The following is a 72,089-nucleotide window of genomic DNA, read 5'->3' as shown; positions in this document are numbered from 1 at the left end:
CGGGACTTTTACTCTTTCTACACAATCAGAAAGGGGGAAAGCGCCGGTAGCCCTTTCCCCTTTTCTCTCTCGCTCTCAAAATGGCGCTACCCACGATAAAACGGTTTATAGACGCGGCCGATGCTACAAGCGCGAGCATGCGACTCTGACCCGTGCTTGCACTGCACGAGCGCGCGTACTTTGCAGGAATGCTGATAGCCACACTTGCGCTTGTAGCATCGGCTAGAAATATATCTCGACTTTCGAGTGTGTTGCACAGGCGTGCGCAGGCATACAGTTTATGTTTGCCAAAAAAAAGCGTCGTACGAAAGATTTTTTTTTTCGGCGTTTGTGGGAGCGGTGACGCGAGTGGCGCTAGGATCGCTTTCCGCCCATTCCTGCTCGCGGGTGGGCCACAGAGAAGGACCGTTTTCGAACGGCACACATCCGTTGAGATCTGAGAGATCTTAGAACGTTGGTTCAGGATGTCACGCTGAATCATGGATCCACCGTGTTCCTCGAATGACTCAACAACCAAGGGACACAAAGTCTATAGTTCGTCTCATCCTACGATGGACTAAAGGCCAAAGCCACTGGCCGCCAGGTCCAATCACGTTACACGCTAAACTATGACACGCTTAGCATTGATTACGTTTGGACGAATAATGCTTCGAATCCAAAAACGCTGCGTCATACTTATAGCATCGACAATGCAAGGAGCCAGTTCGCCGTGGCTTTCTTTGCAATGTAAAATTGTTGAGCCACTCACTGCTCGATCCGAACCACTGTCCGCCTATTCCCACCAGTGATCCGAGACGCGGGCGCGGATACGTGCTTCGAAACGAAATACCACACAATGCCTAAGTGGCTCGTGATTGGATCTGGCGGTTCGTAGCTTCTGCCTTTAGTCCATCGTAGGGTGAGACGAAGTATAGTGGCTCTGTGTCGGTTAGAAGAGTAGGGGCTTTAGAACCGAGCATGATGTTAACTGTCACAGCGCTGACTTGTTTTTAGTTCTATGCGTATTTTTAGCCTCCCTTTATAGACTGCAGCAATTGGCTATGTTTATGTTTATTTATTGGTGCCCATCAAGTTCAACACCCCTTCCCGGTGCTCCATCACAACACATATAAAAAAACGGGGCTGTTTCTGCGGTGCTTCGCTGCACACTACGCGGATATGCGATAACATATGTTTACCTTTTTTTTTTTTTTAGAACGCAGCTCTTAGGCGCTCGTTTCCGGCTTGAGCGACGTCGCCGTCGGCGTCGGCATAGCCGCGCGGTGTATTATGGGTAAATTTCCCCGCTAAATCTAGCGGAAAAATTTCCCCGTTAAATCTAGCGGAGAAATTTCCCCGCTAAATCTAGCGGAAAATTTCCCCCTAAATCTAGCGCAAAAATTTCTCCGCTAAATCTAGCGCAAAAAGTTCCCCGCTAAAACTAGCGAAAACATTTCTCCGCTGGATCTAGCGGAAAAATTTCCCCACCAGACCTAGCGGAACATTTTCCCCGCTAAACCTAGCGGAAAAATATCCCCGCTAAACCTAGCGAAAAAATTTCTCTGGGGGGTCACGTGACACTCCCCAGGTCACGTGACACTCCGAAATCACGTGACCCCCCCCCCCCCCCCCGGGGTCAAGGGACCTCGGGGAGGGGATCACCGGGGGGGGGGGGGTCACGTGACCCTTCCCCCCCTAGGTCTCGGGCCCCTCCCCCGAGAACACGTGACCCTCAGCACCCTTCCCTCCTCCTCTTCAAGAGCTGCGCGCTAATTCGGCATTACAGGGAATTGTAAACGGCTTTCATTTTTTCTTCTATGAAACACCTTCCGCTGATTTAAATGAGACAAACCTCATTCCCTCACTAAGCCTTGGGTCGTAGCAGAACGAAACCACCCTGCTTGAACATGATTGTAAACCTGAGACTGGGGCAGGAAGAGAACACAACAGAAGGTAGTAAAAGAGGAAGCAACGTCTCAATTTGAGACGTTGCCTCCTCTTTTACTACCTTCTGTTGTGTTTCCTCCTCTTTTACTACCTTCTGTTGTGTTTACTACCTTCTGTTGTGGCAACGTCTCAAATTGAGACGTTGCCTCCTTTTTTACTACCTTCTGTTGTGTTCTCTTCCTGCCCCAGTCTCAGGTTTACAATCATGTTCAACTTACACCAGCTCGCCTGCACTCTGACTATTTTTTCGTTAATCACCCTGCTTCTCGGTCCCTAGCCAGACGCTGTTCTCTTGCGAGGCGACCAGAACACTTCCAACAAGCATGTCTCCTATCGTAGGATGAATGAAGGTGGGGATAGTATCGACTGAACTATTTGTATCGAGCAGGTATCGAGCAGTAGCGTGCGCCATCTAGCCTAGAAAGATTTACACCACTCCCCCTTAAATATCGTGCTAAGTTAGACGTCTTTCTTTAAATCGTCTATTTCATCAATTTTCTGTAGTATCACGTTTCTCTAGAGGTTCATCACTAATCTCCTAACCTACTTTTTATATAAACCTTTCTTTCTCCCGTCTTCCGTCCTCACCAGCAAAACTCAGCACCCTCGCCAAATTTTACGGATGGCAAAACAAAGTTTTTGTGCATTTAAAAAGCAGTTCTAGCGTTTCGTTATTACTATAGCATACGGCCGGCAGATATGTGTCTCTTTCTTGAAATTTAGCTCTACATGCCCGTGTCCTTAAGTGGGCACTAAACCACTTTCTGCGATAGTAGTCTAACTATGGTCATAACTAAATCTATGGGGTCTTAGCACCCCCCAACCCCCCCCCCCCCCCCCCCCCCAAACCCCCCAAAATCAAACAGTGCATTAACGCATGGCCGATCTCTCTATTACAATCGGTTTCAAAGATCAATTACCTCGTAACTCTCGTTGACGCCAGATGGTGTCAGCGGTGTCAACACCAGAGGCTCCATTGGACGAGAAGGGTTTCTCCTCTGCTTCGCTTCTCCTCGTCCGATAGAGCAATCTGGTGTCAGCGATAGTTCCGAGGTGATCGATATTTGGTACCAATTTTAATAGAGAAATTGGTCACGCTTGGATGCAATGTTTTTTTTTAGGATGCTTAGAGCCCACAGAACGAGTTATGACCACAAATAGACTATCACAGAAAGTAGTTTACTGTGTCCCTTTAACACTCATGTTCTTGTCTCAAGCAGTAAAAAGCTTGCTTGTGGATGATCAAACACCTGTTCCTATCTTCCTATTTTTGTAACTTGAGCATCAATAAAACTGATTTCTTTCGCATTCTTTCCTCCCACAGTTCCCTTTCTGCTTCTTTTACTCTCTTTTCCACAGAACTAATTTGCTCAGCTCCATCGCTAGTGTGCAGGTATTTAAATGTCAGATTTCTGGTTCGGTTCGTCCATGTTGTGTTCATTTCAGTTAACATTTGTTCAAATTTCAATTACTAATTACCCTTCTGCTCTCAAAGGACGACCAGCCCGTTTCCCCCGTGTACCCCCTCATCCGACGTGTTCTCATATGGTCCCAGTGCTATGTACCCATGGTCCTTTGTCTAACTTTTAATCCTGATCGAACCTCTGACCTAATGCACAGCATCGCATTTCTGAAAGATGGTCCAAGCACCATCACTCATTTCCATGTACCCGTTGCAACTTCATATATATTACAATTCCACAGTGCCTTAAGTTCCACAATAGCTGAATTTATTTTACCTTTCTCTAATTATAGTTTTTTTATGGGTTAAACATATTTCCTGCACTCATCGAGACATACTTCCAGGTATTTGTATTTTTCTACCCGTCTATCTATTACAATATCTTGTATCTTGAGGGGTTCCCTATTTTCGTCGCTAAATATCATTAGCCCAGGTTTGTCGCTACCGCAACTTAGGCCCAAGATGTTCCCTGCCTCTCCATATATCCCAATTAGTTCCCGGAATATATATCGGATATTTGCCGTAAGTACTACGCACTATGTCCCCTTTGGAAGGTGTACCCTCTGTTGAGTATTCTAAACACAGTTGACCTTATTCATTATTAGCGCCATCTCTCGGCGGCCGTGTACCCTTCCGCGCAATCTTTGAAGCCTCCCCGCCGTCCGGCCCGGCTATCAACCGTTGCGTTGCTTACGTTCAGAATGACCGAAGCGACACCAATGTCATAGTCACCGGGAGAGCTGCCGCACAGAACGTGGCAAGCAATGCAAGAAGACGTTCACGAGCCGCAGTTGCCCCCTTTTGTTGTTGCTCTCGTTTAAGCGGCTGTAGACGCAATCGATACAAATGTGTGAACACGCCTTTAACGAGTCTTTAATACACTAATAAGGAGTAACACATATCAAGAACATTTGACAGAGCTTGACGTGGAAGCAGGCGGCTCTCTCATTTTGACACTCGGAGACTCCAGGTCAAACAGTTATTTCAAGATTCGCTCTAAGATTTTAAGATTGGAAGGGGGAACAACACAATTCGCAAATTTATCTCGATTGGCTCGTTAGTTTCCTGTTGGTTGCACGGCGAGACACAGCAGTAGTGCGGAGGTCAAAAATATTTTCCTACGTGCTTTCTTGTTCCTCCGCGAAAAAAAAACCCCAAAAACAACAAAAAACAAGAAAAATGGAATGATCGAAGGCCGCCTACAGACCACTCCCGGCCCCTTATTAATGGGGTGCTTTTAGCGGAACCTTCCAATTCCAAATTAGCGTCCGTTTATCCGTCCATCCGACTTTTAACGGAAAAACTGACGTCAGTTCCTCCGATAACTTCAAAGGGAAATTGCTAAAAATATAGGATCTTCTCTCTTGAAACGACTGTCTTATAAACGAATTTGAGAGATCGCTCTGTACATAGTACATTCCAAGCATTAAAAACTGGACTGACTATAAAGGTCGCTGTCATTCATTTTCTTTTTTGCACGTACGAGAGAACTTCTTCACTTTTTTATATTTGTTCAAGGATAGGTGAGTTTTGTTTGTAAACCCGAGAAAACAAGAATAATATTTTGTTTTTTTAATTTATGAAGTTAATTTTAAATCAGCGATTTTCTACAAGGTCGCCACGCTATGCTTGATACCGTTTTTTTTTTCTTTCTATTTTTCAGATTTAAACGCACCTTTAATGATGAAGGTCCTGCACTGTGTACGTGACCACTCTAGGCCAGAGGTGAGTGAACAGCAAATTTATTTTGAAGCTATTATAGAAAAGATAAAGCAAAATACAAAACCCAGACGTCTCACGCTGAACCGAACAGGACTTTGGAATACGTAGATAGCCTAAGGGCTCGGTCTTGTACGCAATTTAGCTATGTTTTCGCCTAAGCTAATAAAAATCAACAACATTCGCTCTCAGTAGCATAGCCTACAATACATAGGAGAAAAACCAGCGCTTTCGGCGATCGAACAATGCGCCGAGAAACCGAGGGAGAGCAGGAGACGTCGAAACATCGAAAGTGTGTTCTTCAGGTCTACCCACTAAAGAACACACTTTAGTGGGTAGACCGTTGACCTTCAGGTCTACCCACTAAAGAACACACAAGTGGGTAGACCTAAAGCTGGCTGCCTTTGTCTCCACTGCACTCGTCGAACCTGTTTGTATACGAAAGCCAAACGCCGGACGCCGGGGTTCCGCGTTTTGAGGCTGGTTCACACATTTGCGTTCGAGTGCGTTGCGACGGACACAGCTAGCTTTGAGGCCCCTCACGACCGCCATCCCTGCACTGTCTTTCGTAAGCATTGGCAAGAGGCTTAAAAACAGGTTGGGTCGGAGTCGGTCGCGTGTGAACCAACCCTTAAATGGGCACTGACACCCCAAAAGTCGTATTTTAATTTACTGTCTAGAACGATGCACGTTGCAATCATAGACACGCAAAAAAAAAAAAAAAAAAACGCATCGCGAAGAAAAGAAAAAACTTTCCGCGCGCGCCTTTTTCTTTTTGTTGTTTTTCTCTCCCGCTGCTGACCTCCTCGCATCTTTTGATTGGTGACGTCAAAGATCGTGAAATTTAGAAACTTTGTAGGCGACATTTCTATAACATTTAATAACGGCAATCGTAAAACATGTTTTCTAACGCAATTGCAAACGCACTACGGCCCCTCTGTTTGAAATACCAAAAATCAGACCTGCGCAGCTTCGAGTTCCCCCCACTTGGACGCCTCGCGCGAGATCAAGATCGAGGGGCCGATCCAGGTCACGGAGCAGAACTCCCCGTCGACTAGCCAAACCCGGCAGGTCGAGGTCAAGATTAAAGGCGAGACACAGCATCGGGTGGAGCAAGGTGGTAGCCGGTCACCCCAAGACCAAGCCAACCTCACGCACTGCAGACAATACTTCCACCAAGCTCTCAGAGTTGAAGACTATGGTGGAGAACCTTCAAGTCACAGTAGAACGACTTTTGCTACAAGCTGCAGAGTCCGAAAGACGAAGGAAGAAGGCCGAAGTTCGGTATAGCGCAGTACAGCAGCAACTCGACTTGCCGAGAAATGAAGCAGGACCCACTCCCAAGAGGAGGGCTGTCCGCCGCAACATGACACCACTCACTTCTACCCCCTCGGGCACAACCACCAAGGATGAAGGAGTGGCCATGCAACAGGACACGACCAACCAAGACATAGACACACGCATAGACCAGCTGGAAGGCGAGATGCGCGAAGTAAAACACTACTTGAAGACCTTCCTTGACAGACTCCCACAACCCAACAATGGCCAAGACAAGTAAAGGTTGCATTGTGTGGCAGTGGAATTGTCGAAGCTTGGCTCCGAAGAGGGGACACCTTCACCAGTACCTACAATCCCTACCACCAGAACGCAGACCAGACGTTTTGGCCATACAAGAAACGTGGAAGGCCATCACCATTCCGGGATACCAAGCCTTTAATCACACCAACTCATCAGGGGTCGTACGAGTCACCACGCTAGTGCGACGGAACCTACCAGCACAACTTCATTCAACCGGCATCGAAAACATCGAGCACACCTTCATCGAAATCTTGGCGGGCAAGAAGAAGAGCCATCGCAGCACGTTCATCCTCAATGTATACAGTCCTCCGAAGGCACGACACTCGTTTCACCAGCTCCTGCGCGCCGCCATAGACATGGCCAAGGGAAAAGCTCTGCTCATCGTTGGTGACTTTAACGCACCACACATGTCATGGGGCTATCCGCAAGAAAGCGCTAAGAGTCGGCAGCTTTGGCAGGACATTGCCACCCTGGGACTGGACCTACACACAGACCCGACGCAGCCAACTCGGAAAGCCACGGGCGGGTGCAAAGACACATCACCAGACCTCACACTCGGTCACTGCTTGGACGCAGAATGGCACAACACCCTGGAAACTCTGGGCAGTGACCACTATATCCTCAACATTCTCCTGAGACGCGGCCCTACGAAGCCCATGGGAAGGCCTCTGCGAGTAGTCGAGTGGGACACTTTCAGGCAGGAGCTTGACGAAGAGGACCGAGACGGAGAGGTCAAGGACCTGGATCAGTGGACCGCAGGCATCAGAGTAGTTGAAGCCTCAGCCACAAGAAACATTCCCGAGGAAGCAAATCTGACCGCGGCGGACAGTCGGCTCCTGCACCTATGGGAAATGAAGACAAACCATGAGGCACGCTTAAGGCGAAAGAAAGGAAATCGTCGGCTTCGCAAGCGAATCACAACATTGTACAAGACCATCGAGAGTCACGCCACCTATCTCACAACTAAGCAATGGGAAGACACCTGCAACGAGTTCGAAGGAGCTCCCAACACTCCAACGACGTGGAACATCCTTCGAAATCTCCTCGACCCCGGACAAAGCCGAACCACAGTCCGAAATCAGATGGAGTGTATCCTGAACTCATTCAAGGGAGATGGAAACGAGCTTGTCCAAGCAGTACGAAAGAAGTATATCGGACGAGCTCCGCCAACACCTGCGATGGAATACACGGGCCAGCCAAACCCTACGCTAGACGAAGAGTTCCGACCCTTCGAAGTCATGGCTGCGATCCGAGAGCTCAAGACCCGCTCCGCTCCAGGACCTGATGAAGTTTCCAACAAGCTACTGCGGCACTGGATGACAGAGAGATTGACCGGCTAACATCATACTTCAACGTCTGCTGGCAAAAAGGAGAAATCCCAGAATCCTGGAAGACTGCGAAGATGGTGTTTATACCCAAGCCTGAGAAAAAACTTCAACTGGAAGCCCTGCGCCCCATTTCGCTCACGTCCTGTCTCGGGAAGGTCTTGGAGCATGTCGTACTCAACCGCCTTAACAGGTACGCAGAGGCCAACAGTGTCTTCGCGGACACGATTGTCGGGTTCAGACCCAAGCTCTCGACGCAGGACGTGATGCTCCGACTGTATCATCAGATTGTGGCACGGGAATACGCACCCAAAAGGGACACCAGAGCCATACTCGGGCTGGACATCTCGAAAGCATTCGACAATGTCAGCCACGCAGCCATCCTCTGTGGGCTAAACTCCATTGATGTGGGCCAGCGCATCTTCAAATACATACAGAACTTCCTATCAAGTAGGCAGGTGCAGGTTTCGATCGGCGGTTTCCAATCTGACCTGCAAACTCTGAGCGGAGTCGGAACACCGCAAGGAGCAGTGCTCTCTCCGTTTCTCTTCAATATCGCCATGAAAGATTTACCGACGAAACTACAAGGTATCCCCAACCTTCACCACAGCATATACGCAGACGATGTCACTCTATGGATGGTAGGAGGAAGCGATGGCGCCATCCAAGACTCGCTGCAAGAAGCTATACGCATCGTGGAAGCCTACGCTAAGGAGCGCGGACTAGCCTGTTCTCAGGAAAAATCGGAGTTGCTACTCATGGCCGGCACCACGGTAAAAACTCCCTCAAGCATCATACTGCAGGTCGGAGGCAAAGACGTCCCTCGGGTCCGGCGACTTCGGATACTCGGTCTGTGGTTGCAGGAGGATAGCAAGAACACATACAGCATCGGAGTCCTCCGTAGCCACGCACAGCAAGTAGGAAGACTCATAGCAAGAATCGCCGGAAAACGGTACGGGATGAAAGAGCGGAATGTCATTCGCCTTATCAAAGCCTTCGTGATTAGCCGGATTGCCTACATTGCACCCTTCCTGGACTTGACACTCACGGAGAGGGATGCCATCGATCGCATCATCCGCTGCGTATACAAGAAAGCGCTTCACCTAACACCTTCAACAGAGACCAAGCGACTCGAGAAGCTTGGGCTTCACAACACCCTCTCGGAAATCATTGAGGCACAGAGGATAGCCCACTACGAAAGGCTATCTCTGACCACAGCGGGAAGAACCATCCTCACATCTTTGGGCATCAACTACCACCCAACAGGGCGCAGTACGCGAGGCTGGCTTCCAAACGAGCTACGCGAGCAACTAAAGATTTCGCCTCTACCTCGTCACATGCATCCAGTGCACGACGCAGGCAGACGCATGGCCAGAGTTAAGGCTCGGGAGAACACTCTACAGCAAGGCTACGACGGCTCCGAGGTGACCTATGTCGACGCAGCCTCAGCTTACAGGGGTCGAATGACCCTTGCAGTTACGAATCGCTCCGGCCAAATCCTCACGGCAGGCAGCATGTATACCAGCAACAGTGCAGAGGCAGAGGAGGCAGCCATCGCCTTGGCCCTCACCCTCAGCACCACGAAAGTCATCGTCAGTGATTCCCAGATGGCCATCCGCCAGTACATGCGTGGTCACATCTCTGACAAAGCCCTCAAGATCGCCACTGGTCATCGTCTGATCGACCACCCAGTCCGCATACTGTGGTCTCCAGCCCATGCGTCACTCCCAGGCAACGAGAGTGCTCACAGTGCAGCCTGCGCTCTTACCAACCGGGCTAGCACACCAAGTGAGCACTCGACCTTCGCCACGTGGAACCACGACAACCTCTACACCTTTAAGGGGGTGCTGGACCACTACCGAGTAGAACGCAGAGCCTACCCAGAGGCTCACAGCACTCTCAACAAAACAGAATCCACCATCCTCCGTCAAGTCCAGACGGAGACCTTCCTCAACCCGGCGCAGATGCACTCGTGGTACCCAGATACCTACGATTCGTCTTGCAGGAACTGTGGTGAGATAGCCACACTCCACCATATACTCTGGGGGTGTCCGGAGCTGCTTCTTCATTCGAAGAATAAGGAGTTCATCAAGCAAGCCAGGCAACCAGGCACCTGGGAATCCTTCCTGCGGGATCCTGACCCCACGACTCAGAAAATTCTAGTCCAGCTGGCCTCGGACGCCGCCGGGAACATCGCGTCTCGTCTGTCGACCGAGGGGATCGCTTCGTCAAGAGTCCCTGCCTAAGAGAGACTCGACCGACGCGGGGATCTAACAGTCTTGGACCCAATAAAGTCTACCTCACCTCACCTCACCAGTCCGGTGTGATGTCGCTCCCTGGATTTGTATCCTCCCTCGGAAAACTTGGAGGCGCTCGAGCAGAGGATGATTGGTGAGTAGGGAAAGAAACCGTTTTTTTTTCAGGTCGGTCCGCCGGCGCTTCGGGTCGCGGTGGCAACGGCGCTTGGCTTTGTAGCGTGGAGCGGAGGTCCGAGAGAAAGTCGATTCGCAGGAGACAGCAAAATTTAACATCACTGCACTGCTTCAAATTCGGCAGTTGGAATTTTTTTTTTTTTTACTTTACAAATACTGAACTTTCAAGTTTCAAATTTTGAGGGTAATGTCCCGGCATCGTTTTAAATCGTTTCGGATAATAAAAAAAAATAAGATTTATGTGTCAGTGCCCCTTTAAGGCCCGTTCACACTCTTGCAACCGAGTACGACCGAGAGAGGCGAGACCTGTTGAAACCTCTTGAAATTTCTTAAGACGAGGGAACACACTGGCATTCTGGCGCCATCTATGCGGTGACCCTGGAACTGCATTTCACAAAAGCGAAGGTTTTGCGGAATTTTCGAGGTCAAACGTACGTAATACCTTTAAGAAAGGCTCGTTTATAACGTTGACAAAAGTTTATCGAGCCAAGAAAGAAAGGATAATGCGCGAGAGAAATAGAAAATATGCCGGACCGCCAAGTTTTCACTGCTACCTAATAGATGGCGCCAGTGTGTCCTCTCGTTCAGAGCCGTATATTGAGAGAGTTTGGCCAGTGGGTGTGGCGACGAAGGCGCCGGAGAGGAGAAAAGTAAATGAAAGGGAGGAGTGCGCCGAAGGAGCGAGAGAGAAAGACGGGAGCAGAGAGGAGACGACCGCCATTTTTTTGCAACGCTGTCGGAGACTGGTCGAAGAAGAGCACTGCTGAGGCCACGCGTCGTCTGCTACGGGCCGACTTCTTTTTCGCCTGAATAAACGTTTGTGGCCTTACGTCGAGAAAACTTCATTTATTAGCTTTTTAACCCACCGGGGTATAAAAGTATATAAATTTCTTGCCAGAGCCAGCGACATAAAAGGAAACAATCTAGATTTAGATGCCGATGCCATGCATTCCGCCGGGAGAATGAACGAAAATGGCCGCTCTTCCCACTCAGCTGGAAGCAGACGCGCATGCGCTCATGCCTCTCGCTCTGCGCCGCGTGCTGGTTGGCTCACTCGGGAGGAGAGCGTTACGGCGGCGAGATCATAGACTGACCAAACTCTTCCCATATACGGCTCTGCTCTCGTTGTAAGAGATATTAAGAGGTTCCAGGGTACCCGGGTTCTAAGAGGTCGCATGTGTGTGAACGGGCCTTAATGCGTTCGACGAGCGCAGTGGAGACAAAGGCAGAGCTAGCTTTAGGTCTACCCACTAATCATTCAGGTCAGAGCTCGGCGTTCTGACGTCTCCGCGTTTTCCCGTTTTCCTCCTCTCCCCCAGTTTCTCGACGCATAGTCAGCCGCGTTGCGCCAAAAGCGGGGGAAGGGGAGTGGAAGACGAGAAGAAAAGAATCTTGAAGGCAGCGCCACACATGTGTCGTAAGGCAAACTATTCCTGTTTGTATTTAGCGAAAGAAACGAAAAAAGAAAACGGCTGCTTATTTGTTTTTTTAACAGCGCACAAATAACAAAGACCAGGAAGGTGTGGACGGGACAAGCCAACACCACCTAGATAAACAGGAGGCCTCCGCACCATGATAGCACCGTCATCACAGTGAGATCGATCGAAGCTTGAGATTGGGCACGAGTGCTGCGTCAGTGTTCGGCCGTGGCTCGTGTTCAATCAGCGCGTCGAAGGTCGGACTCGGGCCCGATAGCCGAGTAAGCGCGATTCGAGTGTGATGACGTTTCATGAAGGGAGAGGAGGCGATGCGGAGGCATTGATTATTCTACACTTTCAAGAAAAAAGGATGTAAAAGGGTGTATCGTTACACCCTTTGTCCCATATAATACACCCCAAAACTTCAATTCGACGTACAGTCGAACAGACGGCCCAAAATTTTACGAGGGGTTTGATAGCCGTGTGGTACAACTTATTAAAGTAGCTAATGTACGTTTAACTGACTACAAAAAAAAAAAAAATTAATAATTGGGGTTTTCTTGGCACTACTGTAAAAATTTAGTGCTTTCTTTATGTGGTCTTTGATACGTACTTTAGCCATTGAATAAGTTATATCACACTGTTATCAAGCCCCTCGTAAACTTTGGGGCCGTCTGTTCGACTATAGTGCGCTGTACGTCGAAATGAAATTTCGGGGTGTATTATATGAGACAAAGGGTGTAACGATAACCCTTTTACACCCTTTATTTCTTGAGAGTGTAGGTTGTGTTGAACAAGCGCTGGACTTCAACTGAATACTTAATAAAAGAAACCAAAACATCGAACTAACAATCCAGATCACTATCGCGTAGACACGTGCCTCAGAAAAGCCACCTCATTCCTATGTAAACAAACCGAAGTTTGATTGACGCGTATTGCGTCTTCCTTTCCTATCTCAAAAGTTTTCAGCAGATCTCGTGCACTTTTATCAATCCTTTTACCTGAAGTGGTGGTACAGAAAAAATTTGGCTTACACATGCAAGTCACGCAGTGTAGAGGTATAGGTGCACTCCCAAAGTTGATCTCAGGGACAACGCCTACTCGCGTGCTCAGTCGTTGACACAACGGCCCATCTGTACGATGTATTCTTGACCAAAACTCAACGAGATTCGATACGCATACCCCACCTTACACTCAGTGAATTTTGTTCCGTGGTTAACTGTACATTTGTCCAATTTCTCACTCCTATCAGCAACCTTCGAGCATAATTGCGATATTTTGCGAGGCGCCGAGAAGACATCCGGTACATCGTCCCGCTATATTTTTCATATTATGAGAAATTCCATGTAATATAAGAGATTACCTGTGGTTTCTTGTTTGGTCACTCACTACGTTGCTGTGTCCTATTTCAATCTTTCAAAGTAGCTTTTCGGCCACAAACAGCAAATTTAAGCTGACACTAGGTAAACCGCCTGCAGTGGCACCCAAAGCTTCCATGAAGCGTTGGGGGGCAACATTTTTCTAGGACAGCTTGGAAGCATGATGACGCAATGCCCTTCTTGAACAGCTTAGAATGAGCTGAGGCATAAAACAAAAGGCACTTTTTTGTGCGGGGATGATAAACCCAACAGACATGATTTTTAGTGAACTTCAGTCTCAAGTCGAGGAACTGCAAATGCATGTCATCCTGTCGTTCATGTGTAAACGTCAATCCCCCAGAATGACGTTTAAAAGCATCCAACACAGAAGAGGCAACGTTATTAACCGAAGCCTCATCAGCTCTTTTTGTTACAACCAGACTGGAAGTCATCCACCAATCTAATGGCTCTTGACACTGCTTGCGTCCTAATCCTCACTAACAGATCGGTCAATAGCTTGGACAAGAAAATATGGCACAGTACCGATGCTAAACATGGGCCAGTGCATATCCTGCGTACTACTTTTGCCAGTGCGTACTACTTTTGCAAGTAGTACACACCGTTAAACAAAATGAAGGTCGACTGAAGATAGAACTGAAGCAGTTCCATGAACCCTTCCACTCCCACACCGTTATCATTCTGAAGCTTAACCACCCCGTTTGCGTCAATACATCCACCCTCAGGTGACCATCCCATTTATGTCAATGCAAACCACCCCGTTTACGTCACTACATTCATGCGCAGACGTTCAAAGAGCATTGCTGTTTGAACGTGGCGAGCTCGATACCTGTTTTTTTTTTTCTGCATCAAGGGGGGCTTCGTTCCTGCCGAAGTTGAGGGACCTTTCGGATGCCTGCAACCGTCCAGAGGCCATGCCATGCGCATATGTAGGATTTCCAGATCCAAAAACATCGTGACCATCTGCAGCTAGTGACGTAGACAACTGATTTTCTTTGGCAACGTGTTAGACCTGGGGACCAAGGACGTCCCGTGCGCCGGTGCCTGACGGGGGAGGCGTGACAATTTTGGGAGATGTCCAACTTCCAGATGAAGTTACCAGGACCCTGGAAAAAGGCCAAACCTTCAGGGTTGAACCACGTTTCGCACCACATGAACGTTTGGCTGTAGAGCGTCGTGTATCTGATGAGTCTGGTGCCGATGAGAGGGAGAGGTGTGTTCTCTGGAAGGAGTGGATTGTTTGATGCGTTGTGCCAGGGGCCGTTTTTCACCCGTTGAGGGAAACCTGAGGAAAGTGGTGTCGTTTTTTTTTATGAAACTTGTCTCCTTCAGGCAGATAAAAAGGAAGGTTTTGCTGTATTGACCCAGGATATGTTTGGGTCCAAATCCTGCGAAGCAATATCTAAGAAATTCAAATTGACGTCTATTAACCCGAAGAAAGTCAGGTGTTCTGCTTTGGAGCGCTGCATTAGCCTTGAGTTGTGCAAATTGATAAGGGACATCAACAAAAGCAAGGTTGGCCACCTAAAGGCCTTTTTCATCGTCAAAACACGTAGGAGGGTTCACTATTGAGAACTATTGTCAATGAAAAAGGCACTTGGCAAAGGTTGGTGAGCCAGTTCTTACTAAAGCAACTAATCACCCTGCATCTTGGTGACCCTTTTCTGGTGCGGAACAAGCCACAGGCAAATGGGAAGTACCTAAATTGTGCTACACACGTGAATGCGGCTGCGTTTTCGATTGACGTAATCGATTTGTTTTACTCGGTACTCCACGAGGGCCTTTTTGTATCTGTGCGGGAATGTATTGACACAAACGGGGTGGTTATAGGTTTCAGAATGCTAGCGGTGTGAGGGTGGATGCGTTCAGGAAACTGCCTTAGTTATATTTTCAGTCGACCTTTATTTTGCTTTACGACGCGTACTACTTGCAAAAGGATGGCATATGCATTGGCGCATGAGTAGCACCGGTGCTGTGTGATATTTTCTTGGCCAAGCTAGACCGACCTTTTGGTGATAATTTGGACGCAAGCAGAGCTACAGGGTATTTAGATGTGTGAATGACTACCTGACCGTAGCAACAGAAGCTGACGAGGCTCCGGTGGTAACATTCTCTTTTGTGTCAGATGTTTTTGAGCGTCATTCAAGGGGATTGAAGTTTACAATGAACGACAGGATAGCATGCTTTTGCAGTTACTCGACCTGGCTGAGACCGAAGTTTACTAAGTATCACCGTTTGTTGGTCCTATCATTCCCACACAGAGAAGGGCATTTGTCGTATGATTCAGCTCATTCCAAGCTGGTCAAAAGTGGCATTGCGTCATCATGCTTGTAAACTGCCGTAGAAAAGTCTTGCCACCATACACTTCACGAAAGCTTTAGGTGGATGGTAGAACGGCTTGGCGCTGCGGGTTATCCAGTGTCAGTTACTGTCTTGGCCGAAAAGCTAGTTCTAAAGATTAAGATAGGAGACCGAAAACGTAGTGAGTGACCAAAGAAGAGACCAGAGGTAAGCCCTTATTTACTTAAGCTTTTTCATAATGTGAAAACATAGCGGAGCGGCATGATGCACAGGTCGCCTTCTCGGCGCACCTTGCAAAATGTCGAAATTATGCTCAAGGGTTGATGATAGGGGTGAGAAATTAAACAAATGTACAGATAACCACAAAACAAAGAATGTTGAGTGCGGGGGGCGGGGGGGGGGGGGGGGTATTGAATCCCGTTGAGTTGCGGTCAAGCATACATCGCACAGACTGACCGTTGCGTATACGACCGAGCGCGCGAGCACTCGTCGATAAAACTGCAGGAGAACTGTTGGAAGCTTTTCAGATACGAAACAAAGGCGCAACATGCGTCAGTCAAGCTTCGGTTGGTTTGCATAGGAATGAGGTTGCTTTTTTGATGCACGTGTCGACGCGATAGTGATGTGGATTGTCAGTTCGATGTTTTTTTTTCTTCTATGAAATATTCAGTTGAAGTCCAACGCTTTTCCCGTCTACGCCTTACCCCCTCTTTGTTATTTTTGCGTTGTTTCCTGTTGTACCATGAAACAACCCGCCCGCATCAGCACTTTGCTTGCCCTCCTCTTGTAGTGGGTATGAGCCGCATGAAAATGCGTCGAGAGGCTGGGGAGGACTGTACGTCGTGAACGAAAATAAAAACCTCCCCCCCCCCCCCCCAAAAAAAAAAAAGTAAGGTTTTTTTTTGTTTGTTTGTAAAAGCTACAATAATTAGACGGGATGTTTGATTTGGAAAGCGCCCGCGGATCTCCGAGTGGTACCATCACTCTTTTGATCTCCTTCTGTCGTTTTGTTTCTCCTAGTTTCTGTCGACAGGTTCTGGCGTCGAAGACGTAGAGGCTTGCTTAGACTAAAACCCAAAATTATTGGCGTACCTGTTTCGCTTCTAACGCAAAGCACGTCCAAACATTTGTCACCGAATGAAAGAGAGGAGTAGAAGTGTGATTGGTGTTACATCTGATACTAATATTTTCTTCTTTCACAAAAAAGAGAAAGTGTATGAATCATTTATTTAATTTTGGTTCTGGAAGTTGGGCACACTGCTGGGGACTTGCGCGTGTGTTATGTATAAATCCTCGTAAAACGTGGTTATTAGGATAAGACCTTCCCATTAAGGGGGGAGTTTCGGCATCTTTAAGAATCGGTGCTTACGCCGATCCCATACGTCGCTCTCAAGAATTGAATGACTGATTGAAAATAAACATGGACTTTCCTGACCGCTAACGTATTTTACCATTTCTGCATGTCACCCTTGGTGACAACCTCCCCAAGGGGTACAAAACGCGAAGCAAACTTAGGAGATGTTACTTTTGCCTGTCAGTGTATATAGAGAAACCTTTGTACGCCGTAGACGGAAATATTAGCCCGTGCAGTACCCTGGGGTCTGTAACGCACACAGCACATTATTAGGGAGTTTTAGTAGATCGCACCGATGACTCGAATAACGATACCCATGCAATGCTCTGCCGCTGACTTTGCGCATGCATCGTATTGTTATTGGGTATCGTTATTGAGGCTGTCGAAGGTATCGGAACCATCTACTGAAACTCTCTAGTGACAGGCAGGGGCGGAGATTTTCACGGCGTCTTATATCACACGTTCGCTGTTTATTACCTTTCGGCCTTCTTGCCTTTCAACCTCGGCCAGACCCCGTGTTTGCTGCTAAACAAAAAAAAAAAATGGTTTATTATAGTGGTATTTTAAAATACATGTATTAAGGTCCATAACTGTTCCTAGATGAAACCATTAAATAATTTTTCTCATCTTGCTAATCTCCTTCTGAAATTTTTATTCTTCTAGGAAGGGAGACTAAAAATATGTGTGGACGTCCATTACGTTCTTTTTGATTGATTGCGTTTTTTTGTTTTGTTTTTAATTACGCCGGTTACCTAATCGAAGAATCTCTCGTTCGTCATCCCGCGCGAGGGGATTTCCCAGTGGAACAGTTTCACATCCCTTCCGCGCCAATTACGGCATCGATGTTAACAGCGGCAGGTTTTAGCCCGAAGGCGAGGCGCACGTGGACTGTGGAAAGCGAATAAGGATACAAGCAGGCTGGAATTTCCTTCGCGATGAAGGGGTCAGATTGCGATTGCGCGGGTTTGTCGCAATCAAATGGGTTGTGTCAATGCGGCGGTAGGTCTCCGCTGTGATAATGGAATTTGATCAGTTTCCTCGGTTCTCCCGGTGTAATCGCGTGGTGCGTGATTTTTAAGGAGAAAACTTTATGTGTAAGAACCTCCCGTAGGCCTTGGTCGTGTAGGTCGCAACGAAGCGCAGCTGTTGGTTTAGCGTCATAGCGCTCCACCGTTCGCTCCGCTAAAGTGGAAAGAGGTGGGAGGGTCTTCCACTTCGTTCTGGACCTGTCACCGACTATAGGGATTTTCCACCTTCACTGAATGTGACGGAATATCCAAATCGGGGGATATTTTTTCTTTCGGTATGCGCGAGAAGACACTCGTGAAGTTTCCTCAACGACAAGTACAAGAGGAAACAAGAAGTTAATTAAAAAGGCAAACGCGAAAACAATTGTTCCTCTCGTATTATTTCTAAAACAGTAGAGAGACCTCTTCCTTCGGGTCAGACAAGGCAATCTGCGAAAAATAAAAAGAAAGTCATTTTGTGTTTGCACATCGTTGAGACCGGAGACGACGAAAAGAATGTCCCGTCCCCATTCATTCCGTCGTCCCCGGTCTTAACGATGTGCAACCTTAACCAGCTCGCCCGTTTACTAGCTTTATCACCTTTTGTGTTTGTTCGCAGATAGCTCGCGTGGTGTCCAAGTTCAGTTCCAACGGAGCCCTGCTGACCAGAGCTCTGTGCGGGGCTGGCGCAAGCATCGTGAGTATCAGCGACGTGCGCACATGCATGGTCGGCCTTCCGCGATATGCAAATAACTTACAAAGACGCCTCCCTATACGTATGGTCATTGACAGAATAAGAACGGCAGGGCGTGTCTTGTGAACACATGCCTTCTACCGTGCTTTGACTGCGCGCGCGCGCTCCGAGTGCACGACACGCCGAAGCGTTGTCAAACGTAAAGGAAGCTCGCGCTGGAGGTGGGACAACATGAACCTCTTTCCTGCCGTTCTCACCTACTTAGAGGCCCTAGTCACTGAAACGATTAGAACGACGGGGCGTCTTTTTCGAATACTCGTCCTGCAAGCACGTGTTCGTTGCCTTTTATCATGCTTTGGCAGTACGTTGGAAGCTCACAAAACGCCCAAGTGTCATCGAAGGTATAGTAGGCCGCAAGAGCGCGCTCGCACCACTGTGGGGCGAGCCATGGGCGCTGAGGGTCGACAGTTGGCCAATTCTTCGTGCATCTGGTTGCCTCTGCCCATAATCAGAGTGTCAGTACCGGGGTCTTCTGCTTACCACGAGCCCGGCCCTCGGACGTGCTTGCAGGCCAGGCATCGTGTTCAGAATTACCGGTCGGCACTCCCCACTAAAAGAAGAAGAACTGGGGGACCTTTTTGCCGATGCTTACCCTATAGACGATTGCAAGCTGGGCGACTGGCCGCCGCCATGTCTCTGCTCGAGCAGGCACGCCCGTGCGATTACGAGCTTGCCAAAGCTACGTTCACCCGCGCGTTGCACGCGCTTGCACGCATGGGGCACCACTTGTGGCGCCATGCTTGCAATTGTCTATAGCTTTTCCAACCTTCGATAATAGTTTGGCGCTTCGCGGGCTTCGAGTTTGCACGCGCTGTCAAAACACGACGGAAGGCAGTGGGCGCATGATGGAGGCCGGGCAACTGGAAGAGACGCTCTGACGTTCTCATTCTGTTGCTTCTTCCGCCGTTCTTACGTCTGAAGAGTTTTCCACCTGGCTCCTTCAAAAAGTTAAGCAAAAAATAGATTAGTTTATTTTTATTTTTTTCTCGCGAGTAATTTTTAGCTTTTTCGTAAGAGAAATGTATCATGCAACTTGTTTCTACGGAACTTGGTATGTTGTGTTCGCCGTCATTAGTTTTCCCCAAACATCTATGCGGCCACGAATTATTGTCGGGGTAGAATGCGGGCGGGCGTGTGCGATTTGAGTCTAGTCCATACATTTTAGTTTTGGATTTATAACCTGCATGATCACAAAATGTGACGATGCGTTGTTGTCGCGTTAGATTTAACTATGTTCCACTCTGTGTATCGATATTTTTCTCCAGAAAGGGTCACCTCAGTGGCAAGTGTTTCACATCGTAAAACTTGGCCGGATGGGCAATTTGTACTTTTCGAGTAATGTTGCCATTTGTTAGGAAGCATAGATACGTGTATGATATATATATGTACTACGTACATGGTGCAGCAAAATGAGCTGCCCCATCGGCTTTCAGGCCGGGTTGGGAACAAAAGCAACGCGGAAAGCTCCGGCAAAGTTAAGCTGTAAAAAAAAAGGAAAATAAAAAGAAAGATGTTGGCATGGACTGCATCTTTGCCAGCTATTGCAGCAGTCGAAGATGTTGGCATGGACTGCCCTATCGCTAGCTATTGCAGAAGTCATATTCATAGCTTAGCACGTCAGAGGCACCCTATGCGGCCTTTTTCCACTTTCAGCTAGCACTAAACTGAGTCAGCTGATAATGCCGTCTACTGTACTTACCGAAATAAGTCAAAATCTTTACTTTTTTTTTTTTTTTTTACAGGATGGCCTGCTCTCGATTGTCTACCCGGTAAGAGTATGACAGGATGTTTTCTTCCAATCGAGGCACTGGTGCGTGGTCTCGACGTTAATTTAATTCTGCCATTTCACAGCAAAAGTTCATCGACGAAATCGAAAAGGCCCACGAGATATGCAGGAAGAAACTGCTTTAGGTGATTTCTGAATATACCGGTAAGAAAACGGGAAACATCATCTCCCTCATACATACTGAACAAGAGTACATGGCACAATACGCGAACGAATGTTGAGTGTGTTAGTCTTGTACAATCTCACATTGCGTTCTAACCATTTTCTCACTCGTTCGCTCACTGAATTTTGTCTTTAACTTAACTGCATTTTGAATGAAAAATGAGAACTTAAAATGCGACTTCAGATGAAAAAAATGATTATCATCTAAAATTTAAATCCCCAAAAAACAAGTTTATATTTGACAGGAGTTTTCAATTTTAGTATAACGTAACCCTACTCCTTGGTTCTGGAACTTGTCACACAAGATCTCCAGGACAATTCTCGCCCCTTTTCAAAATTTGTTGTAAGTTCGTACACCCACCATTTTTTTTTTTACTTAGGCGGAATCCTTATGCGGTGTTATTTTCTTAATTTTTATTTGAACCGGTTAACAAAACAAAGGTAGCACCCAAGGTGCAGAAAACCACACATTGCGTTTCTCTTCAGCTTACGTACGAAAATGAGCCACTGTGTTGTACGAGAAACACATGAGTGGGCAATAGCATAGATAGACCTACCGCTTAACAGTCTGTCGACAGCTTAGCAGAAAATAAGCCGAGGACATGGGACGAGACACTGTAAGGGTGGTGCAGTTAACCTTCTTGCATGCCTGTACTAGTTCGTTCCTCATCGGCCCTTAACAGGCTTTCTAGGTCACTATGGGCAGTAGTTAAATCAGCTCACGTTCCTGAGCCTAGCACGAACTGACTCACTCAGTAATCGAATGCATTTCCTACGTGAGACCGCTTGCGCAGACGTTAGGCAGGGCTTCGTCCATAGTCGTGCTCTAGGGCTGTGATCTTTACGGGTGTGCGAACGGCGGTTCGAATCAAAAAGCACATTGTAAGTCCTGGCTTCGACACCGTACAGAGGGCCGCTGTGTTGTGACTTTCTCTTGACGCAGCGCTATTTGGTTCGAACTTCGAACCATTAACTCGCGCGGCCCTACTGATCTCCAGGAGAAGTTTCTAATAATGGCGACGTTTCTTTTGTTTCTTTTTCAGCATCGTCAAGAAAAAAACATCATCGTCACCCAAGTAGATCGCTTTTCAACTCGGCGACCCAAAATAAAACCATCGATCGTCACAACAAAACTTCATGGGAGCGACGTCGTTCTCGATAACTACATACTTTCCACGCCGTGGTGTTCGCGTTATTTCGGCAGAATAACCCAAAAGAAAGATTCCGTGTTTTTGGATAAATTAAAAAAAAAAAAATTCCGAAAAACACCCGCCGATAAAATTCTCGTCATATCGAATTTATGCGGAAAACTAATTTCTACGTCACGATGCCAAAATGAAATGCAAACAAAAACGGTATTTTATGAATAAAGTTAGTCGGGGCACAAGGTTAGTAGTTGTCCTGAAAAAAGGCCACGTCAGTTTTTTTTTTTCTTTTCTTTTTAGTAGGATTATTAACAAAAGGGGGTTTCCCATTTATCTGGTTAGGGTTCGTTCAGTACAAGGGATCAGTACAACGTTCGGTACAACGCGTCAATGTACTTCCGGATGACGGCAGAAGCACTGTTCCGGTTTCCAGTTCAGACCATACTAGTATTGTGCTTCTTAGATAGAGGAAGAGGGCTTGTGTTTTTGTATGGATGAAAGGTATGAACCTGTATGTTTCATAAGCGGGAGAGGGAAACTGAAACGTTTATGCTTCCCAAAGACCACGTCCAGGAGTTTGGCTAGTTCAAAGTACCGACGTTTATTGAAGCAACAGATTGTTCGCAAGATTTGCCGTGGGGCAGTTAGCACTGCCAATCGCAAGGGCACCGATGCCAAATGCAGCTGCAGCAATATAATTATTTAGATACCCGTGAGTGCTTTTTTTTAAGGAATTTGGGGCACGTTTTTGTGAAAACATTCATTCTTAGATTGAGTTTTGAAAATACTGGAACGCAGTAAAATTTAAATCAAAATTTCAAAGAATTTAAAATTTTACAAAATGAACTTTGCTAAACCCCAAATTTCCAGCAAAAAAATATGATCCGAAGAACGGTCTCCGAATTTTAGAAGAAATGAACTCCGAAAACATGGAACCCTACGAATCACGTACGTGTGCCGGCGGTCGTCTCTGCGAATAACCTTTTAACAAATATGACCGTGATAATTTTAGCAAACGGTGCTAGGGATACCAATCGCATGCCAAAAAACTTTTTTTTTCTGTTTTGTTTTTTGCGAGTTCATTATTATTTTATAACACGTTCAGTTTCGCTTGTGATCATGTTCGAGGGTACGCGGAGCGTATAGTTCGTCTGCTTCTTGCGGAGGGCTTGCAGCGACGTCAGAACGCGGAGCTTTGATCGACTCTGATTGGAAGGATAGTGGGCGGACCTCAAAGCTAGCTGCCTTGAGGTCTACCCAAAATCCTTCCAATCAGAGCTCAGCGTTGTTCTGACATCACTGCAACCCCTGCACAAGAAGCAGACGAACTATACGCTCCGTATACAGTCACCGTCAACTTGACAAAAACCGGGTGTGGCGAAACATCTCAATATTGTTCAACAGCCAATAAGATTGCAGCAATAGCCGTTCAAAATGCCGAAGAACCAATCACGAAGCAAGAGGCGTGGACATAAGAGCGAGTTTTAGTAGACCGCTTTCGCGCCGCTCTACGAAGCGGCACAAGCGCAACAGCGCATGCGCGGCCGCTCTTGAGTTGGATCGTAGCCAGTTGCGCATGCGCAGTTGGGCAGGCTCGCAGCGGAGTGGAAAGTGAAAACGATCTACTTAAGTTCCCTAATAAGCCTGCGATATTTTTTTATGCTGTCAGAGGTTATAGACAGTCACAGTAGGAGTCTGCACCATAGTTGTTTATTTATTTGTTCGTCGTTTATCAAATTGATTAAATTAACAAATGGAAATGTTTATTTTTTAGCATATTATTTCTAAAACAAATAGCGAGAAGTTTTAGAACCTACAATTCCCCTCACCTTTGCTCGATAACTTCTCTACGGTTACGAGCCCTGGCCGCGAGGTGGTTACACGACTGTTATTCACAACTCAAATAAAAACGACGCCACCCAGCGGAAAAAAAAGAATTAAGGAGAGAACCGCTGAACTCTCACCTGTCCAAGTGTGCGGAGAAAAGTGGAATTAAATGCGCCACGTTGGTAAAATTTTTGTGCATTTTCATACGCTTATTAGAAACAAAATCGCGAGTATACACGGTTGCAACTACGGTCACAGGGCGCCGCCATCTTGCCCATTGGGGTGCGCTTGGGCTCGGCCATAATTTGATTGCGACGCCTTAGCATGACATTGTTGTCGGATTCTGACGACGCGCCCAAGCGCCTCCACCTGAGCAAGATGGCGGCGCCCTGAGACCGTACTTGCAAACGTGTACATACGCCGGGCAGGGTTCCAGAGCGCGCCACCGTCGGTTGATCATCAGCGCCACCGTGGCCAAATGCGGCAACACTGGGAAGGCTAAAATCGGCAGCGCCGTTGGCGTACCCTCGCGAGGTTACGTTATTACCAACTTAGAGCGTTGCGTTGTCGCACACTACACCACCGACTGTTTTAAAAATGTATCAAACGTTAAATATATAAATAGGGAGTTTTCGTAGACCGTTTCCCCAGATACGCTCTCCGGAATGAAGACGCCAGTACTGCGCGTGCGCGGCGCTAACCTTGCCTGCAGAGTCCCAGATCTTGTAGCGGTCAGCGGAGAACGTTGCGGGACAGCGGAACCCATCTACGAAAACTCCCTATGTGTTATTAAAACTTGTGTTTCGGCGAGTTAGTTCATATTGATTTTTAAAAGGTTAAAAAGCGCCAACAAAACAAGGACGTCCCGTTGTCTTTGTGCCTTTATTGTCCTTATCTTGTTTGCGCTTTTTAAACTTTTGAATCCCTATGTGTATGCGTGTGCGGTTGTGTGGTTCTAACATTAGGGAGCTTTAGTAGGTTGAGAGAACTCAAAACGGGAACTAGCAAAACCCAATTTAATGTCTTGATATTACAGCCAAATTTAAGTGAACGCAAGTAGACAAAAGCAATTTTTCTCTTTTTTTCTTTTTAAATTGTTGGCGGGCGCCTTAAAATTACAAAAACGAAAACCTCGTCGAGCTTCCCTTTTAATTTTTTTTTTTTTTTAGTACACTGTTTTTTTGCAGCGGGACGAAGTGAGAACCGAAAGACACGGGTCGAAATAGAGAAACCACCTTGGGCAGCTACGCGATCACGCCAAAGGCGCGAACGACGGTCCGTCCAGCAACCGCCGAAGTGGATGTAAACGCTCACTCCGGTAACTAAGCTCAAAGGTTCACATGACGTCGTTCGATCAAGGTGTGTCCGAGGAGCAGAGAGCAGTGATAATGCCAAGGGACTGATGCGACTCGAGGGAGTCCTCGCATCGAACCCAAGGACAACGCCGGGCTTCGAGCGCTTTAATTCCAAATGTCACATTTAGAAATCAATCTGGAGTAAGGCAATGTAAACGGAATGTTTAGTTTACACGTTCTACGGCACTTATTCATCTCCAACGTCGTTGTATTTCCCACGGCCTCGACGGGAACCTGCGAGCTTTACGCCTCCTAAGTTTTCGGGATTGCTACAGTCTGGTGCGCAACAGTGCATACAGCTTCGACGTTTGGTCTTCTGAGACTTCCATAGCAATATGAAAAATAAAAGACCAAGAACGCATGAATCAACCATAGGGATGCATGAGCAGCCTCACGAGCAAACAGGTTGGCGAAAGTGCCTTCCCAGTGTTGCAAATATTTTGAGCTATATGGCGCGACTTGTCACACCAAACTTGGTTGCCCTGAGGCTATTCGTGGGTATTCACGATGGTCGCCACGGAGAAGACCCCGTTCTCAAGACGCAGAAAACAAAACTCTGACTTCGCTTTATGAAGGCTATCAGGAATTCACGACCTCGTAAAGCTCTCAGTGATGTGATTGGTCCGAGCCACTTTGGAGTAGTAAAAAGAAATTTTGAAGCTTCTTAGAATGGATGCTTGGGCGAGTTGGATATACATGTTGCAGCAGAAGCGCTAAAGTAGACTCACTCACCCTCACATTCACACTCACACTCACACCAGAAAAAACGGTCTCTCACGTCGCGCTGACTTTCAACTTAAATTGTATTTTCGTCTTCTTTCGTTTTTCTTTTACCCGTGTTAAATTTGTCACCTCACTTCTTTCTCTTCTGTACAAAACCATTAGCAATGTCTACCGCACATTACCTTCGAGAATCTAGATATAACAATTCTTTTTCCGTAAGCGTTATGGATGGACTACTAACACAGGTGTCACTCCTTTTTATGATGTTAGCTGCCTCTATTATCTCACGTGTTAACTGATGATGGTTCTTTCCGATTATGGTGCTATTTTTGAAGTCCGCGGCGCACCCACAGTCACGGCAGTGAATGCCCAAAAGTCCTGAGTTTGCCAATCGGGTGTTGTTGTTGTGTTCCCTTAATCTGTCATTATTACATCTTCCAGTTTGTCCTATGTACTGTTTGCCGCATGATAGGGGAAAGGAATAAATCACTCCTTCTGAGCAAGGTATGTATGGGGTTCTGTGCTTTTTAGTGCAGACGGTGTTAGTTTTTGGTGTGGCGTTAACTTTTTTACATAGGCCTGATAGTTTGATGGGGGCGGAAAAGACTACATCGATATTTGCGCGATTCCCAATCTTCTTCAGGTTATGAGAAATGTTATGAATGTAGGGAATGACTACCGGTCTCTGGTTACTGATTCTTTCGCGTGGCTTGCGGGATGTGATTTGGCCTTTTTTAATCTGTTTAAGGAGACTTTCGGCGACTGAAGTTAACATATGTGTAGGATATCCCGCACTTAGTAACCTAGATACTTGTCCTGTGAAGCTTGTTAGGCCTGAATGCGGGCAGGACTTAAAAATGGAGTTTGTGAAGCACTGATTAACTATGCCTCTCTTTACCAATTTGGAATGCGCTGAATTATAATTCAGGAGTGGTTTTTTCCCTCTTGGCTCATACGACCAACAGACATGACGGGGCTGAAGAGACAATCTTAGGTCCAGAAATCTTAGGGATCCTAGCTCTGGAAGCTCGTGCGTAATCTCCAAAGGGTTTAAGCATGTTTTAAGCTTGACGAGCACACTGGGCACATGAATCGGGAGGTATTTTTCGTTGGTGTCCAGGAGTATCAAATAGTCATCAACGTAGCGGAACACCTTCACAACAGTCGAGGAATCTAAGCTCTTTTGGAGCAGTCTGTCGTGGTGTGCTAGGAATAAATCACTGAGATGTGGCGCTATGCAGGATCCAATGCAGACTCCCTTTTTTGAAGGTATGTGTTACCGTTCCAAGACACGAAGGTAGACCTGAGGTAAAACCTGAGCAAATCAAGAAAGTTGCTTTGGGAAAGTCCTGAGGTATTCTGGAAAGCTATGGCACCATACGAGTCAATGCTGTCTTCAATGCACTCTAACAGGCGTACCTGAGGTAAAGCATAGTATAGGTCTTTGATGTCAATTGAGAAGGCCTGGTATTGGTTGGCACTGTGTTCTTGTAGAAAGGTGATGACCTCATATGAGTTTTTTACCAAAAAGGGGTCATCAACCGTTAATAAATGAAGTCTTTCTTGTAAAAATATAGCCAAAGATTTTTGCCAGGTGTCTCTTTCTGACACAATAACTCGCAAGGGACACTCAACCTTGTGCGTCTTGGCGCTGAAAAATATTTCTAAGCTAAGGTGTTTGCTTTTTTCAAAAGAAGGGCAAGGCTCTGTTATATTTAGGTCCCTCCTATAATGTAACAACCTTTACAACATCTTCCGGACCCCGTGAAACCCAATGTTTGGTGACGTTATTTTAGGCGTCATTAAAATGGTGAGGTAAGTACCGTAAATCGCGAAGCAGTTTACTTGACGTCCGCTTCCACTGGTGTCTTGGAAGATTGAGTCTACTGAGCGTGCATTCCCGCAGAAGAAATTTTCATTGATAGAATATTTACACGTCAATCAACATTTGATTCCTTCTTGGTAAGATTTATTGCGAAAGCCCGTGACAACCGCCGAACCGCATTTCCCTATATCAGAAAACAATTTATACCCAGCCTGACATTCTCGCATAATCCGTTTGCTGGGCCACGCTACTTGAGCTAGCTGAGCACAGCTGGCAGCGGCGCAAGCAAGGCCATGAAGGGAACGTGATGGTGCTCCAGCCATCCTACGGTGAACCAATGTTTCGGCCACCCCACTAGGGTGCCTACATGTCTGTCTGTCTCAGGGTAAAGACATCCATTGTTGCCCTGAATGTGCCAGCGCGTGACGCTCTCGCGCACTCGGTGCGTGACTGGGGTGGTAAAATGGCGTCTATGCATTAGCCAAAGCTATGCGCTCGAGCTGAGTGACACCGGATTGCGCGCACTTCGAAATGCATAAAAAAACGATTGGGCGGAAAAATGGCTGAGATGTCACCACTCAAGCAAAAGCGCGTGTGTGTATGAAGGCACTCTACACCCCACGAGTGCGTGTCGCCATCTATTGGTTGAACTAACGCCTTGTTCAAGATGGCTGCCGTGGGACCGCAGCCGTGATTTGGATTTCAAAAAAACAATGCTGGAGATGTAGGCGGGACGCTACACTCCCTACAACACTACTAGTAAGGCGATATCTCTAATGGGCGGCCGTATTTTTGGAAAAAGAAGTCGAGATTGAACCAGGCCGATGAGGCGCGTGACCGTCATGATGCCTAGTTTCCTCCTCTCTTCGCTACGCTCCCTCAAGGCCGCAAAGCGGAGAAGACGCGAGGTCGTTCCCTCTCCTTCTCGGAGAAACATGACGTCAACATTGCTGCCAAATGCGCCTCTTTTTTTGAAAAATACGGTCATCCGTTCGAGATATCGCTGTTTGAGGGATGTTTTGGTGTTTGTAGCATCCCGTTGCACGCTTTTGCCGCGTGTTTTGTGGAATCCAGATTTCGGTTCAGCATCCCTTTAAATTACTCAAGTATACTTGCTTAATCTAGTATTTGAAAAACAAATTATCGTCAGAATATTCTAGTCCATCCGCACTTTATTTAAAATACAAGCCGCAGCTTTATCAAAAAAAAAAAAAAAATACTGCAAGTACAAGGTGCAGATGTTCGATCAGCACTCACTAAGTTGCTTTTTATTTTTATCTTTTTTTTTATTTTAGTGGTTATTTCTGTGTGTTAGAGGAGTCCTTTTCCTTAGCACAACGGTGCGCTGCGGCGGAGCAAGATGAGCGAAATCGCGATGGATGGATGGATGGATGGATGGATGGTAATGGCCTCTGTAACGGGCGGCAGCTAATTGCGCCACCTAGCCTAACATTTCGTGTTTCTTTCCCCTTTTTTTAAGTTCCTATAAATTTTGTTTGATCAAACCCCCCCCCCCCCCCCTCTTTCAAAGTGTTACCCTTGCTTATTTTTATCTGCATTTTCACCCCTCCCTAGATACTTTCCACCAATCTTCCAGTCTTTACCGCAATTCTTTCCCTATCCCTTCGCCCATCCATGTCCGGAAACCCCAGTGCCCCTCCAAATCTGTAGTCATCCCCCCCCCCCCCCCCCCCCCCCCAAGAGGGTGGGACGAAGCCCCGTGCACCTTAACATTATATGTTCTATAGTTTCCCTTTCCTGGTTCCATACGTTGCACAGAGTGTCTATTACCTGGAATTTAGCCCTATATTTTTCGTTCTTAGCACCCCGTTCTCGCTTCAAACGGCAAAGAGCTCCCCACTGAATTATCATACAGCTGTTCCTTCTTTATTTCGTTTTTGTGCCCTGTATATTGTAAAGCTGATATCCCCTGCATTCTCTCTTCCCACAATTTCCTCTCAGTTTCCTTTACTCCCTTTTCTACTCATATGCTCCGATCGGCTCCATCTCGTTGAATGTATTTAAATCTCAGCTTGCGGGTTCGGTTTGTCCACTTAGTGTTTAGACTTTTCATATATAAATACTTGTACACTTTCCCCGCCCATCGCGTAGCCTCAATTTCAGCTAGTCTTTGTTCAAAGTTTACTTTACTGATCGCTTCTCTACTCTCGAAAGATGCCCAACCCCTATCCCCGTGTACTCCCTCATTTAATGTATTCCCATGTGCCCCCAATGCCAACCTACCCATACTCATTTGCTGTATCTCTAAACCTGCCTGGATTTCTGACCTTATACAAAATGCCGCATTCCCAAATGACAGTCCTGGCACCATGACTCCCTTCGATACACTCCTAACGACTTCATATCTATTATAGTTCCAGAGTACCCTGTATTTCATAATATCTTAATCTCGTTTCCCCTTTTTTATTACAATATCTTCATGATCTTTTAGATAATTTCTTCCCTTATTTAACTTTACTCCCAGCTATTGCCTGGGAGTAAAGTTATTGCCGACCTTCTTTTGTCTTACCTAGATGCCGAGCCACTGAAGCGGGCGTTGACGATCCTCCACAAAGTCCTTTGCTGGGAAGAGGGACACAGTAGAACCTAAAACGGCAATAACCTGGCCTTCTATGGTAATTATGAACTGAAGTAAACGGAATAAGAGGAAGCAAAAACTGAAGGTCGGTTGCTCGAGGTCGCTCCTTTCAAGCGTTCTTCTGCAGGAAGAGCGCTCGTGCTAGAAATACATGCCTCAAAGCCAGAAGCGCGGGCTAGCTCGCGCTTGTAACTTTGGCTGCACTGTCATCTGAACGGAGTATAGAGGTACGCGAGCGCGCGAATGCCTGCCCGTGGCGCTCGCTTCCACACTGTTTAAGAAGGGTGGAAACATTGTGAAACCGAATCACGTATGACGGCGCCGTGAAGTGTATCATCAACGTCGAAGTGCAGGCCAGCACACGTTTCAGGGAGTATTGACGGCACAGAAGTTGCTTCAGCATTTGTGTGATCAAACGTACTGTCCGTAACTTACCTGATGTTTTTTATCCAGGTTCGCTCTTTGAAGTCTCACTGAAAACGTAACAATTTTTTTCTCAGTATGATTATTACGAGCAGGTACAAATATACATCCATATGGCGACCCTGAAAAACGATGTCTGGGGTCTCGAACCGATCATGTTAGAGTCAAAAGTATTGTTCCTTCATCACAATGCACGTCACCTGCGAAATCAAAAAGACGGCTTAACTGCTTTGATAGCATGTTCTCAACAGATGTTTCTCTCACTGTATCTTTAGCACACCTCCACACGTGTCATTATTTTCGCCAGAGAGTACCCCGTATCGCACGCAAATATAATTCCTCTTTATAAACCTGATGAGCTTTTTTCGACCCGATACATTCCCAATAAATACCGCATCAAAATCGTATCATTATGCAAACGATCCAAACGGTTGCAGACAACATACTTGAGTCATTCCGTATGCGTTCGTCGTCTGCAGCAGGCATCTCGTGGCGTCTGGAGGTCACACATGTATTCGTTCATAGCAACGCCCCTAGAAACGGTTTGTTTGGAGCAGTGACGTCACGCTTACGGGGTCAATTAAGACGCCGAAAAATGAACCGGGGCAGGAACCGTCAACGTAATAAGTCACGCCCTATGTTTCTTAACGAGTAACTATATACACGAGCGCTTGCGTCACTAAGCCATAAATGCACATATATATATATATATATATATATATATATATATATATATATATATATATATATATATATATATATATGGGTGGTTTCATCTCAAATCGTGCAGGCAAAAAGGGTCAAATTTTTAATTTCGATGAAAACAATATATGTTATGGCGCCATTTCTAAAACCGCAGTCGACACAAACCGCAAGTTCGTCGGATTTTTTGTTCTCGACTTGTGAATTTTTAAAGAGGCCGCGGCGAAAAGCAGTGTTTTTCACACCCGTCGTGGGTCGGATGTTTCGCTTGATCTCCCGCCATGGATGTTTAGAAAACATTATGTTATCTTTTTTTGAAGCACTCTGTGGACACATTTAAAAGGCTCCAATACCATGAAATAATTTTAGGCCTTTTGCTTTTTTTCTGTAAAAATGTCAAAAACGCCTCCTCGGTCAATTGTTGACGAACTTTGACAATTAATTACTGGCGATCTACTTGGGTTACACCGATATTTTTTATGTCCACGGAGAGCCCAAAACACGCTCTATATATTTATTATAAAATGCCTCGGATGTATAAAATATCCTTTGCGGTACGTTTACGTTAATATTATGCAAAAACTAAAAAGTACCATTTTTGAAATTGATTTTCTCAAAAAACCCATCTTTTATTTTTTTATTTTTTGTTCAAATGTAGATTTGATAGTTGTCTACACGAAAATCAAGCCTAGAAAGTGTATATTTTGTTTGCATGTTTTATATTTAGGCCTCAATATCGGAAAAAGACGTCTTTGTTTTTCAAGACCTAAGTCAGACATAGCGACCCATGCGTCTCTATGAATTCTGAAAAAGTTTTCTTGAGTTTTCTTCTGCATTTTGTAATCAATTATAAACGGATTTTGTGGTATTGAATATTTATGTATGTTTTGATAAGAGCGGGAACCATGAGATACATATCTAACCAAATCAGCAGGCCCAGTAGACTTTCAATAACCAAAAGGCACAGACGTTGTATTGTTTCGATTTATAAACCTTTCAAAGTAAACTAGCACGGCTAGCTATTAGCTGTCATATTACTAAGACAAATAAAGTCACCACATCGTTGATATATTATATACAATTCTTTACGAAACCAAACACTGGGGCTTGTTCACCGCACATCGCACAGGTCACCAGGGAATGCCCTTTCACTCCCGTAATACACAAAAGTGGTGACACGGAAACGGTCCGAAACACACAGAGAGTGTGTCATGGAGAGGGGTAGGAAATAAAAATAAATAAATAGGAATTAAATTGCCCAACTCCGATCTTAACAAAAATTGCGTTAAAAAAAAAAGTATTTAGGTTCGAGCGGTGGCAAGGCGATAGGTCCACGCCTGGTGGAGAGTCAGACAAAGAAGTCGACGGCACGTAAAGGTAAAACAAACAAAAAAATCAATAATTTAATAAAGACGGGAAATCTCAGCCGCACATGGCAAGAACAAAAACCAACTCCCCCGGGCATTCCCTAAACGGGACGCAACCAAATGCGTGCGAACACGCTCTCTACATCACCGCCAGGCCGCTACGCCATGACGAAATAAACCCAACAACTGAACAGTGCTAACAAACAGTTAGTAAGAAAACATTAAAAAAAAAAAAACGTTCAGAAAAAACCGCACCCGAGAAACAAAGTTCAGCGGGACGAAGAAACACACACGAGTCGGTCCCACGACATTGAAGTTTGGCAGGATGACGGCGTCCAGATGATGCTCGAATCTGTTCCTCCCTTAATTACGCACATCCACGGCGGCTGTGCGGAACAGTGGCTGTACGAAAGAAAGTGAAGAATAGATTCGAGCAGGCGATGCGCGAGAAGGTAACCGAGACTATGCTTCAAGCTTCATATTCATATTGTTCGTATTGTTTACGATAGGTACTTTGAAAGGCGCTGTTATTATGACTATGAATACATACTTAGGTCATTTTCGCTTACACTCTTGTCTGAAAGGCGAACGATTCATGATTTTGTATTTTTGCATAAGGTTGTGAATAGTGTAATTGATTCGCCATCAATGCTCAGCAAAGTTAATTTTCATGTTAACTTACGCCATACTAGACATCCTGTATGCTTTGATGTACGTTCACCTTGTTGTACTTCACCGCTTTCTCGGATTCAGACATTATACAACAGCATTGCTCCTAAGCACCTCGATTTCTGTACATCCATTTCATTGTACCGCCATCAGTTGAATAACCTTGTAATTTACTGATAACATTTTGTTTGTTTATTTGTTTTTGGGTGATCGTAATATACCAACGTGTTTCTAGGATTGAACAGGTGCACCAAAGTGAAGACCGCTGTGGTTGTTTTTGGGCACTGAAAATAAAGTCATTATATTATATTATATTATATATCGGGAGAGGAGCTTTCGAAATAGTTTCTGCAGTTACTCAAACTTTCTTTTTCCCCTACCCTTTTTCAAAAGAACACGTCAGCCGGCGCTAACGTTTCATCTCGGGAGAAGCCCACTCTTCACAAACGGTTATAGTTGACAAGGAGGCTGACTTCGACCCAACTAGTCTCCGGGCAGAATACAAACACAAGTATATTTACCAACACGCTCATTTTAATGTCAGTCTCCGGGCTTTGCTGTTTCCAAAAGAGATAACCCTTTATAAGGACAGAACGAGCGGGTTGGTGGGGATAATTCAACTTAAACACTCCCTTCTCGTTTTCTTCCTCAAGTTTAATAGATAACCCTTCGGTGCTATCGGATCTCCCCGGAGAGAGAGAGAGAGCACGGCCGTTTCAAGGTAAGGATAGGGCGCTCGAAGCTAGGGCAAACAGGTGGTATCGTTTCACGCATGCACGGATGGCTGGTTTCAAATTTCCCCACATCCCTAACGAAACCGGCCCATCTTCGTGTGTGCGTCTGCGGGATTTCTGTCCCGCGCCGCCGGTTTTAGCGCGCACGCGGCGTTTTTTTGGCTGGCAGAACAGTTGTTGACCGTCGACATTGTAAGGCCGTGGTGTCCTCATCCTTTCAGGCAACGATTCCTTTGCTTTCCCTTGTGCAATACTCTGACAGAGTCCTCCTGGGTGGCTGTCACTGTTCGCCGCGTCAACGACACAATCGTACCATTTCACTCCTCGTGACACAGGGTGCGCTGCTCGCTTTACTGTCACGGGCCGTCCCATCTAACACAACGAGCGCGAAAGGTCGTGGTCATCTGCTGGCTCCGAAAGGGCGGGACGTTCATGCAGGCCAATGAGGGCCCCGAATCAATACGACGTCTGCCGACTCCTACACGTTAAAAATTTACGACACCTGCTGGTCTGTTAAGAAGTGTTGCTTTCTCTTTTTGGAACTCCTCCGATGTAGCTTGCCGCCTATAATAAAATTTAAATAATCAATAAATATATCAGGGTGGAAATACTGTATTTCATTTTTATGTGGGAACGTTAAAAAAAAAAAAAAACTATTTCCAAGCTTGTGAAGACGCGCAATTCGCAAGTCCATTTCGAGCCGTAAAAACACGTTTTTGTACGATATTGATGCTTAAATGTAGAACATACAAACAAAATATACACTTTCTAGGATTGATTTTTGTGTAGACAACTATCATATCTACATTTGAACAAAAAATAAAAAAAATAAAAAATGAATTTTTTGAGAAAATCAATTTCAAAATGGTACTTTTTAGTTTTTGCATAATATTAACGTAAACGTACCGCAAAGGATATTTTATACAGCCAAGGCATTTTATAATAAATATATTGAGCGTGTGTTGGGCTCTCCGTGGACGTAAAAAATATCGGTGTAACCCAAGTAGATCGCCAGTAATTAATTGTCAAAGTTCGTCAACAATTGACCGAGGAGGCGTTTTTGACATTTTTACAGAAAAAAAGCAAAACGCCTAAAATTATTTCATGGTATTGGAGCCTTTTAAATGTGTCCACAGAGTGCTTCAAAAAAATATAACATAATGTTTTCTAAACATCCATGGCGGGAGATCAAGCGAAACATCCGACCCACGACGGGTGTGAAAAACACTGCTTTTCGCCGCGGCCTCTTTAAAAATTCACAAGTCGAGAACAAAAAATCCGACGAACTTGCGGTTTGTGTCGACTGCGGTTTTAGAAACGGCGCCATAACATATATTTTTTTCATCGAAATTAAAAATTCGACCCTTTTTGCCTGCACGATTTGAGATGAAACCACCCATATATATATATATATATATATATAAGCTTCTTTTTTTTACAGTTAAGATTTCTGATGATGAGCGATGTCTATGTCCACTGTAGTCTGGCAAACTAAGAAACCCAGGCAGCGGTGAAACCCAGACCGGGGGTTAAAAGGCGGGGAAGTTTGTTTGCCCGATCCCCCAAAGGTCATCCTGGTGATATCCCACACCGCCTGGTGATAGTTACGAAATTGCATAGGGTAAGCTAACTGGCGAAGGAAAGAAATCATACTTTTGGTTCCTATTTTTGAGGCTAGGGGGCGCAAGCTACACCCGTTATAAAGGGTACAGCCGTTAGCTTCCATTTATTCATTCATCCGATGAGTCCCAGGCATCTTGCTATCGCTCTGCAACCAATGGGATTGCGGCGTCAGCAGATAAAGATGCCGAGGAACAAATCAGGAAGCAAGATATCACAATAGGACACTCACCATGTAATAACACTTCCTGGAGAAGGGGAACAAAGGGGACAAAGAACAAGCACAAATCTCGAAACACAGCTATAGCTTACTGGTGCGCGACCGAAAAAATCCGCCTGGTCGGAGTATCGAACCCGGGACCCCTCCATTTTCAGTAGAGAGCTCTACCATGTTTCTTAAGTTGTCAGTGACAATGAAAACGAGGCACCCAAGGTATGTAACTGGCATTCATATATATATATTTCTTTTTCTAGACGCTGCTTGTCAACAAGCATAAAACAATATTAACAAAATATATAAACTGTTTCCGTCGATGGCTGCACTGGAACCAACCGTATAGCACCACAAAGACGACAAAGACGGCCGCATTGCACACTTCCGAAGGCGAATCAGGACACAGTGTACGGCGCAGTTTCGAAGACGAGGAGTCAGCCCGGATCTCGATATGCCCCAGGACGTCCTCGCCGCCACCACATACAAGTTTCCTCGGTAGCTGCGCCGCAGTACAGATGCCCGACCGACGGTCACCGCCGAGCGTGTTCATTCGTAGTGGTGCTCCGTCGGCACGAACTGCATGCCCAGTTCCTGGTAGGCCCAGGCCTCGCAGTTGTTCTCGTTGCGGCTGTAGCGCCTGAAACGACAAGAGTTCGCCGAACCTGCACACGCGGGACTCGCACGTACCGGTGCGCGACGCCATTAAACCGCACGAGACAACGTCTCTTCCGCACAAACGACTGGTATACAGATTTGCGTTAAACGATAAACCTTATTAGGGAGTTTTCGTAGATCGTTTTCGCCGTCCCGCAAAGACCCCCGCAACCCGCTACGATAGCGGGAACTTCACCGTCAAGGCTACCGGCGCGCAGGCGCAGTATAGCAACTTCTTCGTTGCGGAACGCTTAGCGGAGAGGGCAGCGCGGTCTACGAAAACTCCCTATTACCACGCCGCGCTTGCGCAGTGTACGAACACGTAATAGCTCTCTTGAAGCTCGGATGAACCGGACGGCACAATAGGGAGTTTTCGTAGACCGCGTTGCCCCCTCCGCTAAGCGTTCCGCGACGAAGAAGTTGCTACTGCGCCTGCGCGCCGATAGCCTTGACTGTGGAGTTCCCGCTATCGTAGCGGTTTGCGGAGGGCCTTGCGGGAGGGTGAAAACGTTCTACGAAAACTCCCTAATAGAACAGCTTTGTTCTATCGTGCTTGTTTTTTCGTCCGCGTTTACTGAGCTGTTAATCCCATCAGTCTTGTACACGTTTCTAAAGAAAAGTAATCAATTAGATGACTTTATTAGTTGAGAAAAAAAGTAATTGCCCGTTTAGAAGTAACCGTTACCTTTACGATTACATTAGATTTTCAAAAAGACCGTTTGATTCTTCCGGTTTGAAAACGAGTCTTTCAAACTGTTCATTATTGAATTGGAGTCACTGGATTCCGAACTACTCATAACTTAATCCACCAGTTTTGGTAACCATCCTCTTGTATGAGAGTTGGCTCCAGGAATTCTTAATAAGAAACTTGTGCAGACAAAAAACATCATTAGAAAGGGTAGAAAGGGTTGAGGGAAAAATAGTGACGGTTACGAGTTAATTTGAGTTCTTCCAAAATATTCAGATTACCCCTGCTATTACTTCCTAAAAAATGTGATCAAATGAATTCGAAATGAAGTAATCGATTACAAATAATTTGATTTTTTAAGTGGCGCCGTGCAAGTCTGATCCCCGTCATGGATCGAAGAAGTCTTACGTGACACTGGGACGTCGTACGACGCCATGACGTTACGTCATGTTGATGACGTCAGGTAAACACCGTCCGCGCTAAAGTTACCGAGATGCGAGTCCGCTATTTTTGGCGGGCGTGTGGCGGTTTTTCGTGAAGTCACACTTACCTCGGGGACTCCGCGTTAAAAAATGCCCAGACAAAAACAGTTCAAAGTCAAAGGTGCTCTGCAGCGGCTTTTGCCTTTGACTTTTTATAAATTATTCGAATGTGATCCAGCAACTTCACAAATCTACAACTCCACAAAGTCGAATACGCGCCTCGGTTCTAAACGAAACGCAGAAATCAATCTCTCGCACCATTTTTTTTTTCTCGGCGCCGAGAGAAAAGAAAAAAAAAAAAAAAAGAAAAAAAAAGAAAGAAGACACGCGAAGAAGGGAAGGGCGTGAACGCGCTTTTGATCGCGTGAACGCGCTTTTGATCGCACGTTTTAGATAAAAGCGAGACGTTTATCCGCATATTTTATATATTTTTAGACCTTGAATAGGCTACTCGTTAAATCCGCAAAGTGGCGAAGTCACCGACCGTTTTAGTATATTTAACATTTATTCAATAGTAACCCCAAATGATAAGAGATCACCTAAAGTTCGAACAGATTGCTATTCCTTTTTTTTTTTTTATCTTTGATTGAAATGTTTTATTTCGGCGCACGCTCTAAGACCAGTCATCTTATCGGCGAGACGCACTTTGGGACATCCGTGGACGCAGTCACGCTTCTTATACATTTACAAGAAAAAGACAAAAACAAAAGTTTTTGGCGGACATGACAGACTTATCTCCGGTCATGCCTCAAGCAAATGTCTGAAGCATGTTTTCTTCGTGCATGCTTTGAAGACGTCTGCAGACAGTTTTCGCATGACCAAAGTAAAAGAAAAATCAACGATTAGTGGATAGACGGAAAGTTTTTGTTTTAATTTTGAACGGTGAGCAGAAACGTAAGGCTGGTGTAGCCTTAGCGTCTCTCATCTTTCCAATCAGAGCCCGGTGCTCTGGCTTCTCCGCGCGCTCTCATCCCCTCCTCTCCCTCCATTTCTCACCGCATACAGGTGGCGTATCCCCACGAAACGCGTGCAGGGTCGGTGCCCCCCGAAGCGTGCTCACCCCCTGTCCGTGCAGACGGCCTTGCGCACCTTGCGTATGCAGGGCACCTTGATGACGTTGAAGTAGACGTTGCCGATGGTGTCCGCGATGTTGCTCTTGGCTCCGCGGAGGCAGCCATGGAAGTCACGGTCGCAGTCGCAGTGGGACCTGCCGCACAAAGCAAAAGTCGTCGACGCATCAGCGAACTTCCGGTGTGCCTGGAACGCGTCCTCCGACTGGTGCGTTTACAGCGTCCTCAAATGGTGTTTTTCGGTTTCTGCCTGAAGACGTCGTAGACGTGCCATGCTCTTGTCTGCCGCGACCGTGGAGGTGTCGCTGCAGCGGTAAGGCATGTGGCGGACGCCTGGTCTCCTGCAGGTCGCCCTCCAGCTCGATAGTTTCCGCGGAAGTTTCGGGCAGTCACGAGCTGGAACTCGGCGACGACTGTGACACTCCTGTTCGCTCGTATTTCTTGCGGGGACCTATACGATCAACCGCCAGGATCACGACATCCGACAGCGTGACATGCCGTCTCTCGTGACGTCGTTTGATGTCACTTCGGGACTGCGTCGGATGCGTCATAGGACGCTGAACGCACCAGCCGAAACCGCGTTCCCATCACCGTAGTTTCGGTACCACCTGACTAAGATCGTCGTGGGTCTACGAAAAAGTATGAAAGCTGCCCTACATTGCGGGGGTCAAACGATAAAGTCATTAATGCAATTTTCCATCGACATAAAACATGTGTCTCGAGGCTTACTGGAGATTCTACGGCAAAACAATAAAAAGTGCCAAGAGGCAAAAGGCACCGTGATCCCATTAAGTTTACAACGTCTAAAAGACTTACATCGTATATTTTACATATGTGTGCGTGTGTCAGCAACGGCGGCTGTACTTTGGAGCGTGTGCGAAGCGTACCAGCAGCTCTCTTCAACATTTATTAAACGTCACATGCATTAATGTGTAAGTGCGCGTGTTTGTGTGCTTCCAGCATTTGGGAGTTCTAGCAGATGCCTTCCTCGGTACATTGAGACAACTCAAAACGGGAACTGGCAGTACAAAATTGTACGTCCAAATACTACTGCCACATTTTAGTGAAGGCAAACGTGCAAGGGCACTTTTCTTGTGTTGTTTGCGGGAGCCTCAGACGCACAAAAGCCAAGATTCCGTCGAGTTTGCCTTCGCTACAAAAGCAGAACTAAAAGCGACGCCTTCGCACCCACTAGCTCTTACAAACTTTTTTTTTCTTTTTAAGGGAGCTATTTTTACATGAATAGCTGACCTCGTTTTGTGGATCAGCTTGTTTACGGTTCCCTCGTACTTGCGTTTAGTTATGTTGAAGACGACTGTGGTGGCCGATGAATGTGCGTTTCGTGCATGGCGGCTGTAGTGTGGACAATGCCGGAAGCAGTTATATTTTATTTCTTGAGTAGGCCGTTTTCTTGCAGCGGAGACGAAGGTAGAACCGTAGAGATGGGTCGAAATAGAGAAGCCATCTTGAGTAGCCAGGCGACGGTCTGACGACAGGCGAAGCGGAGAAAACGCTCACTCACGTTCCTATGCCCAAACTCAGAGTGGGCCGCGCATGCGCAGGGAGCGGAACGGGTGTACGAAAACGGGCTCCTGAAACTTTCTATTAGCGCAACTGTTCACAAAACGCCGTTTGAACAAGAAACGTCTGCGGAGTAAAGAGCAGTGAGGATGTCAAGAGCATCGGACTCAAATACAACGCCGCACTTTGAGAGCTTTAATTCCAAATATCGAATCTTATGACGCATTTGAAAATCCATCTCGAGTAATCTAATGTGAACGGAATGCTTTTTGACACGTCTTACGACGCTTATTTATCTCTCGACTGCGTTGTATTTCCCACGGGCCTCAACGGGAGCCTGCTGAGCCTCACGTCTACTGCTTTCGGGGTTGCGACAGCTCGGTGCGCCACAGTAGCTAGAGCTTTGACGTTTGTTCTTCTGCGGAAGCATCTGGAATCGTACGCAACAGAGAGAAACTCATAAATCAACATTTTCGAAGTGATTAATGAACATGCCCCAGGAGAAAGCAGGACTGCCAAAAGGGCATTCCCAATATTGCAAATATTTTGAGCTTGATGCCGGAACGTGTCCTAATAAACTTGGTTGCCCTGGGGATCGTGGCTTGTCGTTCTCACTCCAAACTGCAGTTTTTGTCCCCCTCCCTTCTAATGCGTGTATTGTTTCATTCATCCTGTGAATCTTTTAGCGCCGTATTTTGTCAAATGGCGCCAAATATTTCTAAAAAAAAAAACCTGGATTGCGACAACAAAACGAGCCCAGTCCCATTCGTGCTCAAAATAATTTACGAATTTTTTTATACAACCCAAGACTGGCACATAGCAAGAATTTATAATGGAAGAGAAAGCAACAGATTGACAAGAAGCAACGTCTCAATTGCGACGTTGCTTCTTGTCAATTCTGTTATTTTTTCCTCCACCTTGGATACCTCTTCCTCTCTACCAAGTCTCAAGTTTTTCAAGAAAATGGTAAATCTACACCAGCTTGCCTGCGCCATCGCTGTTTTAAAATTTGTACCTTGACTGCAAAAGCAAAATAATAAATCGACGCCCAACGTGGGGCTCGAACCCACGACCCCGAGATTAAGAGTCTCGTGCTCTACCGACTGAGCTAGCCGGGCGCTGATTTACTGGTTAAAAACATAAGTAACAAGAATGTAAAAATGAGGTATATACATATACATATACAAAATGAGGTATATACATATACAGCCTTTGTTTCACAAGAAAAAAATATTTCCCGAGTCACCATTTGTCACATTCCGTAAGCATCGGAATCTTGGGAGGATGCAATGTCCCTCGTATATGCAAAAACCCAGTTCATGCGGCGGTTGTGGTCCTTGCCACAACAATCCTTGCCAGCTTTGCCCGTTCGTTTTGACTGCTGATAAAATTTCGAGCTACGCATCAGATTTCTACGTAAATATTAAACAGCCTATCGACTGCAAAATACCTGACGTGATATATATTATTAACTGCACGCTGTGTGACAAGCAATACGTGGGAGAAACTAAAAATTCTATGAAAGAGCGATTTTATGGCCATAAGTCTGACATTGCAAATAAGGGACAAACACCAGTCGCTATAAACATCTTAACTCCGACGACCATGATATCTATACGGGCCTAGAAATTACCATCGTGGAAAGCAGTTTCAAACATAATATTACGCGCAAAAATAAAGTCCTTCTATATATCTAAATTTAAAACCCTAACCCCGCTTGGTATGAACATTTTAGTTTTTAGTTTTTGGTATACTACAGGCAAACCATCTCCCCCATCGCAGAGGAGAGCCGGGGGGGGGGGGGGGGGGGAGAGAGAGAAAGCTCTTTGAGGGGAGAGCTAAAAACATTGGGATGTGGGGACGTCGCCCGCTAACTTCCCTCTTTTCTTCTCCTTTTTTTTTTTTTTTTTTTTTTTTTTTGCGGGAAGGAAAAAGGGGGGGGGGGGGGGGTGCCACCCACTTGTGACATTTCTGGTGCCCGTTTACACACACTTCGGGGTTATTTGTGATTTTGGGTTGCCAAAGGCATGGTAGTGCTTTTTTGGACGAGGACAAAAGAAAGAAAGACAAGACAGACACGAGCGCTGACTGCAACTATATAATCAACATGAAAATGAGGCATATATACACGCTTCGATCCTATCAATCAGCCAACCCCAGGCCTTGCCGCCATTTGCATGAACTGCACCTCCTTATCGAAAAGGTCGATAGATGCAACGCTGGCACACCCCAGCCCTGCCTTTTTTATCTCGTCCGCTTCGATAATCTCCCTAACAGTTCTATTTTTATGTTTAGCTAGTACTGAGCATAAGTCGAACAAAGGTTTGCACCCGCAGTCATGGCAATGCATTGAAAGGTGGCCATCCCGATAGTTTTTGATGTTTAGACTATGTTCCCGGAGCTTATCGTTCAGGCATCTCGCAGTCTGACCTACATATTTCTTACCGCATGTTAACGGAATCTGATACACTACGCCTTCAACACAAACGACGAACGGATTTCTGTGTCTAATCACACAACCCAGCGAGGCTTTGCGGAAACGGTTCGTCAAATAACTCAGCCTGGCTAGCTTCTCTGGCGCAGAAAAGACCACCTTGGTAAAGACCACCTTTCCGCAAAGCCTCGCTGGGTTGTGTGATTAGGCACAGAAATCCGTTTGTCGTTTGTGTTGAAGGCGTGGTGTATCAGATTCCGTTAACATGCGGTAAGAAATATGTAGGTCAGACTGGGAGATGCCTGAACGATAGGCTCCGGGAACATAGTCTAAACATCAAAAACTATCGGGAGGGCCACCTTTCAATGCATTGCCATGACTGCGGGTGCAAACCTTTGTTCGACTCATGCTCAGTACTAGCTAAACATAAAAATAGAACTATTAGGGAGATTATCGAAGCGGACGAGATAAAAAGGGCAGGGCTGGGGTGTGTCAGCGTTGCACCTATCGACCTTTTCGATAAGGAGGTGCAGTTCATGCAAATGGCGGCAAGGCCTGGGGTTGGCTGATTGATAGGATCGAAGCTTGTATATATGCCTCATTTCCATGTTGATTAAATAGTTGCAGTCAGCGCTTGTGTCTGTCTTGTCTTTCTTTTGTCCTCGTCCAAAAAAACGCTACCATGCCTTTGGCAACCCAAGACCAATACCAACTAGCCCAGCATTCAGCTTTGTTTGTGATCTTCGTTTCCTTCGGCGTTATACTGTATGTTTTTATTTTGTTTTATTTTTTATTTTATTTTATTTTTCTGGATTTGGAACTCAAACTCTAACTTGACGGAGGTCGTTGCCTGTGATATATTTTCTTGGTTTCGCTAACGAGTGCCGGGACCGTGTTCCCATTGGTACTATTACTTTTTGTTTTGTGTGTGTGTGTGCGTATGTTTTGCTGGAATGTAGTTTTTTCTTGCTCAAGTGTTTGCACTTGTACTATTATATATGTGATTTTTTTCTTTCGCTTTTTCCAATGTATTTTCTTTCTCTTGGTCTCTCTAAAAACGCTTTGCAACTGTATTTGTGCACACTTGAAGAAGGGAAGTCCCTTCCTGAAACGTCGTGTAATAAAGCCTCTGCTGCTGTTCAACCATTTTTCTACAAAAAAAGAACGTTACATAATTTAGACATTGCTTTCAATGACCCAGGTGGAAAGTAAATTAGTTAAAGGTTACAACATCGTTAAAAAGTGCAATAGCCCCAGTTCTGAATGTGTATTACACTCGAAGATCTTAGAAATATATTAGATTGAGGCACGTGCGAAGAGGACGGATAGTCTTCTCAAAGCATAAAAATTTAGTGCTACCTGCTGACCTTTCACCAGAGCGTTTCTCAGATCTTTTTGTATTTCAACTAGTTCTAAAGTTCTAATAGTCCAGTCCAATTTGTTAGCAAAGTGTCGCCACGCAGGTTTAAGGTTCAGTGAACACTCTGTCATGTCTACGCTTGACCACCAGAGCGCATGTAGGCCTAAAACCATGATTATCTCAGTCAGGTCAGTCAGCGTCTTTTTGTCGTGCAGCCGTAGGAATTTCAGCGTACACCAACTAATTGACTCTTCAGGTCCTCGTGGCAGGACAGGATGGAATCCTGCTCGGTGGTGGGAGCTTTGGGAGATAAAGATTTCGTTCGTTTCTTCCTCCTCCTCTTTGATTCTGCCCTCTTTCCTTGAGATGAGGAGCCAGAATCTGACGTGCACAGAATTTCTTCTCCTTTTCTCTTCCCTAGCATTTCTTTGTCGCTGGTTTCATCCATTTCGGACGCCTCTTCCTCTGACTTCATTGGCTCTTCAGCTTGGTCTTCAGGGACAAGGGCACTGAACGAGTTGGTGATGAGAACATTGCTCACTGTCTCCTTTGTTGCAGAGCGTGACGACGCCGACCTGTCTTCGCACTTCTCAGTCCGTGAGGCCGCCTCTACGTGGGCTGTGCTGTAAGCGGTGCTGACCTCCGCCGAAACCTGTTTGTGCTGTTTCTTCTGCGTCCATCAAGTATTCTGTAGGAATCTGGAGAGATCCAGCCGTTCAGTTGGCGTACATTTGAATACAGTCTTCGGGATCGTGGCCGAATTTTCGGCATGCGCTACACCAGGGAGCGCGGCACTGGCCTCGGACGTGTCCGACTTGCCTGCATCGCAGACATTGCGGTGCTCTGCCTGGCACGGAGAGGACGGCGGTTCCCAGAATCTTGACCTGATGTGGCAAGCTGTCCGCAGTCACCCCTTCGTTCAATTCAATTGATAGTATTCTTGTGGTCGTTTCTACTTCTTCAAAGTCGAAGTAGTGCCACTTGTCTCGAACGATGCTTTTTTTATTTTTCCAGACGTAGAAAAAGGACTTGCTACGTTTGCATCTGGGACGCTAGTTCGAACCCAGTGCACCTTCGTGGAGAGCGCAGTCTTGCTCCAGTCTATTGTCAAACATCTTGTTCTTTACTTGGATCTCCCGGAGCTGCAGCAATCTTTCTTTTTCTTTGGCAGAACGCACTGTGAGCAACCACACATGATTGTACTGGAAGGCCCCAAGCGAAGCTAGCTCGTTTGGGTAGATGATTTTCTTCAAAGCAGGACCGAAATCGTCGATGCGGTATGGCCAGGCTGATGGGTCCCCGTGAAGAATCAGTGAGTTCTCAAGCAGCTTACCGTTGGGTAGAGGTGGCAGTAAAATCTTGTACTCCGTTGTACTTGGTGCAGAGGGGGCAGAAGCACAAATGGTTTCAGAATATTCCCGGCTAGGCTTAGCCATCGAGATTTCCTTTATGGAGCCCATTTCCAACGCAGCCATTCAGCTCGTCGTCTTCTTCGAACTCCAAGCTAGCCGGGCGAAGTGACAAAGAGCAGGTTCAGAGAAAAGTCGTTCTTTAACGTCTCACGTGCCTGTCATCCTTTCGTAGAGGAATACTTTTCCGGGCGGGGAATATTGCGGGACAGGTGAAACTTGTCAAAAGGCAAACACGTGGTAATAAATCTTCTGTTTGTAGTCTTATAGTGTTAACCGGGTGGTTATCATTTAAGCACGTTCTCGTTTCGACCTTCTCACTTGGCCCTTCTCAAAACAACCGTTCTCAAAAAGATCTTCTCTCTTGGGCCTGTCGCATTCGGTCCTTTCCCGTTTCGTCTTTCGCATTCCAACCCTCCTCATTTGGGCCTGTTCTCGTTTCGCCCTTTTCACCTGGCCCTTTTCAAAACAGCCATTCTCAAAAATATCTCGCCTTGACCCGTTGCACTTGACTCTTTCTATACCAAAATCGTATTTTTAGGGTAATATTAATACATTGATATAATTTGTGTGTGTGTGTGTGTACCACACTACAGGCATGCTCTCCCTGCTAAGGATTTTTTAGCAGTGCGTCGAGGTCGTCGTGAAAAGCTAGCTGACAATAAGTCGAACCAACTATTTATCGCAGCCAGATCATATTCCGAAATGTCACGTTGCTTGAGGTCTCTCGACTTGGGACTATGCCGCCACTTCTGCAATGCAGTGGTTCTCAAAAAGGGGGGGGGGGGGTCTGCGAAGACATCCTAGGGGTCCGCGAAGCCCTGTCTCATCAGTCAGACACGGCAATACTAGTTGTCCTTCTTCACGCTCAGAAGAAACGTTCCAATTTTTGGGTGAGTACTCTCGTGTGTATGTCAATGAGATAAGTCTGCTCTACACTAGCAATTAGTTATATCCATTTATCAAATCATTATTATATTTAACCTATACCTTTCTATTCCCTTCACCCCGAACGGGGTCCTTCATCATCTCCACCTTTCTACAAGGCGTCCGCGAAGCACCAATGAGTGACAACCGCTGCTATTATGTATGCTATGTTTGTTCAAACAAAGTTCCCAAATTAAATGTTCATCGCTTTTTTTTTCTCGTTTCCATAGACGAAGGGAAGCAGGCGTCAATGTACGATCCTCAGTGCGTAACTCTACACATAACATATATGATATATCTGATGGTATGTTGGGGGCCCAAGCAAGGTAAGGCTCATCAACAAAGCCGCGAAGGGATAACGACGTTAGAAGCATGCCGAACTAGTGCCATTCGGTCGTAGCGCGAACGGGCGAAATGAAAATGGGTCCAGATGCGAAAAACACGATTTGGATCTTATGAGAAGGTTCAAACGATAAGGACCAGATGAGAATGAGTCGAAATGTGCGAGGTTCAAATGCGAATGGGACGTTTTGAGATACACCCGTTTTAACCATATTAAACTGTGTTTGACCCTCTAGTCAATTTGTACTGAAGTGACAGTAACTAGAACGGCTCCGAGCTTTCCAGCACTAGTTTGACTCGGTCCGGCATTTTATTAGACGGGCCAGAATTTTGATGACACATTACCAAATATGTTAAGCTCGATACTTCATAAAAATAACGCAATATACTTCAAATTCCAAATCCTTATAGCAGACGATGCACAATTAATCAAAATAAAAACGCACCCGCCACTGACCTTTCTCGCTCATGTTGGTCCGGCCGCTTGACGGCATCACTTAACACCGTTACACCAATTTCTACGCTAAATCTAGTGAGAAAATTGTTGTCGCGTGACCTGACGCAATGAGACGTCAAATCACGTGACGTGTAAAATATTTTTTCATAAAAAGATAAAATGCATAAGCAATCCATCTCATTGCTTTTACTGCTCGTATGGAAGAGTCCAATTGAACAAATATACCGCATTGTTATTCATCAATATCCTCATTCATAACAAATTCAGGGACCTAAAAAGTGAGTCAAGAGAGAGTATCCTCGACATCAAACGTGTGCCTATCGTAAGCGATGAGATTGAGGATGTCAGCGCTGCTGTCTGACCTTCCACAATACTGATTTATCAATAACGCTACACAGCGCTCCCACACTTGATCAGCTTCCAGACTTGAGCTCAAAAGCCCGGAACCATTCTAGTTACAGTCACTTCAGTACAAATTGAATAGAGGGTCAAATACAGTTTACTACGGTTAAAACTGTATAAGGTTACGAACCCAAAATTTATTTTCTTGTGTTTGCCCTTTGCTCAAGTTTTTCCTGTCAAACAACATTCCCCACCCGGAAAAGTCTTCCGCCACTAAAGTACGACAAGCACGTGAGACGTTTAAGAACGATCGTTTTCTGAAAATACTCTTCCCTATCTCGCCCGGCTAGCTCAGTCGGTAGAGCACGAGACTCTTAATCTCGGGGTCGTGGGTTCGAGCCCCACGTTGGGCGTCAATTTTTTATTTCATTTTTTTTGCAATCATGGTGCAAATTATAAAACAGTGATGGCGCAGACAAGCTGGTGTAGATTTACCTTTCTCTTGAAAAACTTGAGACTTTGTGGAGAACGAGAAGTATCCAAGGTGGAAGAAAAAAGAACAAAATGAGAGGAGGCAACGGCGTAATTAAGATGTTGCTTCTTGTCATTCTGTTTCGTTCTCTTCCGTTAATCTTTTATGCTGTCAGAAGACTACCCAATAAATATTTTGTTATAGTGAATACGTGCAATAAACATCAACCCGAAATCCTCCGTTCATTTGCCGTGTGAACCCGAACGCCTTTAGATACAGGTACCTATAGCTAAGGGACCTAAGCTACAGGTCCTTTAGGCAGCCCGTGTGGATGGGGTATTAGTCTGCCTCAAGGGGCGACTAGCCTCTCCCTGGGTTCTGCAGCGCGAGCTTTCGCTCCACGTGCTCCGAGCTGGTGTGCTCTAGGCCCAAGGTCGGGCAGTATCGCGATACAAATGTATCGCGATAGTATTTCAGAAATACATTTCGTATCTGTATTTCTGTATCGCGATACATTTTTTGCACCAGTATCTGTGTTTCTGTATATTTCAGAAATACATTTCGTACCTGTATTTCTGTATCGCGATATATTTTTTTTCACCAGTATCTGTGTTTCTGTATTGAAATACATTTTGAATGTTTCTTTGTATCGCGATACATTCAGTGTGAAATGTATTTCGTTACATTTCTTGAAAAATACTCCCCCCACTCCTCCTCCCCCCCCCCCCCCCCCCCCCCAAAAAAGAAAAAAAATCCGATCGCATTTTTTTTATTTTTTACTTTTGAGGGCATTAGGGTCAAGGAGATGCTGGGGCATTGTTACCATGCATGTTGACCAAGGTTCCTTCCGATTCTCCTAACTATTTTTCTATGCGTCCTCCTCTCTCTTCTGAGAAGTGTTGCGTAGTCGGGGACTCAAACCAGGTGGCGTGCCAGGAGTGGAGTCAGAGCATCTTCTGCCGCAGGTCCTTATGTAGGGATTTCTTGAGTCATTGTTTGGTGGCATTCAATGCCCGCGGCTAACCGTCTCTCTCGCCTTAGCGTACACAGTACACCCAGCCGGCAAAGCTGAGTCACAGTCTGTTGCAGCACGAGTCTGGCAGTGGTTGACTTGAAATAGTATAGGATGACTCACGCACTGAAGTTCAACACATATTCGAATGCGTCTGCGACTGCGCCCGTAATATTGCACGGCTCAAGGGTACGTCATCAGCCGACTTGAACGTGACCCGCTGCTCTGGTGATCCGAAACCCAGAAAGGAGGCCAGACGTGACCTCGCTGTGCCAACCCAGACTTTGTACACCTGCAAACTCGTCTCGGGCGCGCTGTTCCTCGGAGAGCTCGCACCTGTGCCGGCAATATCAGGCCGCAATTCACGAGGTCTCTGTTTGGATGATGCTAGGCGAAACTTGAGGACTTCAATCTATGCGTCGGTGGCGGAGGGTCGGCAGGAAGGACCTTCACAACAGGGATGCCACCGTATCGGTTTTTCAACCGTAACAGAAGATAAGACATGTGTTCCAGAATGCTTCAGGTGGGGTCCACTATTCTCGAAAATTCCAAATGACACTGCCTGCACCATCTTCAACGACGTAACCTACAACGAAAGTACGTATTGTCCTTTCATACAGCAGCGTGGTAAAGTTTCATGCTCAAGGCCACCCCTACGGATTAAGAGCAGCAGTTCATTCCACCTTAACGTCATGTGATCGATGTTGACAGGGGCGTCCTTATTAGACAGGGGCGTGGTGACGTTTTGATGGGATTTAGGATGACATATAATTTATTTAGAGGTCGAAGTCTTTTCGCATCCCTCGGCAAACAGACAGGATGTCAGGGAAGGGACCGCGGTCAGTCCTTGATGGAACGTTTCTTTTGAGCCTATTGAAGACTCCTCGTCGTCCGAAACCATTACCTACAATGCAAAGTGCCAAGCCTAGGGGAAAATAATTTCGAGATCAAAAACTTCCACTTCCAACTTCAAGTTTCATTTTATTTGGCGTCTCAAACAAATTCGAAAAATGTATTGCAGTATCAGTATTTCTGTATTTGTATCTCTGCCCTCCCAAACATGTATTCCTGTGTTTGTATTTTCAGATACTTTTTGCCTGTATTTAAAATGTATTTCCGATGCGTATCGCGATACACTTTTACAGATATATTTCAGTATCAGTATTTTAGCTGCTATTTAAGTGTATGCCAGTACTTGTATTTCCAAATACATTTCTGAGTATTTCTGCCCAACCCTGGCTCTAGCCCACTTGGCGGCCACCGACCCCCCCCCCCCCTCCCTTCCTCCCCATTCCCCCTCCAACCCCCCCCCCCCCCCCCCCCCCACCACCACCACCACCACCATAGGGCTCTAAACTCGTCAAAGTTGGGGCCGAAGTTCACGGAGCGCACCGATTGGACTATGACGACGATGACTTTGCGCTTTTGTCGCCGGCGTCCAATCGGCGAGCTCCGCGAACTTTCAGCTACAACTGTGTGTTTGACGGGTTCAGGGCCCCAATAAAACCTAGCTTCCCTGGTCGAGACAGTGCCCGCGCTCGCTTTTGCTCGTGGTCATATATTTTCTCTGAAAATGGTCCATTGGAGACAAAAGAACATACTTTCCTACAGGCCGCAGTGCGGGAAGTTTACTCCGCTCATCGAAAGCTAATTTCTGTATTGAACGGCCAAAATTCAGTTTGTTGTTCGTTACGCAAATGGAACTGAGCCAATCAGCCCTCTCTTGCCTTTTTGGCAGACTTGTACAGTGTAGTACATATTACAAGTAATAAAATCACGAGGAACTAATTTGTCGTTGCTCAGCAAAAGCGCGGCGCTAATCTGATTACTTATTTTAAAACACCGAGAAGGAAGACATACGCCACTGTCCTCCACATAAAGAGGTTGTCCGCCTCCTGTTCTCCCCGTGTTTCCTCCTTTAGATCATTCGCATTATTAGGACCTTACCAAGTCATAATGTCATGTGGTGAATACCGTAGATTACACCATCTGCGCAAGCTCAATACTTCGTGTTTCTCTTGCAGTTTTTTTTTTCTCTCGCTTAATTTACGATTTGCGGGATTTCGTGGGAATGAAATTTCGCGATCGGGAGTGGTACACACTGCAGTCGGCAGCGTGATTTTGTTTCGTGGCATTTTTTAGTTTTGACATTCGTAACAGTTAGGATCTCGCCAAATCAAGCACTAGCTTGTAGTACTTCACTGCAACATAAAGTTGTCTCGTGCTGTGGCAGGAAAAAGAGAGCGCCCAACGTGGGGCTCGAAGCCACGACGCCGACATGAAGAGTCTCGTGGTCCACCGACTGAGCTACCCGGGCGTCGTGAAAAATCGTGAGAGCGATGTTACAAAAAACTTGTTTCGTTTTTTTTTTTTTTTTTTTTTTTTTTTTGATGGAGGGTGGGTGTTTGATACCAGCAGCTAAACCAATCACGCAGAAAAAAAAAAAAAAAACGCAGGATCGCGGCACGATCATTTCGCGTGCATGGTTGAATCGGTGATAGCTAAGGCAGAAAGACGACGATCGCCGTGAGGACGCACTATTAGAGAGTTTTAGTAGATCGTTCCCATGGACTCCGATAACGATACCCGATACTCCGCCACCGCCTCCCTTGCGCATGCATAGTATCGTTATCGGGGCTATCGGAGGTATCGGAACGATCTACTAAAACTCTCTATTGACGCCGCTTGATCGTCTTGATAGGATCGTTGGCTGTGTCTCTTACTTGGTGTAGAGGGAGAAGTTGACGAGTCCGTAGCCACTGCGGAAGGCCTTGAGCTTGACGGGGCAGTGGTCGTGGGCGCGGCAGCAGAGGTCGACGGCCACCTGCGAGCCCAGGTCCTCGTAGGAGGACGCGATGTCCCCCAGGCCGCACCACTTGGTGCCTGTACGAGACGGAAGGACAACGGGGTTCTCGGGGGACGTTTGGACAGGGAGTCGAAGGGGCAGAAACGGAGAGGCACGGAACACTCCCGATTTCGGATAGGTATCTGTGCTTCACGCATCTCGGGTGGAAGTTGATTTATATTTGAGTATAGATCAGAGATTGATGTCTTGTTTTTTTCATCTTTCCTCTAGAAAAAAAGGCTTTCTTTCTATTGAATGTGTAGTGAAAGTTACTAGACTGCACATGGTCTGCCTTTTGCTTGTCTTGTGAGCACTGGGCGAGTACTAACGGATGATTGTCCTGCCCAGTGGTTATATATAAAAAGCTTCGCGAACCTTGAGCTTACCGCAAATGAGACTTTGGTTCAGTGTCTGGTGCTCTATCGTAGCCATTATTCGTTTTTTTTCTTTGTTTCTTTTTTCATTCTCGAGCTAGGTGAGACAGCTAATGCGAACAACGAAAAGAAATGCAATTAAAATAACGGAAATTCCACCAGTCAATAATTTAAAAGTACCCAATACTCCTGCAAAAAAAAGCCCGCCCACGCACACACCCATGCACGCATACACACACACCCCCCGCGAACAGACGCATACACAAACACGCGCTTACACACATACACAAGCGCGCGCAAGCGTACACACGGGTACTTGCACACACGCACACAGGTACACGCGTACTCTCACACGCACAGACACGCGCAAGCACGAACACACAGACACGCACGCGCCCACACATACACGCGTGCACACGTACATACACGCACGGGCACGCACGCACGCATACGTACACGGACACACGTACGCATACATTCGTACGCCCACATACACGCGCACGGACACGTACGCGCGTGCACACACTGATACGCATGCGCACACACACGGGCACACGTACGTATACATACGTACGCACGCGCGAACACGGACACACGTAGGGACGAACGCGCGCGAACACACACACTACCTAAGCGTTTATGACGTGCATGAAAGCAGTCAAAATAACTATAAAACAAAAAGACTAGCTTGGGCCACATAAACCTATTTGCTTTAGATCCGCGCTCGTTCTGCCTTGGAAAAAAAAAAAAGATATATATATATATATATATATATATATATATATATATATATATATATATGTATATAAAGTACAGTTTAACGGTGAGTCGACGCGCGAGTAAAGGAGCCAGACAACCTTGAAAATAATTCCGAGGCTGGAAGCTCGAAATTTGAAGAATCCCGACTTAAAGGTCAACCACCCAGGAAAAAACTACAAACCGCACATACCTTCAAAAAAAAAAAAAGAAAAAAAAAGTGAGAGGTTTGACGAAAGTTTTTTTCCGGAAACGTACCTCAAAGCCTGGGGTTCTGTCCAAGGTCACAACAGGACGGAAAGGTAGGAAGCGACCCCTGCCCCTCCTCCTTATTGCATCGCCCTCGCAAACCTCGCTCTCCGCCTGGCTTTTACCTTGAGGCCTTGACCTTGCGCCGGTCCAGTCAGCCACGTTACAAGCCACCTGGCTTCCTTCCGACCCACACTGCTGCTGTCTCTTTTTTTCCGGCAACCTTCCACTTTTCCTTCTGCGCGCAGCGAATGACCCGGCTGTTTTAGCCTTAGGGGGAGATTAGCCCCCGAGTTTGAGGTATTAGGTAATACGCAGCTTTCCAGGATCATTGTTCGCGTTGGGCCCTCGCTGTAAGCCAGCAGCTAATCCAGCAATACCTAAGCCAAGATCGAAAGCCAGGTCGTGTGTTGTCTCTAGCCCGTCATTCGTAACTTTAAAAGAAATCTGAAGTTAAGCCTTTACCGTGAACTTCTAAGAACGTACGACACAGAGAGTACGTCCAGGCGCGTATGCTTTCCTCGGCAGAATAGATGTCCGATGTATGCGTTTACCTCTCCGAAGGTCACGTTAAACAAATTTTGGATACGCAAAAGAATTGGCGAATAGCAAGGAAGGCTCACGTATAGTATAGGAATGTCACTTGCTGCGCGTTCCTCAGGTAAGTTACCCATACGATCCATTCAAAAATACCTTAACTTCAAAAAAAAAAAAAAAAAACCACAAGGAGACACGGTGAAGCGCCGGTATTTTTCATGCGGTTTTCGATACCTTTATTATTATTATTATTATTATTATTATTATTATTCACAGCGAGCAACTATGGGAGGACTCTGTTTGCATTTTGAGAGCTCATCGTGTTCGTAGCTTGTTCTCGGCCTTGGTGTTACAACCTCTATCATCATGAAAGTGTCGAGTTATGACCGTTCTCCTACATACGTTGTTCCCGAGAGCGCCAGTCTGGCGAAAGAAACTGACAGTCATTCTGTAGCGGGGTCAAACATAAAAAAAGAAGAAAATAAAAAGCACCTTATGGCTTTTTTTCTGGTGTCTTTTGTTTATTTCCTTCTTTTTGTTCTTCTGTTGGCATTTTGAGTCTGCATCGTTGGTCCTGGTTTGTTTCCTGTTCTGTCACTCGGACATTTCTGCTTCAAGTTTGCAATCGGTGCAACTCTATGCTGGAGTGTGGCGATTCCTTTCCCATAAAATATTCCCGCAACATTTTTTTTTATCGAAAATTTTATTTAAGATAAGGGGTGCAATATACTAAAAATTTTAATTATTATGAAGTGGCAAATATTACCTATCAAATGGTGTTTTTTTTTTTTTGCGAGATGCCAAATCACTTTAAAAGTATTTAAAATACATGAACTTGTGTAGAGTATGTGAGATAGGCACAAGTCTGCCTCAGCCTTAATTGTCTTTATTCATTTCTGGATAAATATTGAGTCTCGAAAGCGAAAATATAGGATTAGAGTGACCAATACCGCCATGATAAGATGCACGACTCGTCATCTGCTGGTTCCTGAAAGAGCGGAACGTTCAGATAGGCCAGTTGCTGCACCAGATTCTTCCAGTGGGCTCACTCCAAGACGAACTAAACCATCTTGACATGGGGCAATGAGCGCCCCTCCCCCCCCCCCCCCCCCCCCCCCCCCCCCAAACACACATAAACACCCCTTCTAACAAACAAACTCATCGCGCGTTAAATTCTTGTTAAAAGCTACTTCAATGAAAACTCTATCTGTACAGTGCGCTCTAAACAATCTCACGCTTAACCTCACGCTAACTGCCAGCTTCAAGTATGAAACGCATGTCCTTGAAACTTGAATGACGTTTTAGGCACCACGTAGTCAAGAATTAGCGTGATTTTTTTTAACATGAAGCGTTCTTTGGCTAGGTATTCGGCACTTGTTATATGTTTCAAGCAAAGAAGCTAAGTTTAATGTCTAATAAAGAGTTCATACCCAATCTCAAGCTTGTTCGCCTTGTTTATTTATTTATTTGCTTTCTTTTAACCGAGTCCTGTTATAATTAGAGCCTAATAAGATCTCGCTCGCTGAATTTGTGACAGTCAGCATGAACTTCATGGAAGATGCGCTCTGCTTGCCCATTTATGAACACCCTGCAGATATCTCGCACAAGGCATGTTACCCCCCTCCTTCCCTTCTCACCCTTCCCTTCACCTTCCTCACCCTCAGCCCAGCCCACAGCACCCCCCCACCTCCCCCCCCTCCACCCCCACGAGGATGGTACCGACTGTACTTCGGCCCGAAATGGTTCGCTATCGGGACAATGTCTTGCGATCCACAGCTCCCATTCATATCTGCGCGTATTTTATTTACCCATAAAGCGGAACGAGTAGGTTGGGCTGTCTCGCATTACTCGATCCGTCTGGCGGCCTTCCGTTTGGCAACACCTCCCGCAATCCAAGCGAATTTCCTTACGCAATCCGTTTGGCAACATCTCTCGATGACAATAGCTCTCATTGCTGCTGCGATCAGTGTCGAAGACTCCGACGAAGCGAGACATGCCGTAGACGTCATTGTCTCGACAACGCGTGATCGAAACGCGGAAGGTAAACGAGGAAGCTGAAGCGCGAGACGGCCGAGAGAGCCAAGTCTGCGAGTGCAAGCAGATGGGACGCCGCGCGCGGTGGACGAACTACGTCACCGAACCACCCAACATGGCGGCCTTCTCGAATGGGGTGGTCACGAGGGTCCAGCATATAAATCGATTTATCCACAAAACTATAGCACCATTTATAAAAAAAAGATTTATACAGGAACCTACAATGGGGGTCCTGGCGCTTATGGCCTGAATGTCCAACAAGACTGAATGTCCAACGAGCCTGAATGTTCAATCGGTCACGTGACAGGCGAGACGGAATGTACAACGAGACGAAAGATCCAATCGAGACGGAATGTCCATCGAGTCTGAATGTCCAACGAGACGAAAGGTCCAATCGAGACGGAATGTCCAACGTGCCTGAATGTCCAACGAGACGAAAGATCCAACCGAGACGGAATGTCCAACGAGCCTGAATGTCCAACGAGTCTGAATATCCAACGGATATAGAATGAACCTTGCAAAGAATTTAGAAGACATTTCTTTGTTGAATTGTAGGATTATTGATAGTTACGGCGGTGAAAAATGCGTTCGATGAAATGGGGAACCAGACATTTCGGTGCGGAGATATCGGTACGCGATCATTTCGGTATGTGTTCGCTTCGGCACCGGGCTTTTCAGTACCGGGATTTTTGATGCACGGCTGTTTTGGTGTGCCGCTGAGCTTGTCAATCTGACGTTGCCTCTGTGAAGTCTCCAAAATTAAATTAAAATTAAGCTCGTGTATTTTGCACACATCACAAACCCCCCAAAACAATGTATTTATTGTTCGTTTTATATACCTAAATATAAAGGTGATTTCTAAAGTTAAAAAATGACGTTTAAAAGGTCACACATGCTACAAGATAAAAGACCGAACTCGTTGACCATTGACAATGTCACGCGTTTTATTTTAGAAGGGTCGTTTCTCTGGAGCGGAAACAAATGTGGGACCCACGAGAGTTTTTAGAATCGTTAATCGTGCTTATCCTCAGCCACAGTTTTTCCGTATTGTACGAATTGCTGTATTTTTCTTATTCGTGTCCCTAGTCCCGCAAAGATGATGTCCCTCGCATGGGAGAAAAACGCCTGATTGAATTTTTAGTATTATCTATATTGTTCTGTGAAGTAGGCGTAGTATGTGTAATTACACTAAATTGCAGTTTTTGTTTTCTTCTTTTTTGCAAAACGAACGTGAAAGTTTTAGACATTTCTGATTGGACTTCTCGGTCCCCAGAAACAGAAATTCGATCCTCATATTAAAATTAGTGATAGAATACAACGTTCCTTTCATTAAGCCTTTGTGCAGGTGATGTCCTGAATTGGTGAGCTTTTGTCCGGTGATTGTCCGGAGGATTCGGCACATTGACGCTTATCGCGACGATTAGTTTCGCCTGCTTCGGCCACCAAAGCGATTGCTGTCGCAGTGAGCCATGTATTAAGCAACAAGTAGGCAACATTAATAATCAATACTTTTTAGGATTGGCTTCCGTCGCTTCTGCCTTTTCCGGTCACGTGGCATGCAGCAATCGCACCGATGTACGCGTCCAGGTAGCATACCAAGGCTGCGATCGGATTTCAACTGGTTCTAACTCTGTCATAGAGCCGCTGCGACAGTGCGACCGTGATTTATTCATTTGCGCACATTACAAGTGCACATGTGACCATGGTATCAGTAAGTCAGCCCCTCGCTCGGTCTTCCCAAATTTCATAATGCTAGAGTTGCGGGTGAACATACTCACAGAGAACCCGACTTTTATCATTTTAAATAACCCGGGTACGATTCACTATCGGACCCTTGCCAATTCTGAGAGCTGCATTTGTCATCCTCTCTTTTTTTGGAAAGAAGGTCTCATTGTTGACCCCCACTCTCACCGGAAATCTACACACCCAACCCTAATCAATTCTTTTTAGACAGTTCGACAAACGGGCACTTTCGCCCCATTCTTCATTCTGCGAATCGGTCTAGGGCGAATAGGGCGAATTGCCCTATTCGACGAATTGTCCTTTTTCCAGTTGTCCAGAGACCAATGGAATTTCGACGAAGTGACTGGATTTGTGGTGCAGTACGCTTCTTCTGCAAGAATAGAAAGCCACATGGAATGATCTATTGTTATATTCACACATGATGTCGGCTATTAGTACATCCGGGTGTGAACCAATTCTGCTGCACGCCGAGACACATGCGTAAGCGTCCTTTATCAGCAGTCAAGCTCCTACCTACCAAGACGTCATGAACTACCTCGACAGCATGGCGAGCTTTGGAGTGCTTCCAGAAGCCAGTTAAATTACGTGGGCTTCTGAAAACCACTATGCATGTCACATGCAAAAAAAAAAAAGTTGAGCACTGTTTGATACTAATATTATCGCTCTACTCACTGACATACAAACCTATTTGCAGGAATGCATGCGTATGTAAACGATTACGAGACGAAATGTCCAACGAGCCTGAATGTCCAACGAGACGAAAGATCCAATAATGGATATTCAGGTACGTTGGACATTCAGGCTCGTTGGACATTCCGTCTCGGTTGGATCTTCCGTCTTGTTGGACATTCAGGCTCGTTGGACATTCCGTCTCGGTTGGATCTTTCGTCTCGATGGACATTCAGGCTCGTTGTACATTCCGTCTCGGTTGGATCTTTCGTCTCGTTGGACATTCAGGCACGTTGGACATTCCGTCTCGCCTGTCACGTGCTAGAATAATTTTCCCTCTTAAATGTACAGACTTGTGTGTATATTTAGTCCGCGTCCCTGCAGGAATTGCCGTAGATACATCATACTAAAATGTCGTGCCACAAAAGCCAACGTTGACGGACCGACAAAGAAACAGAGCAGACACAAATATTATAATTTCATCTATAGGAAGGCTTGATGGTTAGTTAGCTGAGTGCCGATGCGCAGCTATGTACCAATCAGTTAAAGGGTTCGATTGTACGATGCCAAACGCCCCTTTGATAGTAACAGTTCAAATGTTTGGAATATTCCGATGACATAGGTCAGCCAATTTGAAATATATAATAGGAATGCAAAGTACGGTGTTCTAGTGCATCGCAATTGCGGGACGTCTATGAAAGCTGCGCTTCAGATCCCAGGAATTTCTAGTTCAGTCCTCATCCCTGCCCATTTCGATTTATACAGATGAGCTACATATGACGACCCGCCCATTCTAAACACATGACCGCCCGCCAGCGCCACTGACTATGCGGAAAGTCAATATTTAAGTTTTTAAAATGAGCTTTGGGAGCTGTGGGTGCGAGGCATCAAGAGTTTCCACAAGCGTAATTTCCCACAATAAAAAAGTATAGATATCTTTTTTAAATAAAATCTACATCTAACGCGCCTGAAAATGCATGGGGGGTGGTGGCTGGTGTGACCCGACAATTCCTGAGTAAATGCGGAACATTTGTGTGAATTTTAGAAATTTTTATTTTTGTTCGTTTATCTTTGGAACAGACAACTACTCACTGTACACCTCAGTCGTCAGTAGTTTACATACGCATCCATTTCCTACCATTAGGTTTGTATGTCAGTGAGTAGAACGATAATACTAGTATCACACAGTACGCATATTTTTTTTGCATGTGACATGCATATAGTGCATGTCACATATAGTGGTTTTCAGAAGCCCATGTAATTTAACTGGCTTCTGGAAGCACTCCAAAGCTCGCCATTTTGTCGAGGTAGTTCATGACATCTTGGTAGGTGGGAGCTTGACTGCTGATAAAGGAAGCGAACGCATCAATCTCGGCGTGCAGCAGAAGGTTCATACCCGGATGTACTAATAGCCTGCATCATGTGTGAATATAACAATAGATCGTTCTACGTGGCTTTCTATTCTTGTAGGGTAAGCGTATTGCACCATGAATCTGGTCACTTCGTCGAAATTCCATTGGTCTCTGGACAACTGGAAGAAGGACAATTCGTCCCGATTCGCAGAATGAAGAATGGGGTGAAAGTCCCCGTTTGTCGAACTGTCGTAAAGAGTTGGTTAGGGTTGGGTGTGTAGATTGCCGGTGACAGTGGGCGTCAACAGTGAGACCTTCTTTTAAAAAAAGAGAGGATGACAAATGCAGCTCTCAGAATCGGCAAGGGTCCGATAGTGAATCATACCCGGGTTATTCAAAATGATAAAAGTCGGGTTCTCCGTGAGTATGTTCACCCGCAACTCTTGCATTATGGAATTTGGGAAGACCTCCTGATGCCGTGGTCATATGTGCACTTGTAATGTACGCATATGAATAAATAACGGTCGCACTGTCGCAGCGGCTCTGTGACAGAGCTAGAACCAGTTGAAATCCGATCGCAGCCTTGGTATGCTACCTGGGCGCGTATCGGTGCGATTGCTGCATGCCACGTGACCAGGAAAGGCAGAAATGACGGAAGCCAACCCTAAAAAAGTATTGTAATAATTATTAATATTACCTACTAGTTGCTTAATACATGATTCACTGCGACAGCAATCGCTTTGGTGGCCGAAGCATACGAAACTAATCGTCGCGATAAGCGTCAACGCACAATCACCGGACAAAAGCTCACTAATTGAGGAGATTAGCTGCACAAAGGCTTAATGGGAGGAACGTTGTATTCTATCACTGATTTTGATATGAGGATCGAATTTTGTATCTGGGGACCGAGAAGTCCAATCAGAAATGTCCAAATCTTTCACGTTCGTTCTGTAAAAAAGAAGAAAACAAAAACTGCAATTTAAAGTAATTACAGATACTACACCGAGTGCACCTAATAATAATTATAATAATAAAAATTCAGTCAGGCGCTTTTCTCCCATGCGAGGGACATCATCTTTGCGGGACTAGGGACACGAATAAGAAAAATATAGCAACTCGTACAATACGGAAAAACGGTGGCTGAGGACGCTGAATCCCGGACAAAAGCTCACCGGACAAAAGCTCACCGGACAGAAGCTCACCGGACAAAAGCTCACCGGACAAAAGCTCACCCATTCTTTCACAGACCGGGACAAAAGCTCACCGATATTTTTAGAGACCCGGACAAAAGCTCACCACGAGAAAATTTCATGTTGGTCTTAACACGAGTGCGGACAACTTAGGTGCATGCGTGCGACACAAAAAGGCAACGATAAATTAAATCTGACAGGCGCATGGTTTGTTGATTTTAATAGAAACAAGTTCATTTATTGATTGGTAAAGAGAAAATGCAGTCCCCCACTAGCTCCAGCAGTCTTGGTAGATATAGATGTACATGCAAGCCCTCGCAAATATTTCTAAGACTATTCTGCAGGTGCAGAGTAATTTTTTCGCACCCGCTTTACGGTGGGCTCACCTCAAGATGAGTTGCTGGGCGAGTTGGATAGACATCTTGGCTTATTTGCGCTGTTTAAGTCACGATGGGCTCACCTCTCCGGGCTTTTGTCAATGCCGTGGCAACGAGCGCCTGATTTTGGTGTAGGCATTCAATCAGCCTCCAGACGCTTGGATGGGCGTGGCCGACGAGCTTCTGGAACCCGGTATTCTATCTTTCGCAGGTGTTCATCCGGTTTTTATCTTGAAGAGCGGTGTCGTACATATTCCAGCGTACCAGGGGAAACTCCGATCGCCGCGGCGCAGAGTCAGGCGAAGGGAAGAATTCGCTCTGGGTGCCGCCGCAGCAGACTTGGACGTAGTTCAACTACTCTACTCAAACTACTGTAGTTTAACTACTTTTCCGAGTAACTTGGTAACTTTCAATTACAACTCTATTTGGGTAATTAGTAGTTTAATTTAACTACGTTTGTTGGGTAACTTCTACTCAAATTACTAACTACTTTCGAAGTTTAGTCCTATTTTTTTTTTTTTTCATCACAAAAGTTTGAGTGCACAAATAAATAAGACGCTGGCAGATTAAGTGGCATTCACGAACAAGGGGCCCCCTCACATTCCTTTCCCACGCACTTACACTCGGCAGCCCTAGAAACTGCATCACAGGCGTCCGTGGGCCAAGGTGGCGACGACGAGCAGCCAAAACATAACACCGGCGCGCACGAACGCAGTCAGAGATGCTTGACAAGCCTTGGTCGGGTGTTGACGTAATCCGATAATGCACGCAAGCGCCGCGTTTCCAGCTGCAAACGTGAAAGACGGTGACACTCCGAGGGTTGTTGTTGTTTTCATGGTGTGCCTTTAGTGAGTTCTGGCTCAAGTGGTAGGTTCCACGGTAGGCGCCACTGGGATGACCTCGCAGCTGGGCGCCTGTTCTCATGGTCGCCTCGTCGTCAGCGCATACTCCCTTGCAAAGCGGACTCCCCCGCGCATAAACGCAGACACGGATAATCCGTTCATGGGAGCACGTTCACGCTTCCAGCTGCAACTGTACGTGCGCCGATGCTTGTTCACGTAATCCTTCGCGTCCTTCCGACCTTCCACGCCAGGGAGACCTCCTCTTTGTTGAAAACGTTTTAGTTGTCAGGCGCGTCAGGATACCGTAGTCGCCGGCGAGGATTTCGAGTCACCCTTGGGAGATCCTTTTGTTGGACCCAACGTCAACGGCAAAAAACAATTTTTTTTTTTTTTTTTTTAAGTGGCGTAGCTATAACATTGCAACGAGACGCGCAGTCGTCCTGATGATCTCATCGTCGTGGCGCGAGACTTGATCCCTTGACGGTCAGGTGCACTCGCTCGGCGAAATCTCCGAACGTCGTGAGAATAAAGAGGGGCCAGTCATAACAATCTTAACTTTTCCAAGAAAAAAAGAAAAAAAAAGAGAAGAGTTTGTTATAAAAGACCCTCTAGCCGAGGCAAGCCTCACATGTTTCGTCATGGACACCAAAGATGCCGACACTCGCTTACCCGACCCTGCACAGCCTGCTTCTGAATTGAACGCTGTCTTTGCATCCAGCGCCACGGTGGAACGTCTTTTTAGCTTGACCGAGGACGTTATTAGAAGGGAAAGAGGAAAACTCTCCGATAACAACTTTGGAAGACAATTGCTTCGGCGAGCGAATAATTTGTTTTGGAAGTCATAAAATGACTGCATTTATTTCCGGCTCGCAGGGTTTTTCACTGATCAAAACTTCTGTTCATTTTGCTGCCACAAAAACATAAAAAGTAACTTCGAAAGTAACTTCAAGGTAATTCGCTACTTTTTTACAGTAGTTAGTAGTTTACTCAATTAATATTACAAATGCGTAATTTCTACTCTACTTCAACTACTTTTGGCGTCGATACTCAGTAACTTAACTTAACTACCTTTTTTGAGTAATTTGTACATGTCTGCGCCGCAGATGGAACAGAAGCATAACGGGAGCGGCCGTTGACATACGTGCAATCAAAGTAGTCCAGCAGGTAGCCGATGTCACCGGTAGACTTTTCCCTGTGGAGCAAGCTGTGGTGGAAGGAACTTGAGCCCATCTAAAATCCCGCACAATTTTCTAAATTGGTCATCTGTCTTGTACTTTTCCAACAGGCCAAACTCCCGTTCTTTCAAAGTATTTTTTAAAAAATTCGCAACTCAATGGTGGATGAGGTACAAGTTCTCCTAAAAATGGTCCAATGTTTATTGCGTCCGCATTTTATTTCAGCCCGTGTTTCGCCCGGGTAGGGAAAAAAAAAAAGAAATCGAGGTGAGCTTTTGCCGGGTCTGTCAAAAAACAGGTGAGCTTTTGTCCGGGTCTGTCAAAAAACGGGTGAGCTTTTGTCCGGTGAGCTTTTGTCCGGTGAGCTTTTGTCCGGTGAGCTTTTGTCCGGTTACCGAGGACGCTCGTGGGTCCCACATTTGTTTCCGGTCCAGAGGTACGACCTTCTAAAATCAAACGCGTGACAGGTTGTCAATGGTCAACGAGTTCGGTCTTTGATCTTGTAGCATGTGTGAGCTTTTAAAGGTCTTTTTTTTAAATTATAGATATCATCTTTATATTTAGATATATAAAACGAACAATAAATTAATTGTTTTCGGGATTTTATGAAGTCTACAAAATATACGAGCATAATTTTAATTTCATTTTGGGGACTTCACAGAGCCAACGTCAGTGGGACAAGCTCAGCGGCATATCAAAATAGCCGTGCATCAAAAATCCCGGTACTGAAAAGCCCAGTGCCGAAGCGACCGAATACCGAAATGATCGCGTACCGATATCTCCGCACCGAAATGTCCGGTTCCCGATTTCATCGAACGCATTTTTCACCGCCGTAACTATCAGTAATCCTACAATTCAACAAAGAAATGTTTTCTAAACTCTTTGCAAGGTTCATTCTATATTCGTTGGATATTCAGACTCGTTGGACATTCAGGCTCGTTGGACATTCCGTCTCGGTTGGATCTTTCGTCTCGTTGGATATTCAGGCACGTTGGACATTACGTCTCGATTGGACCTTTCATCTCGTTGGACATTCAGGCTCGATGGACATTCCGTCTCGATTGGATCTTTCGTCTCGTTGTACATTCCGTCTCGCCTGTCACGTGACCGATTGGACATTCAGGCTCGTTGGACATTCAGTCTCGTTGGACATTCAGGCCATAAGCGTATGTAAACTACTGACGACTGCAGTGTACAGTAAGTAGTAGTCTGTTCCAGAGATAAACGAACAAAAATAAAAATTTGTCAAATCCACCCAATTTTTCTGCATTTACTCAGGAATTGTCGGGTGACACCCCCCCCCCCCCCCCCCCCTGCATTTATAGACGCGTTAGATGTAGATTTTATTTTTAAAAAAGATATCTATATTTTTTATTAGTGGGAAATTACGCTTGTGCAAACTCTTGATGCCTCGCACCCACAGCTCCCAAAGCTCCTTTAAAAAAAAAATAAATATTGACTCTGCGCATAGTCAGTGGCGCTGGCGGGTGGTCATGTGTTTACAATGCGGGTCTCCGTATGTAGCTCATCTATATAAATCGAAATGGGCAGGGATGAGAACTGAACTAGAAATCCCTGGGATCTGAAGCGCGGCTTTCATAGACGTCCCCCAATTGCGACGCACTAGAATACCCGGACATTGCATCCCTATTCTAGATTTCAAACTGGCTGACCTATGTCATCGGAACATTCGAAACATTTGAAATCTTAATATCAAAGGAGTGTTTGGCGTCGTACAATCGACACCTTTAACCGACTGGTACATAGCTGCGCATCGGCACTCAGCTCAATAACCACCAAGCCTTCCTATAGATGAAATTATAATATTTGTGTCTGCTCTGTTTCTTTGTCGGTCCGTCCACGTCGGCTTTGTGGCACGACATTTTAGTATGATGAAACTACAGAAATGCCTGCAGGAACGCGGACTAAATATGCACACAAGTTTGTACATTTAAGAAGGAAAATTATTCTAGCACGTGACAGGCGAGACAGAATGTCCAACGTGCCTGAATGTCCAACGAGACGAAAGATCCAACCGAGACGGAATGTCCAACGAGCCTGAATGTCCAACGAGACGAAAGATCCAACCGAGACGGAATGTCCAACGAGCCTGAATGTCCATCGAGACGAAAGATCCAACCGAGCCTGAATGTCCAACGAGCCTGAATGTCCAACGTGCCTGAATATCCATTATTGCATCTTCCGTCTCGTTGGACATTCAGGCTCGTTGGACATTCCGTCTCGTAATCGGGTCCTGGCAGTATAGTTATCTCGCATTTTATTTTCAACGCGTCATTTAACGTTGATATTGAAGGAAAAAAAAAGTTATATGAGAAGAAAAAACAGGGAAGTTTACAATGGCGCCACGGGGTCCCTTCTCACCGGGTATGATGCCGCTCCAGAGCGAAGAGGCGCTCCACTGGAGCGTGCTGTTGGTGCTGGCCGTCCAGTCGCGCAGCTCCCTGCACTGCGAGATGAGGCGCAGCATGGTGGCCAGGTCCACGGGCTGCACGGGCAGGCCCTGCGCCTTGATGATGGGCTCCGCCTCGCGCTCGTCACTGCGTCCGCAGGGGAAGAGACATCAGACGCAGGAACCCCGACCGAAAGACCCGTCGGTTTGACCCACTGATGATTCCCTCGAGGAATGTAAAGCGAGGGAGGCGATTTTGTACCGAGAGACGCAGCACCGCGTAATTGATTCCTGCTGGCAAGTTGAATGCGCCGGTTGAATTCTCTCCCAGAGACGCTGTCACACACTGCCCATAAACATCATGCATAAGACGCTCTTTTCTCTGTAGACACGGAGCATGTATGCTCCGAACATGTCCGCGAGCATTTGTTGTACGACCAAAGCCGGGGTTACACTGTTCATATATCGCACAAAAGAAAGTCGGCAAACACGGGTCATCGGAATATCCGTGGTTCGAATGCCGCATGGCACGTTTTTTCCTTGAACTAATTGCTACGTGGCATTCGAAGCACGGATCTAGCGGTGACTCGCGTTCGAATCTGTATGCAGCCTGTCTTTTGTATGATGTAATATAAGCAGTGTGAGCCCGATATACGACTGACTTTCTTATAAGATATATGAAAGGCAAATCTTCAGAAATGTATTTTCGCCAAAGAAATTAAATTTTTTTAGCGAGGTAGATTAGAGTGCGCGGGAAAGTGCACTTAATACATAGTCCAAGTTTTCTGTTTTATCGAAATCGGTGACCATAAAAAGTTTGATGGCGCTAAGTTACTTTAATCAACAGAGGGCAAGAAGGAGACCGGATACAGGTGTTGTTTCACGAAAGCACGATCTGCTCAAGCTCCTCAGCAACCAAGTCCCCACCCTATGTCTGAAATAGTCAGCAACCATCCAGGCATGATCTCACAGCGGCACTATGAGCTGGCCCAGCTTAGTGCTCACCTAAACGGGTAAAATGCCGCATGGGCATGCATGCGGCATATGATACGAACTGCCCAAAATATTGCCACAACAGGAAATGTGGCAGTCCAATCCAATATCGTTTTTTTTTTTTTTTGGTTGCTTTGTTTACAGTTTAACGAAGTCGGAGTTCTTTCACGCATGGCTTTTGTACTGCCCCGGAATGAACGCCGCTGGTCCAGGTCATTTGAGGGCACCCTGTACCAGAAATATAGAAAAAAAAGGCTCCTAAATTATTTATAAATAACAAAAGTATATTAGAATCATCAATTTGATGCCAGGGATTTGCAGACATGGTGAGTACAACACAGAAGCCGCATTAAAATTCTGCCAGTGCCAAGGATCGAGAGATATATTCCAACGGGCGCCAATGAATAAGTGTTCGAGAGTGCTCTACAAGTGCGCTACAGGCTTTAGGGTTTCTTGATTTGCTCTTGATAATTAAGTCGCAGAGCCACGATTGACAGCTTGTTCTGGCAAGCGGCGAAGTTCTTGTAATTGCCCCAAAAAGTTGCTTGCAAACGCGCTTTCACCATATCGAGGCCCTTTCAAGATCCGTATTTTGGTGGTTTATATGTTCATTTTCATTCGAAGCGTTAGAAATGATCGACCTGGTTCAAAGAAACCGCACTACCAATCGATAGGCCCATTAATGCGAAAATGTGAGGCTTGTGCGAAAATTGTTACAAATTATACCGTACGTGCCTCTCCTTGAGGGTTGGAAATTGACGTCAAGGGCCACTAACCAAATGTTCGACACAAACCGACAAATGACTGGTGCGCGGGATTTTGTTTTAACTGCGGCAAATTTGATGCCGACAAGTGGACGGCCTTTTTCCGGAAGTCGTAGCAGCACTTCAAGAATATTTTCGAGTAACATGCCGATTCTTTTTTTGTCACAAGCAATATTTTGCAAACGCACGATTATCTTTCTTGTACACTTTGGAATGCAGAACTTTAAAATGCGACTAAAAAAGATCAAGCTGTTGAGAAAAACGAATGAAACGAGCAAAACATGACTGATGTCCAGGGCCACCAGGCTGTCTCCCTTTGCCAGTCTCAGTTCTCCGCCGAAGATGACCTGTTTGTTATCTGCGCTAATTAACTAATTGCCTACGTAACGCATACATAGACCGTCGTGATCCATGACTATCCAGACCTATACAGGTTAGTGTAGGAGGACAACTACCAGTGGCTTCGGTTCTGGCAACGCGCATGCACTATATAAAAATACAAAAATTACCCTCGTGCGTCCATTTTCCCACAAAGTACCCGGAAAGCCAATACTATAGATTCTACGACTGAAAAAGGTTAAAAAAACCTGCAAAAGGTGTAGTCGTCCGCAATGTGACGCATTTTCAAGAGTGTATGGGGGTTTGGAGCGTTTCCTCCCTTGCACCCATTGACTCGTCATCTACACTGCGTTTCGCATTACGATGGATCACAGAGAATGCTACGAGCCCTACAAGCCAATCCAAGGCCGTGAAAGTGTTACGTGATCTTCGAGAGGGACAGTTGCGGGATACGTTCCCAGCCCTGGGATTGGCCGTGGGACGACTCGTAGTATCCGCAGTGGTCTATTGCAAGGTGACACGGAGTACAGAAGGTCTTTGGTCCCGACCAGCCCACTCCGGAGTCCGAACGGACGAAACAAGAAAGCGAGGCGCCTCACTCGAGCTCGAAGAGGCGGCAGGTCTGCAGCGTCACTCCGTCCTGGCCGTACTCCACCCTGGCCAGGGTCTTGCCGTCGTAGTACATCACTTTCTTCACCCCGCCGGGCGGCGGGGCCAGCGGGACGGCCGGCACCTCCACCTGGGACACGGACGCCGCCGCCGCCACAGACGCGGAGGTGCCAAACACCGTGGCGCTGGTTCCGGCCAAGGCGAGGGTAGCGACCAGCAGCACGAGCAGCCAACATGGTCCCGGAGGAGCCGGCATGGTCCACGTTGCCCCGACGGGGGCGCCTCTGCAGCCTCCGTCTATCCACGGTCCCCGATCCCAGAAGGGGTTAATCCGGGCCACTAGGGGTTAATCCGAGGGCTCAGTGTCTGCCCGAAGACAGACGCCAAGGTCGCTGAAGGGACTCGACCCCCCGGCGGCTTCGGTCGAGGCGCTCGTCGGTGCGACTGGACGGCGACGGGGTGTCGCGGCGAAGTCGCCGAGGTGGAACGGCAGCGAGTCGGCGGCGTCGAGCGCGTAGTGTACGCGACTCGGCGGTGCCGGCAGGCGGATGCGGGTCAAACGCGTTCTTAAAGTGGGGCGCGCCTGCTGCTCCCGCGCCCGTCCCACCGCCACCACCACCTCGGGGAATCACAGAAAAACAAAACAATAATAAAAACGACGTCAGCTGAAACGTCGTTTTTCCTTTTTGTTGCTACTTCGTCGATGGTACGGGTGAACAAATGATCGGCCAGCTGTGTGCTCCCGGGGAGGGGCGTCTCGGTCGAAAAGCGAGGTGGGCAGGCAGGCAAGCGCGAGTGAAAAATCGCCCCCCGGTGCCAGCGACTCGACGTACGGGAGCAGATGAGCCCCTCTCATGGCCGCGAGGCTGGACGGGAAATTTTCTCGCCACGGGCCGACCAGTGACCTGCGCGAGTTGGCGCTCATTTCACTTCTCCTTTCGCCGAAACGAGAATGGGGGAATTAAGAGGGGTATTTCTGCCGAAGACTGAGTCATTTTCTGTGGGAAAGTTTCGAGTCGCATTGCACTCGAACATGCATTGCGTGGTCTGATATCCTCTGAGTTCCTTTTATCGAGAAGATCGAACTTGATTTTTGTAGGGAAATAAATGTTTAAAGTTGAATTTTCCGAGAAGGCAGTAAAAATATTTACCTTTTCGGTTTTAGTTTAAGTGAGAGACAGTTTGAAAGTACCAGACTCATTCTACAATTAACAAGAACACAAATGCCGCACGACAGCAATTTTGGGAACGCCAAATTGCACAGTGCGCACATGCACTCGAGAGTTCTTTCTCGGTTGGAAGTTTGTTATATAAATTCATAGTGTAGCGGAGTGCGTAGCTATGTGGGGCGAGCACAGGCGGAAATAAAGAAAAGGCGCAAATAAAGAAACATGGTCTTAAAAACGCAAGTAAAAAAAAAAAAAGAAACGAACAGTTTCACGAAAAAAAAAAAATGTCCAAGAAAAGTTTTTGTATCTACCATACTCACCAATGGAGGTACGTAGCCAGGACTGTGATTCGGGGGGGGGGGGGGGCATGACAAAATGCTGTATGATGGGAGGGGGGAGAGGAGGCCCCAGCAAAATGGGAGATTTAGGGAAAGGGGGGGGGCAGAATTTGCAGTTGGTTTGGCATGTATGCTCTAATATGCGAATAAATTATATAAGATACATTTTTTTATATTTATATACCCCGCTGGGCGCGGCACCTGCTCCCACGAGCCGGCGCCCTCGCTGGGCTCTGCACTGACGCGCTCCCGTTGTTCAGCTGTTTTTTTACAGAGTAATCATAGCACCAAGGGGGGAGAAAGATAACGACTATTTGCTCGTCCCGCGTTCGTCGGAGCTCCGGGCAGAGAGCAGCTGCGCGTCCGCTCCGCGCGTGACGACTGTATTTCTTTTCTGTTTTGTTACATGGATGGCATTCCTCTGTAACTATAACACAAACCACAGTCTATTTGTATGACACAAACAGACTGCGTTTTGTGTTTTTGTCAAAAGCAGCCGACTGCGCCCTACTATTCGAGTTAAATCGTTTCCCGTGGTGACCTTGTTTCTGCTTCCCTGCGACATTCTGGGAATGAAATATTCGCGAGTGAGAGATACCAAGTACCAAACATGTACACGTTATTAAAAGAAAAAGCATTCTATTAACTAAACACCTTTACTCATTCGTGATCGAGATTCAAAAGAAACACGTTACTTGAGCTCCAAAGTAACGGGCTGCTTTCTCGATACTCTGCGTCATCTTTCACTTGCAGTAGTCGCCTTCGGACGTATTTTGTCGGTAATGATTCTTTTTTTCTTAAACGCATTCATGGGCATACTGATAGGGGATCGGTGGCCGAATATGATGACGCCCCGCTGCTAGGAGCAAGCGGAACGGAATGTCGCGCCGCGGGTGCCAGGAATCCTGCAGGCTCAATCCCTATCACTGCCCGTCGATCTCGATCTGGTGCAGCATCGTATACCGGAGTGTAGTCGATCGTGCATCACTACTGCGTGGTGCACGTTGAAGACCGCGGGCTAGTGGCGCTACTGTACTGGCTAACTTTCTCGCCTACGGCGGAGACACCTGACACTAAATGAGGCTGGTTAAATTCACGCTCTCATCACACAACGCGCAAGTAATTTTTATATTGAAACCTCACACCATACGGTATGTCGATCGGAACAAATCTCCTGAAGATTACCTTTGCTGGTAAAGTGAAAGCTCCTCCCACCTCTTCGCCTCCTCTTCAACGAACGCACTGCCAAAGGGGAAAGAGGTGGAAGGAGCTTCCACTTTTATCTAAGCGTAACTGCAGTAATAAGTATCAGTTATGCGGGATCGGGACAACTCGTCGAAAGCCAATTCTTTGAAGGCCTATTCGTCGAAAGCCAACTTGTCAAATAGGACTACCCCTTATAGGCCAAGTCGTCGAGGGGGCAGCCTGTCGAAGGGCAGTTTGTCGAATCGACGTAAAAAAGCTTGAGGGAAACAAAGTTAATTTTATTATTGTCCTTCTCTTGCCCTCAAGTTTGTTTTGTTTTGTTCCCATTGTGCTGTAGCAAATCGTCTGTCAGAGCAAACCTCATATCTAAAATACGACAATCTGTGCAAAACGTTTGACCGTGAACGCGATCGAGCCATCGGGATATGGTGTGATTAGTGGACGATTCGGGTGTTCAGGTAACAAGAATCATCGGGTGTCTTCCCCAGCAATACTTAACATAATCCAAGATCTATCTCGTTACTATTGAGTCAGCTGGCCAGTGGCGTTGGTAGAGAGGCGTTTCGGGGTTGAAATCACCTCCCAGCATGATCCCCCCGGCCCGAAAAATATTCCTGGCAGTGGCGTATAGCCAGAAATTTCTTTCGGGTCGGGGTCTATTTATGCATGCGCAATATGGGAAGGGGTTTGACTATGGAGCTGCGTCTGAAGAGGAGGGGAAAAGGGAGGGAGGACTTGATCATTATGGGAGGAGGGGGGTTCAACACCGAAATCTTCCTCTGCCAACACCACTAATAGTGTCTGGAGAAGGACGAGATCGCGGTTTTAGATTTAACCATTACATTTTTAAGGACAGAGAGGAGCAAATACGTTGCTCTATGAGGGCCATTAATCCTACACTTGTAATAAAATAAAAGCATCCTGCATCGACAACTGGGTTTGCAGTAAGTAGGACATTTACAAAGTCAGGCACTGAATGAGAGCACGACGTTATGGTGAGGGAAAAATGAATTCGACAGAAATAGCACGTCACTTGCGGAAACCCTTTAGAAAAGAGAGCTTGCAGTAACAAACGGCACGAACCTGACATCATTTTCTCGTACGGAAACTTGGTACATTCTAAAAAAAAAGCCCGTGCCTCTGCT

The 72,089-nt window shown here is 46.2% G+C and overlaps 2 protein-coding genes and 2 non-coding genes across 4 annotated transcripts; 2 read left to right on the top strand and 2 right to left on the bottom strand.

The window, feature by feature from the left end:
• Window positions 1-8,924: 8,924 nt before the first annotated feature.
• On the top strand, window positions 8,925-10,256 carry LOC121835802. The gene has a single exon (XM_042290307.1). It carries the CDS (start codon window positions 8,970-8,972, stop codon window positions 10,254-10,256), a length of 1,287 nt encoding a protein of 428 aa, XP_042146241.1. The 5' UTR covers window positions 8,925-8,969.
• Window positions 10,257-36,083: 25,827 nt separating this feature from the next.
• On the bottom strand, window positions 36,084-68,586 carry LOC115316947. Its single transcript, XM_029976498.4, has 5 exons — window positions 68,222-68,586; window positions 65,499-65,674; window positions 51,697-51,856; window positions 38,688-38,834; window positions 36,084-36,440 (listed from the first exon to the last, which is right to left on the bottom strand). The coding sequence occupies exons 1-5, from the start codon at window positions 68,485-68,487 to the stop codon at window positions 36,350-36,352; spliced, it is 840 nt and encodes a 279-aa protein (XP_029832358.2). The 5' UTR covers window positions 68,488-68,586; the 3' UTR covers window positions 36,084-36,349.
• Trnak-cuu lies at window positions 41,264-41,336 on the bottom strand. Its single transcript has one exon. It is a non-coding gene; the product is annotated as a tRNA-Lys (tRNA).
• On the top strand, window positions 47,830-47,902 carry Trnak-cuu. The gene has a single exon. It is a non-coding gene; the product is annotated as a tRNA-Lys (tRNA).
• Window positions 68,587-72,089: the final 3,503 nt, after the last annotated feature.

The sequence above is a fragment of the Ixodes scapularis genome, unplaced genomic scaffold (assembly GCF_016920785.2).
Source record: "Ixodes scapularis isolate PalLabHiFi unplaced genomic scaffold, ASM1692078v2 PGA_scaffold1__304_contigs__length_218370807, whole genome shotgun sequence".
Lineage (NCBI taxonomy): Eukaryota > Metazoa > Arthropoda > Arachnida > Ixodida > Ixodidae > Ixodes > Ixodes scapularis.
The sequence above is the reverse complement of the archived record's forward strand: the minus strand, read 5'-3'. Positions and strand labels throughout refer to the sequence as shown.

Bases quoted from the DNA above. Each gene is read 5' to 3' on its own strand.
- LOC121835802 (XM_042290307.1), top strand. From the start codon at position 8,970: ATGAAAGAGCGGAATGTCATTCGCCTTATCAAAGCCTTCGTGATTAGC.
- LOC115316947 (XM_029976498.4), bottom strand. From the start codon at position 68,487: ATGCCGGCTCCTCCGGGACCATGTTGGCTGCTCGTGCTGCTGGTCGCT. The intron at 65,675-68,221 runs GTGAGGCGCCTC...CTGCGGACGCAG, and splicing joins TGCCGCCTCTTCGAGCTCGA to TGACGAGCGCGAGGCGGAGC. The intron at 51,857-65,498 runs GTGAGAAGGGAC...CGTCTCGTACAG, and splicing joins CTGGAGCGGCATCATACCCG to GCACCAAGTGGTGCGGCCTG.